This window comes from Cyrtonyx montezumae, unplaced genomic scaffold (genome assembly GCF_038088225.1).
Source record: "Cyrtonyx montezumae isolate F1298 unplaced genomic scaffold, pur_monq_1.0 scaffold_10, whole genome shotgun sequence".
In the NCBI taxonomy this organism is placed as follows: domain Eukaryota; kingdom Metazoa; phylum Chordata; class Aves; order Galliformes; family Odontophoridae; genus Cyrtonyx; species Cyrtonyx montezumae.
The window spans coordinates 39725001-39797089 of record NW_027071826.1 but is presented as its reverse complement, the minus strand read 5'-3'; the positions used below and the strand labels follow the sequence as shown (position 1 = coordinate 39797089).

Below are 72089 nucleotides of genomic sequence, written 5' to 3'. Positions count from 1 at the left end.
TGACAGCAGTTATCATAGTTTCTTCAAAAATAAGTGGGGGGAAAAAATAGAATAAGTGCCTATGTTGAATTCCACCCACATTCTGCTGCAGGGCAATAGGGAAAGATGCACAACTGGGGGAGGAGGAGGAAGAAAAGAAAGAAGTACTTGATTGACATGTATAAATGAAGATCAAATAACCTTTGTTTTTGTTCTCCTTCACTATGGTAAATTATTTGAGTGAGGGAAGGTTATTTGAATTACATAGTAAAACACATGCTTAGCACTATCTCTTTCACAGAGCAAAAGGACCCCTGAGCTGACACTTGGAGTTACTGCTACCTCTAACTCTCCACACTTAAACTTCAAATTCTGAGAGCAAGAAGGAATCCACTTGCATCAATTTGAGTAGAAGTTAAGTAATGCATCTAACAACTAGACTCAAAGTTTTTTTACATGGGAATGAGTATTTGTTTGATTAAAAAAGAGAAACTACAACCTTCTTAACATTAAAGCAAGGATAATTTCTGGTCCTATACTGTTTTCAGAGCAGTTTTGAATCAATAGAAGACTCTTCTCCCATGAGATTTTAGCATCTATTTTCAACTGTGGACAGAAAAAGTTAGATCCTAGCCTGAGCCTCTAACACAGTATAGAAGGTGGATCTTCATAAAGATCAGTATCAGAGTAAAGTCAGGCATGAATAAGGGGCTGTTTGATCATGGCCTGAATTGGATTTTCTTACTCTAAGAAGAAATTTGTCAGTGCTGCATCACTTCTTTACACTAGAAGCTCCACTTATTACAGTGACACTCTTACATCGGTACAACTAACTTCCCATCTCCCTTGCTCCAGTATGACTCACTATCATATTAGCTTGTTTCCCCTGTTCAAGTCAGAGTACTGTACAGTTTAAGGCAATAACACTACCATATGCATGAAGTCACAACATGTCTGTGTTACTATATTGTCTCCAAATTACACTTAGTCAACTGTGTGCATATCAGCGTTTGAACTGCTCCTGTTAGTTTTTCCTGGGTGAATACCAGGAACTGTGTCTGGAAGTCTAGGATGCGATGTCTTGAGAGCTAACGTAATGCTGAGATCTTGCAGAAACATTATCTACTAGAAGTTCACTGCAGCTGTTGTTCTGTCTGTATTTCATTGAGGTGCTTCGTTATTAATGGAAATTCTAAGGGAGTTGTTATCCCATATTAAAGCATAACAAGAGATTTCAATCTATTATTGAGTCATAATAGCTAGTGGCATGGTGCTTTTTTTTCAATAGTAAGAGGTTGGAGAGCAACCTTTGGACGTGTTCCTGCAGCAACGCCCACTCTTCTAGGGAAAAGGATTATCAATGCAAATTACAGGGGTGTGTTTATTAAAGGTTACTAATTTGAAAAATGAAAAATTTGCCAAGGTGAATGATTGGTAAAGGCGTCTGTCATCCATGTCAGGACCAAAAGAACATTAAAGGAATCACAGAAAGTGATTTTTTTTTTCCTAAAAGGGAGGCCTGGAAGCTATAATTACTCACTTCCTTATATTTGTTCTAAAATGCCTATCCAAACCTCTGAGGCTCTTTTCAAGCACCTTAAGTATTTCAGTTAGAACTATCTAATTCATAGGTAATTTGTCCTTTTTTCCCCTTGTCATCTAAAGTTCTCCTAGAATTGCATGTAGTTACCAGATACCTTGGGCAACCAAGCACCTACATCCAAACTAATCCTGTACAGAGTCTTGGTGCATCTTTGCAAGGTATGAGCACGTATGAATCAGGCTCCAAATAAAATATTTCTCAAAAGTGACACTGAAAAGTAGATTTTATGTTTTACTTTTACATAAATAACACTAATTCAAAGTCTACTCTGCCTCGCTTTAATTCTTTCTTCCGCTGGAGGAATACAGACTAGAATTCAAGATTCTCTCTTGGTTTAAGTAATCTCTTGGTTCCCTGAGAATTCATCAGTGCCCATTGTTTTTTCTTTGTGAGCCACTGAATAGTTTCTGTGCATTTTCAGACAGATGGAATGAGTATACTCCCTCCAAATTCAGAATAATTCCAATTCCAGCTTTCTTTGTGAAGGTGGCAGAAACTTGGTTGAGTCTTTTCCTTCCCGAAAGGTACCATCAGGTTTTCATCATCCTAAATGAGACCACTGACTGCCTGGGTACCATCTGAAAGAGCAGAGATTTCTCAGAAATAAACTAATAATCTCTGGTTACATTTTTCAAAGGCTTAAGCATCTGTCTTCAGGAATGGATTCTAGGCTGGGATTTCTCAGCTAGGAGGCTCTTCTCTGCTCTGTTTAGTCGCTTAATACTCAGATATGGCTTCAGATTAAAGACGCTATTGTTTGCCATTAATGATTTATTCTACTTCATACATGCAGCTTGTATTTAAAAAACTTTAATTTTTGTATACTTTTAAATTAAAAAAAAAAAGTCTTTACAAAGAAGTCCATTACAAACCTACCCTCATTTATTTGTTTGTTTGTTTGTTTTTGGATGGGATGTAAATGCTTGCAAGATGTAGTAGGAAGGAAGGCCTCCATAGAATTTTAAGTTGACCAGCAATGAGTCAAAGACCTTACATTTCTCTGAGCAAGAACTAATTTTGCCCAATAGAAGAAAATCCCATTATTCTTATTCTCTAAGAACTCAAGCATAGACATCAAAGTTTTGGGAGAATGTGTTTTTTGTGCTGCTGTTGTGCTCATTTTGAACAAAAATGACCTAAGGGGACGTTTTAGGTAGTTCTAAGAGTCTGCTGCATTTAAGCAAGCTAATTCACAAGGATACCTACAGACAATGAGAACCACACTGAAAACTACAATCTTTAGCTCAGCCCCTACCAGAGACCTTGCAAGTTTTTTGTAAGAAAGGCATCAGCTACTTGCATCATTTTCTGTCCCTGAGAAATCCTTCTTGACGTGATCTTAGCCTTATGGCATCTCAGTCCTTGCACCCAACATAAAGAACATAGGAGACAGCGGGAGTTTCCTCTGTAGAGATCAATGGTATTAATTAGAAGAATTTCAGTGCATAGCTAGCAAGTTGAAAATACATCTCATGAAATTATTCTGACTTTAAACACTCTTGGCTAACAATATTTCAAAGGTTTCTGATATACTTAAGCTGCCTTTCTTTCATTTGTTTCTTTAAAAACAAATTTCTTATATTTGCAGAATCTGAGCTCTGTCATTCCCATTGTGATGTAATTCTGGGAGCACGGAAAATATATCAAAAAATGAACAAAGAAACCCCCAGGAAATGTTTATGTGACTTTCCTAAGGAAGAAATCAAATCTGTCTCAGTCAACTGTAATTCAAAGAAATAGCTTAAAGATTTTAACTGAGTGTGCAAGGGAATAATGTTATGATTTTATTTTATTTTTTTCAAAGGAGAGGATAATTACAAGTGCAAGAAAGCTTGTGTTTGTGGGACAAATGTTGAAGTTATTGATCTCTCAGTTGGCTTGCAAGCATGTTAAATTTACATTTTTCATCTCACTGTGTGATAAACTTAATCCTAAAATGGGAAATATTGTTTTGACCTTGCTGACATTTGCAATGCGAAGCTAAGTCTGGTCACTTTTCTATTTAACTTGCCAAATTCATGACGCTTTTCCTCTGCTCTTTATGTTCAGTATCCTCTAACATGAGCTTTGTCCCAATTTTTCATGCACAAAATTAATTTTATTACATTCCATGGTGTATTACTTTGAATTCCTGGATTTTAGTACCCCTTTCCCCACTGTTTTTAGCTTTCTCCTTCTTTTTTGTCTTCATTTTTTCAGAAATACTGTGTTCGTTGTAGTTTAGGTGAAATCATTTAACAGTACGTTAAAATTATGTATCTCTTCTTTCATCCTAACACAGTCCTCGTGCATTTTCATTTCTTCCTTGAATAAATCTTTGAAAAAGTGCTCCCTGTGATGTTAGAATCAGTTCTGAATATGGCATGAGGAAAAGACAGAGAAGTATAACGACCCGTGAGGTAGATGGGAACGTGGCAGAGATGTCCAAAGTTCTGGAGGATTTCTGGAACTGAAGCTGGGAAACCCTATCACTAATGACAGAGTAAGGAAGCAAGGCAGTTTGGACACTTCTGTTTTTCCCCCAGAAATTAAGTGTTCTGATAAATTTCTTCATATAGATTTCTGCACAGATTTCTGCACACACCAAAACATGATTAAGGAAAATGCGAGACTTGTGTAATGCTGTTACATGACATAATGCCACAGTTTTGGTCTCTGTATTGAAGCCTGGGAATCTTTATCAAGTTCAAGTTAAATGTGGACTATATATTACAAAACAACATTAAACCTAAGGGTGGCTGGTATGACTCTCTCCCATCCTCTGTCTCCCTGTAGGAACAGGTTGCAATGCATTGTCATTTCATTTTATTTGGTAACTGATTTTTCAGGATTCACGATCCACTATTTTTCAGTTGACTGACTATTGTTCTGTACCAATTAGGCTTAGTTTATTATCCTCATTACATGATAGGTTTTTTTTTTTAGCATTTCCAAAAACTGGAAGAAACGTGTACTGTGTTAACTATTTAAGATGTCCACATTTTCTTCATATATAGCAGTCCTACTTATTAAGCATGAGAAATTTCAAATCTTAATGTGTGAACTTTTTTGATTACTACTATTGGACTCCTTTCAGACTACTGGGGTTTTACTGTTTTGATCGTTGCTAAAGCACAGTAGAACATGGTGCTCTCTCCTACTACAAGGGAAGCATTTTATTCGTGCTGCATTTGCAATAGGCAGTGGGGATCCTCATGTTCATATAGTGGTGATCTTCTGCTAATGTTGCTCCTATTGCTACTAAATGCTTTCTTATTTAGGTGTCTGAGGCCTTAATTATATTCTCTTCTTGTCTTTACTACAATTAACTAAATCATTTGTTATCATAATGCTCGTCTTTCCCTCGCTTTGTTTGAAAGATCCCCCTCTTACGCTGTGGCTCGAGGCTGGAAGCACTGAGCAGCACTGAAATGCCATAGAGCTGCTCCCTCTGTTGCTTTTCCGAAGCAGCAGCTACCCCCTTCTTCCTCATCCTCACATTTCTTTGTAACCTCTTTCATTTTAGCCATGGCAAGCAGGCACAGCAATGGCCTTTCTAGTCTCTTATTTTTTCTTTTTATTTTCCTGAATTTATTTATTTATTTATTTATTTGTTGTTGTTGTTGCTGTTTTGCTTTGTTTTGCTTTGTTGGTTTTGTTTCTGTTTCTACTGGCAACTGAACTTTAGGATTCATGTAATTTCCCCATCCAACTTGGGTTAAAAAAAAATAAAATAGTCTTTCAGGCTTCTCTACTGCAACCTGAGAGCCTCTAAGCAAGATTACACGGGAATTATTAAGTAAAAAGTATGACAAAATCTTTACTTTGGTAATGAGTTTCTTTTAATAGAAAAATAAAGTGTACAACTGGATGTAAAATGGAACATCCAGCCCTGGAGAAGTTTTAATCTGTTCAGAAACATTTAAGTGCCTTGATTTTTAATTGCTAATGTACTTGCTCTTTAGGGCATTCTGTTGAACTCCTACGTGGACACTCCTTTATTTATATACAAGCTGGGAAAAAAAAAAAAGCCTGCATTATGAAATCTCATTGTTTTTGGCTACAGTTTTTCGTAGGTATAGTCCTGGACCTTTATTTTTGTTATGCATGTGATATTTCAGAAGTTATCATACCCTGAAGGCAAGGGCATTAAATGAAATGATGACCCAAGAAGATGTGGTAGCCTGATTTTGAACGTGTGACACAGGTCATAAAAAGAGTAATTTTTTTATTGTATGAATTAAGTTGCAGGGACTGTTAAGTTAAACTTAAAATAACCCTTTTAAAAGTTGTTGAGGATAATGAATTAGCCAGGAGGAGTAAGAGCCTGCCGCTGCCAACTAAAGTGCTTGGGGACTTGAGATAGAAGCGGACGATAAGAAGCAGCTTTCATGCATTCAAATAAATTACATGTTGGGCTTGGCTTAATCCTGGCATCAGAATGATCTCTGGGGTTTTCCCTACATTATCTTAGTCTATGATTATGCAAATATCCTTTTAATGTAGCGACTCCTTAACAGGAAATTAGTCTCGTACTTGTTCGTATGCTCTTGCAACCAAGAGACATTTTGCTTGCAAAATCCTACTGTGTCTGAGGTACAAAAGGCATGTTAACTCTTCCAGTTCCAGCGTCCTACAAACATGCAAACAACAGAGTTTGCCTGGACAAAGGATTGGAGGTAGATGATCTTTAAGGTCCTCTCTCCAACCTAAGCCATTCTATGTCAGAGATGCAGTAGATGAACCAGGGAAGAGCTGAGCTGTCCTCTCCCCGGCACAAAAATATTCCTGGGTTTGAAAGTTCAACCAGAATGCAAATGGTATTAAGCTACATTCCATTTCAAAGACGGTACAGAAAGAGAAGTGAGGGACAAAAATCTGCCAGAAAAGTGGAATTAAGACTGTAGGCATTAACATGTAACAAAGCATAAAGGCAAAAGAAATGCAATCACTACTTTTAGTATGCAGCAAGCAGTTGAATCCAAGGTAGTTTGTCATAATCATTAGTGCATATACGTGTACTTGAATGCATTGCAGCAACATTGTTTTCATGAAATGTATCAAAATGGGGACCTTGAGGATAACCCGCTTTCTCTAGAGATTAGGATTTAAAGGGTGGGAATGAGATCTGGGAAGGCAAATAACTGATATCCTTAGTAGAGGAGGAATTAGTTATAATGCGTCTGAGTAAGCAGCAAAGATCAGTTCTGGCCTTCTCGTTTTTGTAAATCTACACAAGGTTAAGTTATTTGAGGCAACCTTTTTCTTAAAATGTTTCCAGTAATAGGGTTCCTTCCTTTTTAGGAAGAAATTTAAAAAAATAATAAAAAAATAAAAACAACGTTAGGCATCTGCTGTCTATGCAGAACATGCAAGGTTTATCCCCTGATCTGAGGTGCAGACAGTAAAATCCTGGGAGTTCCTGATGAAATTTCGCACTTAGCTCTGCAGTGGGATTTAGGGTAGTATCTGATTCATTCACGCTCTTTTGAAACTCCCATCAAAGTGAACTGTTCAAGGCATGACCTTAAGGTAACACTTGAATCAGCCACAGAATCTAGACTTCCAGCTCTTTGCTTTAAATATAAGACCTCTTCTTTCTTCTATATCCAGTGTATTCTGTTTGTAATTATCAGAAATTACCATTAGAGAAATTGGAGCTAATCTGAGGCTCATTTAGGAGCGAGAATTTATGCCCAGCTATTTAAATAAATTCTTGTTGAGCTAGTTTCTGGAGATTAAACTCTGTAATTTTATCTGTCAAGATGGGAGAAACTTGCTAGTACAGTAGCACAGTATCTTAGAGTAAAACAAAACAAAACAACACACATACGTAAGTGTAGAGTGAGTGGGTGTTTGCAAATGTTGTTAAGACAATATAATTCCTGTGATTTTCCATTAAATATTACATAGATGAACATGTTTGATCCATTCTGAATATTGCAGACTGGCCTGTCACTATTTTTTCTCTGATTGAGCTTTAGTAAAGCACAGCAGACATGAGTAAGTCTGAAGACATAGAAAAAAATGAAGAATTTAAGAACAAACTCAATTCAAAATATGAGTAGAATATAATTCTAAGAAACAGCCAACTGTCACAGTTTCACTGAAAGTTTCACCTCCAAAATAATTTTTCAGTGATGTGCCCAGTGTGCTGAGCCACTGGTATTCAAACTTAGCAGAAACAGGTTCCTGTGCTAGTGACATCAGCTGAAAAACAGTACAATTTTATAATTTGATTTACCATCTGATGTAAAGTCTTGTGTACTGACAGGATAAATGTAGGAAACACTTTTCTTTAGGACACAAGGACTCAGAAGCTTGCTCTTCTAAAGAACACATCAGGTAGAACTCTGGTGCAACATTAAGGTTAAACAATATCCAGTCACCAAGGCGCTGTGTTGATGTAAAACAAAACCAAGCAGAGTGTCACTGAATTCTATGAAAGCTTTGATTCATTGCTATCCAAGCTCACCCATACGCACCCCTGTTATAAAAGCATACTGTGATTCAGTATGTGTGCACTGCGTGGGTCTGTAGGTCATGGTTTTATTTCACCTTATGTTTAGAAAAAGAAGACAATCACCTCCCCTTATAACAAAAGGGAGTTCCAAATCCAAATCAGCTTCTAAAAGGAAACATTCTCCAAATTTCTTTAACTTCAGTGTGAATCTGTAAAGTATATAACCAATAAGTCCTTTCAGTACCCACACTGTAACTTATAACAGCTCAGAGGATTTTGGCATTTGTTTTTATTTCTTTTCTTTCTCCATTTTCTTTTTTTTTCTTTTTTTTAGAATTTTGAAACTAACAAATGTTGATATCAAAATATATATACTGATTTTCTTCTGAATCAAGGAACAGAAAAATAAACAAAGTGCTCCAGGTTTATTTGCCACTTTCTCATTTTCTTCATTGGTGGTAGGTGAATGTTGGGACTAGGTGATCTTAGAGGTCTTTTCCAACCTTAATGATTCTATGATTCTTTGAAGACTGCAACATATCATGATATATATATTTGCCAAATGGCAGCAAGGAATTTAGAGGAAGGATATCAATTTAGTTGTACTGTTCTACTGATCAGTAGGATTTTCAGTTGTTAATTTTTAAACGATGATTTCAGACTTACAGGAAATAGAATGGCATTGCTGAGGCATTATGACATTGTAGAGGACTTGCAGTAAGCAGTTATGCCAATATAAGTTATAGCTTTATCACTTGATATTACTAGGTGCTGCATTCCACAACTTTATTTCCTTCTTGGAAAGCAAGTAGGATGTTAGCTAGGAAATCATTTTTATTGGGAAATACTGGAACTTAATTACTGCTTTTGATGATCCACTTGAAGTGGGAACTATGACATTTTATATAATCATATCTAGTGATACTAAAGCCAGATAATCAGCTTCGATGGTGATCAGGTATTTGTTGCAAACGTGCACGTATCTGACGGGCTAGTAACATAGAGTTTGCATTGAAGTCTTGATCATTTTGTAAGGTGATGTGAATTGAAAGCCATATATCATTTAGGAAATTTTAGTATTTTTTGTTTTGCATAATTACAAGTGTAACGTAAGAGCTTTCTGAACACTTTGGGGAAGGGTAATCATTTCAGAGACTTTTGAAGCCACCAGCATTGTCAAATTAACAGTTTCTTCATAGAAGAGAACACATACAGATGTCAGAAGAGTGTATTTAACTCATTTCTATATCACCAAATGAATGGGATTTTGAGTATCTCAAAATCATCTATGCAAGAACATAACTACTACTGAAAATTTGTTTTTTTGGACAAATTTTACAAAGGTTATAGTATTACAAATTGTATTTGGATGAGGAAGTGAATGATCGTAATTAACATATGACTCCAGAGGAACGTATTTGGCAAAACACCAACAACAAAACACTCTCCTTGAGTGTTCCATTGTAGTATACATGCAGAACAGAACTAAAACAATGTTTTATCCTTAAAAGAAAAAACCCAAACATCAGTTATTAGAGAATGATATCATTATGGCGTATTACGACACCTTCAAGAATAGTGCAGGAATTCACTTCCTGCAGAAACCTCAGTTTGAAGAAAGAATTAAAGGTCACAATCAATAGACAGTAAATAGACTTCACCAGGTGGATTGTCACATTAATAGGTAATGAAAAAAAAAACAAACAAAAAAGCAGATTTTTTACCCAATTTCTTGTTGCAATCTATCATACAAACACAGAATGTATAGTTAGTCACTGAAAGCGAAGTATTTTCCACTGACAAATGTGTCTAATAATGAAAAAACCTCATCAATAATACTGATCAACAACAGTGATAACCACCATTTCAGAATTACAGTCATCCTCCCCCAGGGATTTAAAAGTCACATGCTGCAGGTAGGGCTCCAGCTCCACTCTAGGGAAGCTGAAAGATACATTTCATAACAAAACCTGCTGGTCTGTCAGTATAGCTCTACTGCTTGTTATGAATTTTAAGAGTTGGGGAGAACAAGCATTTGGAAGGTGAGTCCAGAAGATAAAGGCATAAAATATGAAACAGTCAATGTTTCCTAATGTGTGAAGATACTCAGAAAAAATGAAACCTGGTTAATTCTTTGATTTAAGAATATAGAGGCAAAGATTAGTCCCACAGCCCAATCATCACGCAGGGAGTAGGGGGGAGGCTATCTAAACTATATGAAAATTCCTGTTAAAAGTTCTTTAGTCAGGAACTGACTTACCAGGCAAATTTGAGCACCAGGGATCAGGGCAAATTTGATCACAAGGATTTGGGATTTCCTGTTGAGAAAACCTGAAGCCTCCCAGCAAGGTGAGGATATGTTTTGCTGGTAGATAAGCAGTTGGCGAGCTTCCTGTGCTAAATTGTTCCCTACAAGATCTCATTCCAGTCAAGTGGTAACTCTTCATCACTTGAGGTCTCGATCCCTTCTTTGATAGCCGCTCTTTGTCTGGTAGCAGCAGATGCTGAACGTGCTCTCTTGTGCCTGGCACAGAAAGACAGGCTGCAGTTGCCACGAAGACGTGGAAACACAAGACGTGTGGTTGATGACAAACTGCCAGTGTAGCAGCAACAAATCTGTTGACTACACGAGTGCACAGGTAACCACATCTTAGTGCTTAGAATCAGCCCTACCAGGTCAGCTCTCATCAGCAGACACTTGTCTTATAACATGATGCTTTACTGACAATGAATTTTGCTGGAGTCCAGCATAAGACTGTTAGATGGGCACACAAATATCCATCAAGACAAAACAGGATGTTTTTTGCATGAGTTTAGCATAACACTATTACCAGTAAATAGAAAGACCATCAGTTTATGTTGCCTTAAAAGCAGTGGTCTGATGAACAAAACTAAAGAAAGGCTGCATTGGGCAAAAAAATCCAAGAAGTTTCTTCCAGGGTTAGCCAAGTAACTTTCCATGAGTAGCTGAGTAAGTCTGAACAGTCATCCCCATCAAATAGGAAGTCTTCTCTGTCTCTGATTTTAGCTATGTCCTCTTTTGCCCCAGCTCTGGTACTCTGAACCCATCTCTGAGTTAACTTTTAACAGCGGCTGATTAGGAAACAATATAATTATTTTCTTTTTACCCCCTGCAGTAGTTTCTCTTAGGTTAATGAGTTAATTCACCTCACAGAAGCTCAAACAAGTGCCAAAGATGATGCAAGGGAAATGGTGTGAATGCATGGCCCCTAGCAGAAAACAGAAGGGAAAACAAGACCTCTCCTTTCTGGCAATGTAAGTTGTTGATTAGTGTTCTTCCTTGGGACAAGAGACTCAATACTCAGTCAGAAAGTTGGTCGTTAGTGGCTTAGATATATGTCACTGGAGCTATTCCAGGAGGTTTTGAAATAAGACACTAAGATACATAAATATATGAAACTAAATTTTAATGAGCTGTTTGAGTAAACCAACATTGAACTGGCTAATAGCAGTTCATTAAAAACTGTTTTTATACAATTGCATTGAAAGTGGATGAATTTAAAGAGGTAAAAAATAGACAATACCTGGAGGAATTTCTTGGTAACAACTTCCAGATGCATGCTACAAAATTATGCAAGTTTCCCGAACGCAATAACAATTAAAATATGACGTAAAAATGCATATGCTACAGGCTTAATTTCACAGAAATTAACAGAGCATAAATTAATCAACAGTTTAAACAATCCTTTTAAACATCATTTTTAATGAAGGGAAGGTCCTCATGTCCTTCCAAAGAATAAGGACTGCTTTATCTTTCAGAAGTTGAGATTTAGAACAAGTTAAAAGATTCAGCAGAAAAGCATGATCAGCAAATGTAAATTTGTTAAAATACTAATTTTTAAATTGTGCAAACAATATGGTTCTCTTCAGCTCTTTGAATGTGAATTTTCATTCCTCCTGCTGTTGTTTTTGCCAGTACTCATAAATAGCAATGATTGTTCAGGATCTCTTTGTTTTAACTCTTTTTCGTCATTGATGTGTCTGGTCAAAATTGGCTGCCAGCGTCTGTCAGTTCAGCTGAGTATAAGAGCACCCCCTTCTGGCTTCAACAGCATGAGATGGAAACTGGAACTCCTATAATCATGTAAGAAGGTATCTGTTGTAGGGAAAACAAGATAAAAATGAAGATTTACGTGGTTTAATGGACGTGGTCAAAGGTTGGACTAGATGATCTTAGTGTTCTTTTTCAACCTTAACGATTCTTTACTCTAAAATTAGGTATTTAGCCATAAGAAATAGGCAAAGAAAGATTAATTCCACCACGTTAGTATTACCTATACAATTTCAGGAGCTGAAGAGCAATTTTAGAACTCTTCTCAGAGGCCGTGGGGTAGCTCTGTGCAGGTGTGGTAGGCAGATGTCCCTGCATGCAGTGGCAGCACTCCAAATACCTGTTCACACAAGGACTCATTTGACAGCAAGAGTTCTGTCCCACTGCTTCCTCTTCTAGCGTGGGCATAACAGCTAGTGCTCTGACTATATGGCTGTTTTATGTTCACACAGCCTAAGACCCATTTTTCATCCCTTCTGATGCAAACACAGTGGGTGGACAGAATTATCTGATGGGCCAACTCCGTGCTACAGGTTAGCCCTTTCTGTTTAATTAGACCACTACTTTGGTCTAGGGACTCCCTTATAATCTCAGTAACTTTATCTTCAAACTTGCTTAAGGGAAAAGGGATGCCAAACTCTGAAATATTATGCTACCACTGTGTTTTGCCCTACTGTGCTGCCGAAAACTTATGTGTAAATTGTTTCAGAGAGCCTTCTCCTTCTATTACACAAAATACTGCCTGATCATATTACATATATTCTTTTCCTTAAAACTACTGGTTATGAAAACCTTGAAAATATTGATCATTGCTGCATTAGAAAACAGAAATTCACAGCCTCACTGTATGATGTAAATGTGATACTAATTAATTCAACATATTCGAATTACAGGAAGTCATTTCTGCTTAAGAGCAGAAAAGTACACCAAATAAGTGGCACCACTGAGAAAAGACTGAAAATAACCACAAAACAAAACTTGATACTGCAAGCTGAGGAACAGAAGGACATGTTCAGACATCTCTAAAAATTAGCATATTAGGATGAGGTCCTTTTCTTTCACTGTTTTCATTCTGGTAATGCTCGATATACCTTGGTTTTAAAAAGCAATTGCACTCAGAGCTGTACATAAAAGTGTCACAATAGGCACAGGATACACAATATATATCCTTCCAGTGCACTGCATAGTAAGGAAGCATGATTTCAGGTGTAGATGCAACTGCAGCAGTAACAGAGCAGGGAGAGTTGTGAATTTTCTGTTCTCTTATCTGAGTGGGAAAGCAGACTGAACAGATGGTGTCATCTGTAGCCTCTCTCTGCAAACAGATGATTTCTACAGATAAACACACACCTGAATATTGCTGTCATTCACAAGATCCCATTTTCCCCTGCTGGATGTTTTGAAGGATCTAGCCCATGCTGCTTCATCTGCACTGCAATATCAAATAGGTAATCGTAGCACTCACACCTAGAATTAAATGGAAAAACAGGTGAAGTGTAAAGTTAGGCTCAATAAATTCAAGTCTTACTGCTTTTTATGGTTAACAGTAACCTTCCTTGAGCTGTACATCATCAGTGTGATAGTCTAACTGGATAGCTGTTGCCACTCACTTCCACTGCTGCTGAATGGAATGTCAGCAAGGACACCTCAGTACCTTCCAGCTACATGATCCCGATGTGTTGCACTTCCAGCAGCAAATGAAGAAATGCAATTTCCAACTCCCCCAGAAAAAAGGGACTAGAGAAGGCTGCATGAACAGTGTTGACAGGTGTCATATAAAAGCATAAGTTATCTGTTGGGAACTCTTATCAGTCAGAACAGATTGGAAAGAAAAATCAAACAGGGAAATCGTGGGTGAACCTAGTGAGTTCAGTGAGGCCAGAAGTTTATGAATATTCTGAATCACTGACAATAGTCAGGGACACAGCACAGCGAATAAAATGTTGAGATATAATAGCAAAGAATACCATATTCCTTAATTGTACTCACATTGTTTTGGCTTTTTCCCATGTCTCCCCCCATACATAAACTCCATGACGTCTGACCAAAACAGCACAAGAATCCGGGTATTCTTCCATTGCTTTTGCCATTCTTTCCTTGAGATCCTTCTCTTCTGGTGTATTCTCAATAATGGGAACCACCAGTGTATCATCATATCTAAGAGAAAAACAGATTTAAATATATCTTAAAAACGAAATGAAATGTTTGGAAGAGTGAGTGATCTATCTTATAGCTCAGCTCTTCCATTACAGAGAGCTTTTCCTTGGCATTAAGGTGTTAGCAGATTCTCAGCATTAGAGATTTTTAAGCTCTTGAGTCACACTACAGTAAACGAACTCAGGAATATTTCCCACTCTCATGATCTGTTGGCAATATCTGAACCACACTTGAGGCACAAAAAGAAAATAATACTTTAATGTATTAGATATAGTCGTTTGTTCATGTATCATCACTTTGTAGTCGGGTCCCTTTGCAACTTTTTCAGACTTTCTTCATCCTGTACTGGCATCGCCTACAAGCTTGATCTCAGATTAAATTATTCAAAAGAATCACATCACAAAGAAGGAAACAAAACTGTTTGCTGGAGAGCAGGAAAAAATTGAATTTAGGTAGTCCAAAAAGCCCCTGGAAATAAGATTGTCCTGCTACGGCATATAAATAGAAAGTAAGTGTCAACACATGAAAAATAAATTCTTCTCTGATTGAGTGGTTGGTGGGCTACATGTGATCTTAAGAGAGCCTGAGAACCCCAGTTCCAAAGACAAGATGATGCATGTTACTCAGCACTCAGTGGAACTTGCCTAAGAGTTTCTTGTGAAGGAGATTGGGATATTTGGCATTGTTTGAACCTTAATTAACACTGGCAGAAACTTGTTTAAATAGTTTTTAATAAGTCCCCAGTTCACGTTCAGATTTATCATTGAGATCTCATAGATATTTCAAGAGTGGATGCTAGCAGATCTTACATAAAAAAAATAAAAAAACACATAGGGGAAGCAGTGGTAGAATTAATATAGCCTGTACTTCATATTAAATATTTACAAAATGAAGAGTTTTCATGTCTTAGTTTTCAATGCTGATGCTTTTCCCAAAGAAGTCTATAAAACAGTGAGGGAAGAAAACTGTTTGTAGGTTTGACTCTCATATATTCTAATCATTAAAATTAGATTTGGAGTGTGTGCTACTAGTTAGGATGTTCCAACTACAGGATTGGTTTCCTAGTTTCTACTTTGCACTTGGACATTAGTTTGGAAGCAGGTATAAACATCATAAATTGATTCCTGATCATAACCTTTTCTTTAAGAATTATTAGCTATATAATCCACAGAAGACTCTTTCAGAGTTAAACTGTAGAGATAGAAAATATTTTACTGAAACATAAGGAGCCTGCAAAATACTTTGAGATAGTCTGAGATTTTGAAAGCTATTTACTATAGATTTAATTGTACAGAAGGCAAAGGTGTAATTACTCCAGCATTTTCAGGGATCATATTTAGGCCAGTAAATACTTCTGATTATCCTATCTGTAACATTTTCCCAGATGGATTCCAGAATTGATTTTGAACTCAGTGTGCAGTGTGGTGTGATGAAAGGCAATGGAACTGATCTTGGATGGGTGAATATGTACTTAGCAAACATGTATCTGCAGCTTTGATATTTCCTTTTTTCTGATATGCTAGCAGGATGACATAGGACAATTTGTACATACGGAGCACGATAAATACAGTGTTTCCTGACTAACGTACAGGAATTTTGGTAATTCACAATGCAAATTCAAAAAAAAGTTGTTGTTGTTTTCCAAACCAGTGTTAGACAGTTCAGTATAAGGGATGTTTTTACTAGGAAGATCTGTCACATGAAAAATAGAAATGCTAAATGCTAACAAGAAGGCAAAGCTGGCAAGTCAACCAAAACTCCAAATAAAATATGCCCAGGCCTAAAATCACGTGTCAAACATACTGTTTCCTCCCTCGCCAGAGGACAGTTGTTATTTGAAAAAAATTACATTAAAAAGTGGAAAGAATTTGGGATTTCAATTTTTCATCTAATAGTCACATTATATAAATGTTGTTTGCTGGTCTCAATTCAATGCTCTGTGGGTGGAGTCCTCTAAACAAGCCATCACACATAATTTGGAATAACTCAGCACTTACCTCAGAGCTTGTCCTTGGAAAGTAACAACATTATCTTTAATGAGCTGTTTATTCTGATTTTTCTTTCAAAGTCTGTCAAGTAAAATCTGAAATCCTCTACTCTCTTAACTTGCCCTAAACTAGCACAGGCAGTGATATGTGAAGTCCACCCAAACACAGTTTGTACTTTATCAAACCAGGCTGGCTACAGCTTCAGTTTAACATTGTATAGATGTGCTAACAACTCTGTTCTTGTGATATTTGTCAAGACATGGCTCTTGATTTAGTTTGTTTCTATAGCTCAACAGACCATAGTAACTTAGACTTTGCAAGACTTTATCTCAGATCTCTTCTATAAGCTTGAGACCTTCTTAGGGGAATGACAGACTTATTCCAGAGGTCTTGCTACTACTTATTCACAACACGTTATATTATACACTTGAACACACATAACTCAAATTACTCATCACTTCTTTTGCTGAAAACAAGCAGTCAAATAGCACATCTCTGCTCCTAAAAACGTACCGGTAATAGCCTCCTGAAGAACACTTCTGGATTCCTTTTATCATCTCCTGATGGGTAATAGTGAACTCACTCCCTGGGTAAAGAAGGGTAGCCATCACAGCGGCCTTGGAATGAGTATGTATCACTGCACCTGCTCCTAAGAAAAGAAAAAGAGAAAAAATATTGTTTTTTATAATATTTAAAAGGCATTTATTAAGAAAAAATTGTGAATGTGCTTGACTCAATTTTCTTTGCCTCTTAGCAAATGGTGATCTGCTGTATTAGAAGAAAAATGCACAACAGCCTAAATATAGGTAGGAAAAAATTGTTCTTCTATAAAGGATAATTATAGATTTTTAAGGACACCAGCATCAACTTTTGCTCAGTAACAAATTTCAGAAGAAAAACTATTAGCATGAAAGCAAGGAGAAACATTCCTCGTATAGTTTGTGTCCTGCAAAAAGTGAAATGCTCTAACAATTTTATCATAAATCTGTGATTCCTAATGGATTTTCAAACTTATTCATAAAAGTTAAATATTTTTATTGTATGCAAGCAGTATTCCTCAATTATCAACTGATTCTCTGAAAAAATATTTATCTTACTGTACCACGATGGAAATATAGAAAATAACTGTAATTAACTTTACCAATGTGGCTGCAGAATTGCCAAAAATATGAATTTTTCTCAGGCACATAAGGAAGTTTCTCATGCACGAAGACTAGACTAATCTCCTTAAATCCCTTTTAAAGCAACAGATGTAAATCTTCCACATCAGAAAAAGATCTCTATTACTGTCCAGCTGCAGGCATGGTGATCAGTCCAGGTGCACAGAACATCATCTGCAGCTCAAGTACACTCAACAGCTTTTCCCAAAGTGGGACTGCAAACCATGCTGCTACCTAAACATATCAGGTAATTGCAAGAGATGAGCCGTCTGTAACATCTCTGACACCAGAAAAGGAAATGGATGCCCAACTGGAAACTGGCATTGTGATTAAAAACTAAAGAAAAGCCTCACCTTTCTTTCTCTTCATAATTTAGGACCTTTGACAACAGCTAAGGCTTGTCAAAGACCTCCCATTCCCTCCAACAACCTGTTAATAGACTGTGCTAAAAATCAGTATTGGAAAGATGATCTCAGGTGTAGTTTTGTAAGAAGCTGTACAAGAGGCTTAAGGATGTTACTATGGATTACATTCCATTTTAATGTGTGCCTGTATAAATTTATTTATTTCATAGGCCCACGTCTTTTTCACTGTGACTTTGATGCATAAATAATCTGGTACTGAATTTTTACTTTGTTGACAATGTATATACATCATTTCAGACAACAGTAAACGAAAAGATTTCCCACATACCTCTCATGGTGTAGGCATTCATAAAAAGAGGTGTGCACTGGCTTTTCTTTAGTTTCTTGTGTGGTGGGGGACCACTGATGTCCTGCTCGTTCATGTCACAGACAAACATATCTTCCGGCTGTATAAGAGAAATTATTTCCACCTGTGATGTCCTGAACAGTTTTATTTTCCTTCTAAGGAGATATATACATACAGAAACATAACATATTTATATAGAATGCAAAAAATGCTGTAATAGGCTATATTTATTCTATCCACTAACACTAATTATCATTACTGTCTAAAGTAAATGAATATTTGGTACTGTCTTCCAGTACTGCTGTCAAGGAGATGTCTGCAAAACTAAAATTTTCTAAGGAGATGGCTTATATCCAAATAATAGACCATCAAAAGCACAAATGGAAAAGTAGTAACTTAATTAAAAAAAAAAGTAGCTCTACAGAAGCGTTACTTTTGCATTAAGCAGCTAGAGCAGGGAATTGTCTGTGGTAGAAACAAAATTGTCTCATTAAAAAAATTAACAGGAAATACAGTTGCAGGAGATCTCTCTTACTCATTATGCTCAATCCACTGCTGCTGCCAGCAAAGAGCAGAACATCACAGCCGTGCCATATTATGCCTTTTCCTGTCTTGCTAATTTTCCTAGCGAGCACTACACAAAACTTCAATTTTTATCAGCATAGAGATTCCTTTCACTTTTCATTGTATTTCCCCTCAGATCTGTAAACCAACAAATCCCTTCCAAGAACTGTTGGTTTTTTTTTTTTTTTTTAGTTTTTTTGCTGTTCCAGGAAAGAAAAGGCATAAAATAGCCAACATCACCTTTTCTTGGAGCAATCCCACCTATTTACTGAGATCGAAAGAAAGATTTCCAATCACTCAAGACAAGAAAAATGGTGTTAATGCTTAATATGTGAGTACTACAGTAACTTGAAACTGTACTCAGATAGTTATAACGCCTTTTAACCTTTAAAAAGAAATATCTGATCTACAGAAACTTTGTCTTCTTTTCTTTAACCCATGCTGGCTGCAGGCTTGCCTGGTAGCTGAGAAATTACATAAGAAATCCAGTTATTTCAGGAATGCAGTCCATAGTATTAAAAGTCTAACCTTACGTAAGGAAAAATAAAACACTACACATAGGTAATTTCACCCATCTGAAGATGAGCTCTAAGGTAGAAATACAGCTAAACATACCTGTATTCTTTCCTTCTGGACTCCTGAAGGAGCGATGTAGATTTCATTCCTAAGAAAATTTGAAGATAGGTAAAACTATTAAAAAGCAAATGTCTTTCTAACAGCATGAGCATTAGAGCTCTAGATTCACTGAAAATGAAACAGCAAAACTGACCATGATAACAAGAGAACAAATTTATTGCTCTTTTATTTTTAATAATTTTTAATAAATACTTTCATTTTTGTTGTAACCGTGTAATTTACATATAGTTTTAAAATGAATTTGTATGTTTATTGCATTAAAAAATATCACTTAATACAATTAAGTGACAAATTCAAGTAGAAGTATATCATTTCTTCCAATGCTTACATGAACAAAATCCAATAAAGTTTTAATTTAAAATTAAATAGTTTTAAAGTGGCATCTGAAATATTTTTAATAACAGCAAAGAAAAATAGATTGCTATCTCATATTTAATCACTCTCTGATTTCAACAGCAGTGCCTTAAATTTAGGAGCACAGAGACATCTAGTGAATAATTAGCCAAGTTACAGATGTACCTCCTAAGAAGTGTGAGATGTTTCAGTTTTTTTCTCACTTCTATAGAAATTAATCATTCAGACTGTGAAATACAGGACAGCTGACAAAGAATTCTATATCCAGTTTTAATAATGCTATCCCATATCTTGGCATCTTCACTCTGAGTTAGTTCCTAGGAACACCGCAGTCAGTAATTATGATCAGGAGGCAAGGTAAAACTAGTTGCTAGAATTTCAGTTGTTCCTATGGAATGATTCTAGGCTAGTCCACTCACTCTTTGCCTCATGGCTATTCATTCTGAAACATACCTTCAGCTAATGCAGGTATAAAAATAAGTACAGTCATTCAGATTACTACTCCTGCCATGTAAGATGCATTGGAAGCTACTCAAATACTTATTTCAGTGTTGTCTGAGCTACAAAGCGATAGAACTGTTGAAGAAAGCTGTACTACTACATCAGTGTATTCTCTGTTTGAAGCCATTTGTCTTGTCAAAACGAACATGAATTACATAGAAACAACAGAGAAAATGGCCCATATTTAGCTGCTGGTAAGCAATCAGCATTATAAAAATCTTTCTATAGATGAAGAACTTGAAAAAACAAGAATTAATCCTCGTGTCGCTCCTTTGATTATTTATTGCCATTGCTTTGTTTGCAAAATTAGGCAGGAAAGTGAAATGACTTGCACAAAACCATTAGAAAATCACAAATATTAGTGTTTAGAGCTTTTATTTCAGATATACATTTACAATATATACAAAAAGCAATAGCTTGTGTTGTTTTTTTTTCTTACATATGCTGCGTGTAAGCGTATGTCAAAAAAATGAGAGATCAGAAACTTTTAAGTTACAGTGTCACAGCACTCCATGATGTGGCAGTGACAGACACTAAAAGGTATTCTGCAGAGTGAAGGATTCTCTTTTTTTTCAGTAGCTACTAACAGAGCTTCTGTTTCCATCAGAAGCTTTAAAGGAAGAATAGGGGGTAATGAACAGTTAAAAAGCAAAGTGGTGCTTCTTAGATACACACTAAAAATTGTTTTGCTCTTGCCTGCGTTGCTATCAAGTAGATCTCCTTAGAAATTCTCTTCTGTAGAATAGTACTTTCTTTACTGAACAAAAATATCATGTCTGCAACATGTCCAGGGTGGGATTAATATCATCTTACCACTGAAACATTTGTGTAATCTAATCTAGATTCCATAGTCAATGGTATGAAAAAGGGAAAATTACATGTTCCTTAAAAGCTATTAGTTTACTTTAGAGACAGAAGAAGGATAGAAAAAAAGTACTCTGAATTTTTTTCTCTTTTTCCATTGAAAGGATCTTAATCATTAACTCAGGCTAGACATCTTCCTTTTTGTTTTAATCTGTGGTAGTGTTTCCCTTCTAACTTCTTCACTAGCTCCTGACTTTCGAACATTTGCCATGGAACAGCACTGCCCTCACCCATTACAGCCACCCTTTATCTGTAAATGTCATGGAACGATTGGAGTTGGACTTTTAAAGAAGATACAGTTTCTGCTTTTCTACCGTTACTCACCCATGTTTCAAGCTGATTCCTCCACCGGTTCCTGTTACCCAGCCTAAACCATAAAACAGTTTACAAAGCTCTGGGATAAGATTTCTAGGATGTAATTCTTCCTAAAAAGAAATCGGAAAAAAAAATAATTAAAACCCACCAGAAAACTCAAAGTTCTGAAGTTCATTTTAAATGGGCACTGCTCACACTTCAGTACACCAGTCCAATTTATGAGATCAGTTTACAAAAGGGCTGCCTTTGTATAATGTCCTCCTTGCTTTCACTTGCATTATGTCAGTGCAGTTTTTATTTTCAGCAGTAGTAGTTATGGTAATACGCAGGCTATGTGCAAAACAAACTCACTCGTAAGGGTGCAATAAGGGAATAATAAAGATGTAAAACTGGAGTAAAACGTGTCTGGTTTAAGGCGCTATACAGTAAATAAGCAATGCCTGAATTATATATGCATATATGTTCCTTCCACAGATTGCTTTGAAATTACATATTGTCCCGAGAAACAAGCATAGAGCAGCACAAATGAAGCTGCTGTTCTTTCAGGCTGGCCTGCAGCACAGGGGGACGTGGGTTTAGAGACAGCCACGAGATCGCCTCCCGCTCCAAACAGTGACAGCAGAGCAGCGGGCCGCTCGCGTTCTGCTGCAGCGAGGGCAACAGAAACAGCGTGACGGCAGACACGTTTACCTAAGGCCTCGCCTAAAGCTTAGCTCGTTGTGGACAAAGCCCAGCTGCCGCGGCCGCCCCCTCGTTACCTGCGCGGAGTCGCGCCCGTTGGTGAGCTGCAGGCCGCGGCCACACGCGGCAGCCATGGCGCCGCTGCGTGCGCCGGGTCCTGCCACGCAAAGGCGTAACCGCGGCCGGCTGGGCGGGGCTTTTTGCGTTCAGGCAGCGCGAGAGGCAGCCCCGCGTCGGCAGCGAGGGCCAGGCAAGATGGCGGCCTCCTGGTGGCGGAGCGGCGGCGCCGGGGTGTTGAGGCTGCTGCGAGGAGCGCGGCCGGTGCCGGGCGCTGGGCTGGGCCTGCCCGCCCGGGGAGGCTGGAGGCTCCTGCACGGCACCCACGAGCTGCTGGGTGAGTGCCGGGCTGCGGCTGGCCTGCTGTCTTTGCTGTGCGAGGATAGCGGTGGCACGGAGCCTTGGTGGGCTGGAGCTGTGTGGGTATGGGCTGTGAGCGCCCAGTGCTACCGGCCGGTGTGTGGGGCTGCGTGGCCCTGCAGGTGAATCGAGGGGGAGTGGAGCAGTTGCGTCCCGTGAATGGGAGCCGTGGAGGTGGGTGCTGCTAGAGGTCTCTGGAGGTCCAAAGCACGCTGCTTTTTGGCAGTGTTGCTCCTATATTTGGCCCAAAGCCCGTTGTTCATTAAATATTAATTCTGGTAGTCTGTGTAGTTCCTCGGTTCTCTTGATGCTTTAGTTTTTCTCTTCAGTTTTCTCACTACTTGTTCTTACACGTTAATTTCTCTTACTCCCTGAAGTGTGAGGTTGTGTCTCAAACATTTTGTGCAAGTTAAAGAGCCAAATGTAGGGTTTAGCACTGAAATGTTGAACTTAATTTCAGCAATGTCTTCTTGGCTTCTCAGCCAGGTGAGAACTGCTGTGCTGACTTTCTCTGCTAGTTTGGTGTCATGTTCTATAAAGGACACACCTTCAGTTCTTCAATTTTCTTTGAAAAACCTGTGCTCATTCAGATTCAGCAGACTGCAAGTGTATGAATTACTTTAGATAATATTTTCTTATTCCTTTAGGAGACCGTATATGTTTTTCTATGTTTGTATGGTATCTGGGATGGTAAGATTAACATCCACAGCTACAGAATATGCCAAGACCCAAATTCACAGATACAAACAAAAAACAAACAAGGAAAAAAAAGTATTTTGAGGGTTAGGCTGGGGAGGTTGTAGTGGAACCGAAGATGTGACTGCTTGTTTGTTTATTTTTAGTTAGTACCACTTAAGTTCCCTTGGGAGCATGACACAAAGTGTCTGTTGGAAATGGAGAAGTAATGAGTCCGCTTAGTGTCATGATTCAAGTCTGATAGTTTATTGAAGAACTGTGATACATTGTGACACCCTGTTTTCCAGCTTGCAGACATGCAGGTGCAGTACGTCCCAGTGGTTTGAACAGTGTTGCTGAATTTTATCTTCTTAATCACATTGTGCGTCCCCATAGAAGGGGATATGTGAAATTCTAGCTGCGTCTGTATGTAGACAAAGCACGAAGGTCTGCTTAGTAGTAGTTGCAATTTGGTGTATGTTACACTGAGGTTTCAAGAGGTAGTTGACATTCTGGTAACCTTGTGGAGCTGTGTAGTAAGCTAGGGAGACAAGGTATTGATGGTCTTTCTTCATAGACGGAAATAAAAAAGAATGAACTATGACATTTTTTTAACCTTTTTAGTCTGATCATTGCTGTCAGAATTGTAGCAAGTCTTACACAATCTCTTCTAACCAAAGGGTATTGCCTGGGGACTTACAAAATATCTCACCAGTGACACGTGTTGAAGGGTTTGTTCTCATCTCATCACAGGTTTTATTTATTTTGTTTTGACAAAGCTGTAGCTGTTTCCATAACAAAGGAAGTCAAACAAGAGGCAGTGTGACAGCACTCAGATTGTAGTCATTAGCCTATTACAGAGGTCTACTCTCTGCTCTTCATTTTTTTTGGTACACAATGTAAACAAGCTTTGAATCTGTTCAATGTGGAAAGAGGAGGCAGAAATCTCATCCTTATAATCGACACTTTTCTTGGTGATATGTTTTAAGAATTGTATGCTTGGCTGTGTAGAGAATTGTCTTTAAAACAGCAGCTATTTTTTACGTGGGGAAAAAAATATTGTTCATTTTCTAAGCTTTTTTAAACTCAGATAATTGGTTGATAACAACACAAGTTGTTGGCAGTAAAATTAGTGGATTGTTTCATGTATTCTAAATTTTCTTAACTGAGTGAGCTTCACTTCCCTTTAATAGATCGTGTGAATCGTCAGAACTTCTTGCTCCCCCATTATGAAAGAGCAACAAATTTACTTTCCAGAATGCTTATAAGGACTGGACTATGCAGTGCAATTAACACAAATGAATGCAGTGATTCTTTTTAGTAACACATTTATTTATTTTAAAACGGAAAAAAATAATTGTTGAAGGGACTTCTTCACTGTAAGATTGATGTTTTTAAAGAGCCACACTTCAGCCTGTTTTGACATCTAATTAAAATGTGACTAAAATAGCTTTGAAGGGCAACCATTCTTGTAGGTACTTTCTGTTTTTGTGTCTCTGTATCTCATTTACCTTGCCCTTGGAAGAGCAAGTCTCTTAATTGCAGCACTTCTGAACCTTTCTGTGAACATAGATGTCTCTACGTACACAAGCCTTTGTCACGCTCCAATATAAAGGAGGGAGACGAGGTTCTTTATATGTATATGTATACCCGATGGCGAGATTAAGACACAACGGGTCAAATGTTAGCCCAACCAGTTTATTACATATACTAGTTGCTTAGGGATATGGGGAAGGTGTGCGATAGAAAAGAGATGAAAAGCATGGAGACTTGGCAGAAAGCAAGAGAGATATAATCACCACCGTGGGTCCAGCGAGGTTCGTAGTAGGTCCGTTGATCTCAGGAACTTGTCAGGTCACTGTGGGGGATGGGAGATGGCAGCAAGCAGGCCTCGGGGTCCGTCCTAAGTCTCTTCGGGAGTTCTTCTCCAAAATCCTTAGTTCAGTGAAGGCCTTTTATCCCCCATTTCTCAGGAGTTTGTGTGTCATGTCTGGCCCAACAGATAAGCCAGCAGCGGATGTTGCCTTCATTGCCATGCAGGAGCATTGTCTCTGTGGTGGTCAGCTTCTCCAAGCCGTACTCCCTCGGAAAAGACTATTTGCACCTATTTCTGCTTATCTTTACAACCATAAGCAGAGACAATGGCACCATAACACCCATCCAGATAACCGGCAGTTATCAGTCAGAGTCCTGTCACCAGAAAAGGCCTTACGAAGCAAACTTTGAGACAAAAGAAAGGAAAACAGTTTCTGTCTTTTCCAGCCTTAAGTGAATTCAGAAGGAATGGTTTGTTTAGTGAAGCTGGAGGATGAGGAACAAGTGGAGAAAAAGGAGTTGAAGAGCACCTCCTTTTTCATTTCTTTTGCATAAGTACTTCATTTATAGTTAGCAGTTTTTTTAATGAATAAGTCCTATCCTTTCTGCAGCACATTTTGGGTGTTAGTGTTGTTTATATGGCTGTGTGATGAGTCAAGTCAGGGAGCTGTCATGAATGAAATGGTGCATTTCTCGTGATCAGATTAGCTACCAGTGAAACCCATTCTCTAATCTGGATAACTGATAGCGTCATATTAGTACTGCTGATAGTATGAATAAGTGGGACAGAAATGTGAAAGAAGCTGTTCAAGTGTCTTGTGGGTTGTTATTAAGTTAAAGTTCTCATAGAACAAGGGGAAGTCATGCAAGGTTAAGCTAGTAAGTTTTCCTTAAATTGGCATCATTTGAAATGTAGTGGATTCACTGCCCTGCAAAACTTTTGAGGGTTGGACTAGATGATCTCAGAGGTCTTTTCCAACCTTAGTGATTGTGATATAGTGTAGGTGAAAAAAGCATGTGCTTTCACACACAAAAAAAGCCACTTTAATTTCATAGCTGTGAAACACCACAACAGTGTTTATGTATGTTTTCTGTGGGAAGACTTTTTCAATGAACTTGTTGGTCATATCTGGCATCCAGACATCTGAAAACAACTAGAATGGTTTTATTAAGGTGAATAGGCCAGCAGGAACAACCTAGCAACTGATTGTAAGTTTCACTGGTGATGTGAGTTTAAAAATAAACGAATAAAGAGGAATAGAGGGAAAGGAGAGAAATGCTTTGCTGTTGGATAGCATTTGTCTGCAGTGACAGTATGATTATAGCTGAGGACAGCATTTTGCTCTGATAATATTGTTAACCTTTTTATTGTTACACAGAAACAATTGAAAGATCAGTGACTAGTGTGTTAGTGAGTAATCACTGCAACTTTTAAACTGCTTGTTTAACCTGGTTCCTCGTCCCTATTAAAAATATTCATGCAAGAATGCATAGAATTGTCTAGTGTATAGATAAAATCTAATCAATTCTCTGCTTTTTTAGGTTTTGTGCACATTTTTCTGATCAACTACCTTGGTGCAGATAGAAGCTTGTAATGTATTTCTAAATAGTTAATTGCTTTATGTTGTATACCTTGGCAGCTATTTAAATCAACAAGTAAGCACCAGTTCTTACAGTTCCTAAATATGATTGTAGAGTTGTGATGTGTTTATTTCCGTTAATTAAAAGCAGTTGTATACCTTCTATAGTCAGGTTGAGTGCTGCTCCTCTATTGCAGTTACCATTATTGCAGTTGGGAACAACAATATGGGAAATGAGTTTCCAATTTTCAGATATATATATATTTTTTAACTTCCAATTTTGGTGCATGCCTTGATTTTTGGATTCTTTCTTCTCCTTTGTCTCCTGATTATTTTTCTGATGTATCACATGTGCTTGCTACTGAATCTTGTCTTCTAACTTGATCAGAAGAGACTGTGATTTGTGGTAGCTGCTTGTTACGTGAAAGGAAAAACGTTACAGTATCCCAGATTTGTTACCCAGCTTTGTATTTATGCAGTGGGATAAAGTATATTTTGGGGAATGGGCTACTAAACTGAAGCACCTGAGCCACCATGTTTTAAAATACTTTTTAAATCTCATTAGGAAGACAAAGCGCTTTCTTATTTCAAGTATGCTCACCAGTTCCAGGTGATCCTAGAGTTTTGTGGGATATGGCCACAAAATTATTTGTGGTTTATTTGGTTGTCCAAGTTGACTTGTCAAGAAGTTTGGTAAATGAAACAGAGCATTTATTTACTTTTCATACTTGTGTTTTAGCATAGCATACATTACTTGAGTAAAACTAGACAAAATATGAACACAGGTGTTCAATGAATAGCATACATTCTTAGTGCTTTTTATTTATTGTTTTCTTTTGAGTATTGATCCAATATGAGCGATTACAAAAATAAATTTTAAAAACAAAATCCTTAGAGGTAATTCAGTTGATAATTACCACTGTTACTCAGAACGTTGTTTGGATACATTTCTAATCATTATAATAATTAATAATGCTAAACGGACAAGCATTTATGTACAATGGAAAGAACAGATCAATTTCTAGGGCTGATTTGTGAAAGGAAAATCAACTGGGGAATAGTAGGTTGAAACAAGTATGCATATTTCTTCATGCGGTCTTGTGGAAACACAAATCACCTACATATGCTCTGGGCTCATTTTTGCAGCTCAAGTGTTACAGGCAGTGTGACCCTAATTGTGGTGATGTCCTGGGGACTTTGTGGAATAAATAGCTCACCTTCTGCTCTTGGTGCATTTTAAAGTGGTCAGGTCATTGATGGTTGCTGACATTATGAGATGATTGCTGCAGTGTTTCAAATTTGCATTAAAAATCCTTTGTATCCAGAAATAGTGGGAAAAAACTGTTATTTCTTTACTAGCCTCTGAAATATTTACGGTTTAATACTTTTTACAAGTGTAGTAATTGGTTCTTTTGCAGTCCTATAGCAATGAGATAGTCAAGGGCAGCTTTATTAGGCATGTTAACATTAATTACAGAAAAAGGGTGGATAATTCTAATTCCCTTAAAACATTCTGTATTAATTGAAGTTTCCCTTCTATCTCTGTCTTCTCTGAGATCTTAATCAGAGTAGTTCTTAGGACATAGAAGTAAGGATGAAAAGCATTTTTGCTCTGACTTCTTGTCTTAAAACCCTCTGAATTCATTTCATTGTCCTTTTTATTCTCAATAATGAAAAAAAAGTGGGATACTTGCTAAGTTTTTAAAGTTGTTCTGCTTACTCTAAGCGAGACAGGATGTGAGAGAGGTATATTGCTGCTTCTTACTTATGATAAACCTTAAAGCTGCTGACTGGGTACAAAGAAAAAGCAATATGAAGCAGAATTGGTTCTTGCCTTTTTATAGAGTGTTCCTCTCCTGTTTATTTTTGTGATTTAACTGAATACAGATTCAGATAAAATAATTCAAAAATGAGCCTTAAATTGATAGATACTGAAAGCTACACAAAATTGTGCTTAAGGACTTGTATTTGTTTGGTCTTGTAACTGTCCTTAAAAGATCAGAATGCTATTATCTGTGTATTACAAGCCATGTGTCAGAATTCTCCTCTGGTGCCCTGGATCAAATGATAGGAGAGGCAGCGTGCCATGCAGCCAAGGAATGTGCTGTCTCATGGAGCTCTGTGCTCTGAAGAATCCCACATATGTGGCACACAGCTGGGCACTGCGCAGTGCCACTTCTCTCTGCGTAGGGTGTACTGAGCTGATCCAGCCAACTGCATGTTGCAGTGAGCTGTTGGCAAGCTGTATCTAGAAATGGTGGCATCATGGCAGGAAAAGGCTAAGAATTTACCTGGTCCATGTATATAGATGCTTAACCATTAGAAACATCTCTGTAATGAGAAATCTTTCAAGCTTTTTAACAGTTATCTTAGATACAAGCAGTTAAATTTGAAGTTAGGCAATTTCAGTTTGTGAAGTAGATAGGGTTTCTTAGCAAAAAGGTTAAATAAACACTGGAACAGATTATTGGTGGAGGAGGTGGATCATCATTGTCTGGAGTACTAGGGTTATGAGAACTTAATTAGTTTAAGAGGTATGCTTTAATCTGTCATCTGGAAAGAATTCCACAACCTACATTAAAGAAGAGGAGCACATAGTAGACTCTAAATTCCCATTTCTTTAACTTTTGAACTTCGGGAGAATGAGATTACGTGTTTTGTCTTGGCAGTTTTAATGTTGCAGTTTAGCATTAAGGCAGTGGTGCTAATTATAAGTATCTAGCCTTTGTTTAGGAGTCAGAAATCAATCTACAAGTTGGCTAGATAAGTTTCTTGCAGTTTCACTACTCTGTCCTCATGCTTATGTCTGTGATGAAGTCTGAGGATAGATGAATAATCTGAAACTGACCAGAAGACACTTGATAGGTACTGTATTCATGTGTTCATGATTTTGCTATGTAACTTGGAAGAAAATCTGGTAGATATCACCAAGGAATTTTTTGATCAGTGTTCATTAGCAGGGAACTATGAAGTACCTTTCCTTCAGTTTCTTGTGATGTAGAGGATTGGTCTGTTAATGTACACAGTTTCTCAGTCCTTTGATGTGTTCCTGGTGTGAATGAGAGGCTGTAGCACAGTATTTTAGCCAAGGTTTTGCTCAGAGGAACTCTGACAGTAGCAGAATGAAGAATATGCAGGGCTACATGTGGAAACACACAAAACAAAGAAATTAGGGTTTGGCTTAGTACATATCATTTGTCTTTGATACTCAAGAGGTGGGAGATATTAGGTGCCTCAGCTTCTTTATTTTGTGGCATTTCAGTGGGGAAGAAGACACAGCTTTGTGGATAGCTGCTTATTATTCTTGTGGATGTTTGTATTTTATGATTGCTTTTTCATTTTACACACAATGTGTCAAGTTTGAGCTCTAAGCAAGCTTTACATTTCATTCTTTTTTCCACTTCTGTTGGATGAACGTTCTACAACTGCTTTACTTCTGTTCACCAAAGCATTTTTCAGTAGGTTAGACTGAAATCTGAAGTTTTCGTTTGTGTATTTTTCATAATGCACTGTCTTCGTTGTGAAGGGGAAGCTTGCATTAAACACTAATTGCTTCAAAGCTTAAGCACGTGTAACTTTATACAGACATAGTGTCTGTATCATATTTTTACTGAGGACAGAATTCAGTTCGCTAACTGTCTATATGGTTTCATTCTTAGGTTGGCCATTCTCTATGTAACAGATTCTGTAGTTCATTTTGTTTTCTTTGGTGTTCTTGGGAGTGCATTTAAAGTATATACAAGCATTATAAGCTTTAGAGAAAGAGCATTGTCTTACTGGTAACATTTTGTTCAGCTGTCTTTCAGGTTCATGTGCTTTAAGTCTCGTTTGTACTTGAAACTATCAAGTCTAGATTACAATGTTCTTATTTATAGGTACACCTGCAATTAAAGTTCTCATGCCTGCGCTTTCTCCTACAATGGAAGAAGGAAACATCGTGAAATGGTTGAAGAAAGAAGGTAAGACACCATTTTCCATGTCCTCAGTTGCAATTCTTCAGCTATATGTTCTGTAAGGATAAGATCATTGTTTCAGGTTGTATCTCAGTATTTTGAAGCAAAATATTTGTTACATTGATGCTTTCTTTTTGAACAGCACCTCACTTTACAATGTTGGCTTTAAATATTTTTTTTCTTCATTTTGTATTCCGTAAAATTGCTTTGACCTCATCTTGATCATTTTATATTAGATTGTTCCAGGGTAAGAGTTTTTTTTTTTTTTTTTTTTGGCTTGATTGGTTTTAATTCCTAGTGTCGTGTTTAACAGTTACTTCATAAATCTGAGAATGTTTGAGTCTGGGGAGTGGTCTCTGTTTTGTTATTTTGGTGGGTGATAAAACACCTTAAAAGATACAGGTTATTTTTATAGTTGTTCTTTAGGACTTGCTTTCTAAATATCAGACACAAGTTATTGATCTAAGTCTGCATTTTGATTGTTCTACCTGGATAAATGAGTTCTTTCTTTTTGCTTATCTTTGAAGTATAGGTAAGGCTTTCATCCCTAAATTACCTAAGTACTTTGCTTGTATCTGCTTTGAATATTTTGGGATGGGGAAAGATAGCAACTTTGCAGCTCAGAGGACTTCTTGTAATGGACATGACTTTTACTAGTAAGAAGTTCTGCAGAACAAACTAGAAGAATCTGACAGTTTATCCATGAGGAAAAAAATGAATGGTTTTCCTCATAAATTGGTCTTAGAATTCAACAGCCATACAGTGATTTTTTTCCACAGGCTTCCCGCTACATGCAAGTGAGGAAGAAAAGTGTTTTAACTAAAATGAAATCTTGATCGGTGGTTTGTCTTTGAGATAAGCTATTTTAGGATTGTCATTTAGAAACAAGATCAAAATCAAGTAAAGGGTATCATCTTGTTAATATCTATCTATTGGCACTGATATGCAGCTGAACTTTTTTTCTTCTGCCAGCCTGGGCAAGGAGCATAATAATGACATTAAAGAATGAAGTCAAGGGAAAAAAATAAACAGTAATTTAATGCTTATTACATTTTATTGCATCTGCAAGAATTCTCATAGCTATGTGATCCTTCAGTGAGTTGACTACCCATATGTTGCAGCATTATTGAATATAAATGTTTGATAACCTCGTATCCAGAAAAATATATATATTTAAAAGCAATTGACCGAAGAAAGGTGATTGCATATGAAGTGTATTTCCCGGTTTTAACGGCAGGGGCCGGTAGAATACTAGTTGAATTTATTTATTTATTTATTTGCTCTTTAAGTATCAAATGTTTTCATTTTACACTTTCACAGCATGGGTAGATGATTTCAGTAGAGCAGGAAGAAAAATACTGAACTTAATTGACAACATTACTATTTTCTCCTCATTGTTCATGCAGTTTCATATAAAGTCTGGTGGGTAATTAAGTCCTTCTTTTAAAAACTGTGTATCTTAAAAATTTTATTTATTATGTATTAATTTAATGTTGATGAAAGATAATAGATTAACAGCCCTGGAGAAGAAAGCCTTCTTACTCTAGTCAGGAAACAGAACAGGCAGCAGTACTAGCAGTTTCCATGTGCAGTGTAACTTGGTCGTCTTCTGAGAAACCACCTCCAGGGACTTCTGTGCTCAGTCAGATTTGATTTATTTTGCAGAGAGTACTTCAAAGAATGCAGTTTGTATCTTGTGATTTGGATACTTGTGTGCTAGTAAATGAATGGAGAGTTCAGGCTACTGAAAGGATTTCCTAGAGGGCAAGTCACTTTCAGTAGAAGTACTAATCATTCAGTTCAGCTGTAAGAAACGATTCATTTAAGGTTTTTGCTTTTAAAGGTGAAAATAAAAAGATTTTTTAAGCATATTGTACATAATCTCAGAGGGCTAGCTACTGTTAAGGCAACTACTGTTGCAATAACTTTCTCATTCAAAAACATGAAAACAAGGGTATGTTTTCCAAAGCTGTTCATCCCCATCATCCCTACTGGGAAAGCTGATCTATAATTGACATCAAAGTGGGTACTGTTTTGGAGCTGTCACATTTTGCACTCTCTATTGGAAATAACTATGATTGGTTTCTACTACAGCAAGTCACTGAAACCCTTGAGATTTGGAGGTCTACTACGAAGTGTTCTTGATTAAATTCACATTTGATCAATTGCCTTCCAAATCTGTGTCCACTGCTGTAATGTTTACTGGAAAAGGGGAAAGGAAGACAAACCCAAAAAATTGGAAAAGTGGTTTACCCATTTCCTTGCAGACTTTTCCTCTTGCCTTCCCTGTGTAAGAGAGTCCTTAGCTTTCTATGAACAACCTCACGTACCCAAGTTGGTAGTTACATTCTAAGGGACAAATGTGTGATATTTGTTTTGGCTTGCTTGGGCTGTTAGAGTTAGTGCTAAGCAATCTGCAATAGTGAGATATCTTCTCAGTGGTGTAGAACCATTTTCATACTGATTGCAGGTTGCAAGAAGAGAATAAGCAAGCAGGTAGGGTGTTCAGCTCCTTTCTTAGCTACATAGGGTATGGAATTTGCTCAACAATTTGATTTCTTAACATCTATGAGGTGCTTACCTAATGGCCTGATATATAGGGCACTTGAATTAATAATCCAGTGGGATTAAGTCACTGATATCAAGCCTGGAAGTTTGGCTTCCTGTTGTGGACTGTTTATGCTCTAGTTATTGCAAAGTGCAGTGCAGCAATTAGGTTATTAAATTAAATAAACAGCTACTACTTTGTGACCTCCCCTGCCAAGTTCTATAACAAGATTGTTTATGAATTCTGAAACTATGTAATTAATTGAGATTTGAATGTCTCTGTTACTTGCTACTGCAGAGATCATGAAGGTAATATAATACTTCATTTTTCTTTTAATCTAATTCAGAATTTCTACTTAAATGTAGATATTTATTAAGTAATGCAATAAGCTTTACAGTGTAGGTTACAACCTGTACAATAATTTTCCTAATGCTTAATATCAAAGTGACAGCAGAAATTAAATGTTTAGATAATATAGGTGCAGCATTTCTGCTACTGAGGAAATACCAAAATCGTTTGGTTTTTTTTGTTGTTGTTGTTAAAAGAAATGTAATCTTATGTTAGACGTCTGTGTATTGTCCCCATTTTTCAGTATTCTGCAAGGAAAACCGCCATATTTGGTTGGAGACCAAAGCCTTCAATTACCTTAAACTTCTTTCAGTGTAGTTTTGTTTTTAAAGTATTCCACGAGGTCAGTATCAATGTGCTTAAGGAATTCAGATAATAATAACTTCTACTGTCTGTCAGCAGATACAGGTATTGCAGGGAAGGAGTATACTTCAAAATTATCCTGCTTACATTTCTGTAATGTAGTAAGAGGAATTTTTAACGTTTGTGCATGTTTGTATCTCACAAAGCAAGTTTTTTTTCTTTAAAGACTTTTTTTTAACTGTGAAAGAGATTGAAAAAGCAAGCCGGCAGATATGCTTTCCAAAGAGGTTGAAGCTCGAAGTTTTGATAGTGTATGTACAAGCTGTGGAACTGTGATACTTAGTTAAAAGCACTGCTGCCTGTGATCACGGTCTTAAAAACTGTAAATGTCTTACTTTGACTAGCAATTAATAGAGAAGGCTGAAGATTGCATTTGTGGTTCTGCTGCTTATCAGTGGTTTTGTACAGACAATTTTTACTGTGTGTGTACTTTGTCCTGGAATACCTACTACAAATTTTGCTATTTGGAATTTAATAAATATGTTAGTGTTCTGCTGTTGTTTCTGCTTCTGAGTCTTAGTGTTTGTATATGAAAATGAACAGCACAATATGACAGATCATGATGGGAATCTACTAGCTGTAGAATATGTTTAACAATGTAAAAGGGCTGTATTGTATCCTTAAGTGTCTCTCTTAAATAGTTAAAGATATAAGAAAGGAAATTAAGATCATGCATTATTATGTTCTATTATATTTTGCAGGTGAAATGGTGAATGCTGGAGATGCACTGTGTGAAATTGAAACGGACAAAGCTGTGGTTACCATGGAATCGAGTGATGATGGCATACTGGCAAAAATACTGGTAGGGATTCAGTCTATCAGAGTAGGATGTTATCTTTTCTCTCAATGCACTTATTTGCATCCCTAGTGAGGGAAAAAATACATTATTTTAGTTTTGTAGCATCTGTTTAAAGGGATAATGGTTTGTAAGCTGCATAAAAAGTTTTATTAGTGTTTTCATAAGTTTTTCAAATCTTGATAATAAATGGAATGGGGAATAATGTCTCAAAGGCATAACAACGTTAGTACAAGAATCAAATATGGCTTCATATGAAAAAGTCTGTCCTTCCAAAGAGTATCTTGAAAGTTTAAGATACGATGTAGTTAATGGGAAATTAAAAATGTCTAGTACATCTGAGTTATCAAACTAGCTGAAGTTAACACATATCCTTAAACAAGGCAGAAGGTTTGTTGTTTCATGCCAGCTGTAATTCAGTAATCTGTTAATTGAGTCCATTGTTGATAACTGAATAAAGAGAAACAAATGCTGTTTTTCACCTTCAAAGATTAATCATTAGATTAAGTTAATTCAACCATCCCTAACACTTGCTTTTCTTGACTGTGTGCTGCAAGTATCTATAGTTTAAGAATAAAGCAGACTAAGAATAAAACAGCTGCATTTGCATATATTCCTTTTTTCTCTGAATCTATCCATTAATGATCACATTTTTCTCAGTATAAAATGGTATTAATACTTAAATGAGTGGATGAAAATTTTAGATTGTAACCAGAAAAGTGATTATTCTTTCAGCAGAATTAATTCTTAAATTGGCACTGACTTTTTGCCTAGAATAGCTACATTTGGACTGAAAATGGAGAATGAATAATTGTTTTAAAGAATTGTATTTAATATCCATGCTCATTCATGACCTGAGTGAGAACTGCTATTAACTGAAACTACTCTGTGTAAAACTTGAACTAGAATAAGTTCTGTCCACCTTGCTTGCCACTGTGCTGCAGTGGCACCAGCTCAGAGATTACTCATCCATACTACTGAAGTTATCTCCTCTAACTATTTCACCCTGTTGTGGCTCACCTGTGCTTTGTTTATTTGTCAGCAAAGTTAGGGTTTTTTGGAGCCTTCTTGGTTGTGAGTACAGAGTAATAGGGGTACCCCAAAGCAACTTTTCTTTCGGTCTTTCTACATAATAGGCTCCAAGGTTCATTGAGTCATATGTGGAGGGGTTTTTCTGGTGTTGTGAATTTTGAAAATGTACAGGACATGATTAAAAAATCCAGGAGGTAAAAAGTTAACATTTTTTTTTCTGTCTCTTCCAGTCCTGATATGCAAAGGTGGTATGGATTTGTTCTTATGCTTTCAAAGTATTTTTAAACACCTACTGTTAAAAACACAAACTCTGCAGTTGTCTGGGCTGGAAGCTTGCATTGGAAAATATGGAATGCTGGAGTTTTCATCTAATTGTTTATCTTGAAGAGTAGTGAACATGAGGAAAAAGTGCAATGGGCTTGGTGTGATGAGCACTGATGGCTTTGAATGCTTGAGTAACACTGGCTTATAAACAAAGACTAACTAGGAAATGTGTTATGTTACTGAATGGTCAGCCATCCCTGTTGAATTTTTTCATGGTCTCATAGTATTCTTAAAGCACTCTGTTATCAAAATTGCAATAAAGATTTATGTACCATAAGCATATCCTAATCCTTATTTGTCTATTCAAGTACCATATGTAGGCTGCTTCTTGAAATAGAGCTCCTCTCTATTTCACATGGACATTTTTTGTAAAGAAATTAAGACATGCAAAAAAAACCCACCCTGATTAATTGTTGTAAAATGTTATATATTCATATGAGAAATGTTATGAACTTGTGGAACACCTTTGTTGCCATTGCTATGAATCTTACATTTGACATCAAATGTCTGAATATTAGGCTGACAAGCATAATTTTTTAAATGTCTTGTTCAGTGCTAAATGTGGTAGTGATGCAAAATTATTAGAGTATATAGTTTTTGTATTTTCTATGTTTAGTGTTTTTCTTCTTTTGTTTTTCCCAGTTTTTGGGCTTCAGTGACTCAGGTTGTGTTTGCAGTTACTTCAAACTGACATTTTATTTGATTATGAGTGGTGGTAGTACTGCCAATTATAGATATCTGCTTATCGACAGACCTTCCTGTGATAGGATCTTTCAGCCACAGACAAAGGTGTTCACCATTATTCTTGTTTGGCATTCTGTTATCTTGGGGTCCTTTAAACTAATCTCAATAAAAATAAAATGTGATCAAATCTTGATGCATAATTTCTTCTCTCAAGTAAAGCATTTCAAAATACTAATGAAGAAAATGTATCAGGAGATCAGAACCGGAAGTACTGATCTAAGTCTTAGGGTTGGCTTTATTGTTCTTTTTTTCTTCTCATGTAATAATTACTCTTAAAGAATTATTTACCTACTGTTCATGGAGGGAGAAGAAGTGTACTGGCAAAGCTATAAATGTGGAATGTTTTATGAGAATATAGATGAGACTGGATTTGCTGTTCCTTCTTAGATTTAGTGTTGGTCTTTCTGGGTAGAGGAGCAGGTAATCTTGTGAAATCAGATGCACTACCTCTGTTAACAGAATGCATCTGAGCAGCAGTGTTGTCCTAGTATTTGCTTCTGCCTGGAACAGCCTTTACAGTTTTACAGCATTCTATTTTATTAGTGTTTAAGTTTCTAGGAAACTTGATTTTATCTGCTAAGAACAATATGATACCTTATCAGGTACGTCATTATTTTGTTTCAGTTTTAGATTAGGCTTCTCAAATGTTTGCTAGAAAATGCAAATTGCTTACAAAAAGTCATCAGCAGTGCAGATACATACAAGGTCCATTTGAGGCAAGTGTTTCTGCAGTGTGGCTTTATGCCAGAGAATGAACATGTCTTTCCTTTGTTTGGAGATCGACTGTACCAGCCCAAATGTAGTCAGAGTTCTATGAAACTACCTTTTGGTTCCAATGGGCTTTGGTATCTGTTATTGATGCCCTAGAAATGTTAATTTTGAGGACCTGGAAAGTTGTACTTGGTCATCTTTTCCAAAGATCATAGGAGTATTGTATTGTGCAGCCTTTCATTAGGTTCTTAAGTTAACGTAGTAGCCATGGTTTCATCTGCAAAAGCATCAAAGAGCTATTTTGACTGGTACAGATACACCTTTTAACTTTATAGGAGCATCTAGAACAGATGGGACTTATTCAGTCTAATTATTTTCTATTCTTCCTGCATGATTCTGTTTGGATGTTTTTTATAATAGTGAATTACCTACCACGTTAGTGCCAGCATTTCCTTTGTGGTTGGACTTGTTAATTGGTATCACTTACATGTATTTTAGTGGTGGATGTTAGCATAAAGCAAACATTGTGTTCTTCAAAAAAGAAGGAAAGAGAGGCTTTGAGGACTTTGTCTTCTGTTTTTTAGCTTCTGCATTTACAAGTTGGTTGGTTGGTTGTTTTGTAAAAGTACCACCATCAGATACATCATAGTAATCTCAAGATACATTGCTGTACATGTCTAGCAAAATCTTCAGGCTCTCTTCCCAAAGAGCCACATCCATTTCCAGTAGCTTATGTGGCTTTTTTCTTAGAACTACTCTGTAGTCTGTGAGTTCTGCACTTTAACTTCTTAGTGCTAACTTTAGATGTACGAGATTTGGGTGTGTTAGTTAATATTTCTCTTTTACCTTGTAATAGCAGCTGTAGTTAATTACAGTCATGAGTCTTTTTTTATTAATAGCAGGAATAAAACAGGATATATTTTCCTGAAGAACTGTCATTAATGTGCCTGAAATTTTCACAATTATCCTTTTTAGTCATGAGTCTAGACAATGCAATATTTAACTTAATGTTCTCATTGCCTTAAATTTAGGTAGAAGAAGGAAGCAAAAATGTACGCTTGGGCTCCCTAATTGGTCTGCTTGTAGAAGAAGGACAGGACTGGAAGCAAGTTGAAGTACCAGCTGATGATCCATCTTCTGTGGTGTCACCAGCAGCTGCTGTTACCTCAACTTCTGCAGGTCCTTCAGTTTCAGCCCCTCCTAAAGTGGAACATCCACCTGGAAGATCGCAGTGAGTTTTTATGTCCATTATGAAATCGAACTTTTATTTAGATCAGTAAAGCTGAACCATAAAGAATCTTTAGACCTTTCTTATTTGATATTAAGCTGTTATTTAAGAGTATACGTCAGGATATGTGATGTAATAAAACTTGCTTGCTTGGAACATTTCTCTGCTTGTAAGCCCAGAAGGTAAATTCAGCCAACATAGCTTTATTAGAGTACCTTCTATGCATGTGCTTTTATTCTGATACATAATTGCTTTATGATATAATATAAGCTTAGATGAGGAAGAAGTTTTGTTCACATATGAAGTGAACAATGCCTACGCATCAGATGGACAGTTTACATTTAACTTCCTTCCTGTTTCCTTTTTTCTTCCTTTTTTAAGAAAGAAAAAGCAACAACAAAAGAAGACCCATTCCAAACATTCTAAGTTCTTATACTTTTTGGCAGTGGAAAATAATTGTTTTCATTTTCATAATGTCAGAATATGAAAAACTCAAGACCATGAGCTTACTCTTTGTTAGAAGTGGCAGAGATGAGCAAGTCTTTTGTTCCTGAAACTCATTTTTTTTATTTTGTTATGAACTGATCTTGAAGAATGTATTTGGGTCTGCACTCATCTTCCTTTTCCAGTGTATTGTGTAACTGATGAAGGTAGAAAATTTGGAGATGAGTTTTATGGTATAGTGGAAATGCTAACTCATGGCCTGAACCAGAGATCGAGCACCTGGTGGGAGGGCAGAGCTGTCTCAGGGGAGCTCAGGTGTATGCAATGCACTTGAGTGACTGGAAAGGGTGAAGCCAGGATCCACCCCTTCCCAGACCTCATCTAAGGGTGGTCAGTAGAGGTGTGGGCATTTCTTGCTGGAGATCCCTGCCTACCTGAGGCCTTCTGAAGTTAAACAGCTCTTTTCCTTTGTTTCTGAGTCTGCATTTGCTGCATTTGCACTCATTTGCTGCAGCCAAATACTTTGCCACCCCACTGTTAATTGCAATACTTTCCATCACATTATAGCATTGCATCGGGTCTTTATTTTGGTTCAAGTCATTATGTTTTTAAATTCAGCCTTACATTAAGGCTTTGTGAAAGGGCACATTCTGATTTATTAGCAGTACAGCCTTTTCACAGAACTGCTTTCTTCCCCCAGTTATTGCTTCTCAAATACAGCGTATGTTATGTAGTTTCTCTTGATATATGGTAAATAAGTAAACATTACTGTTTAAATAGTTGACTTTTTTTCTCCCCACTTCTTTAGGCTTCGTTTAAGTCCTGCAGCTCGCAACATTGTGGAGACACACGGCCTAGATCCAAGCAGTATTATACCTTCTGGGCCTCGAGGAATCTTCACTAAAGAGTATGTAGCTGTCTAGTTGAATTTAAAAAAAGACTATCAAGCAGATAGTGAGAATATATGAAGAGATGCTTCAAAAAAGCCTTAAACTTAAAAGAAAATTTTTTTTTGCCTTTATATCCCATTGGGGCTGTATGGATTCTGCTGTCCCATTTCCTACAGCTCACCTTAACAACTGGCTCTCAACACATAGGCTGTTAGCTACTGTTGTGGATGTGAAGTATTTTATTACTCAGCAGTACAGTCTGAGCCAAAACAAAACTCTGGACTGTTTTCTTTAGTTCCTTTTCTTTTATTCAGATCTTTTGCTTCCTTCATTGAAGTTCAGCCGTGAAATCTGTCAGAATTTAGTTTCATTTTTCTTTTATCAAACTGGGATCAGTAATGAAATGCAATAGTATGGAATCCAGAGTTATAGTTTTTTCTTTTGTGTGTCTGTGCATGTGTAATGCCTGTCTTTGGCTTAAGGAACGTTTGCTGCAATCGAGCTCCTATTTAATCGTCCTTAATCTTCTTTTTGAATATTCTGAGCTGATGGTTGATATTCATCTCTTAGAGTCAGGAGCTCATATAAAAACCTACTGTGGTAGATCCAGAATTCTTAACCTTGAAATTGTGTTTTCTTTGCATTAGTGTGTGAGGAACTAGAGAGAAGAGCTTTTGGCACAGTACTTTTTTTTTTCCTTAAGTGAAATTGTTACTTTCAGCAGATGTCTTCCTTCACTTTCACAGAGCTTGAAAGCTGCTGTTATACTGTTTCCAGACAAAGACAACTAGGTTACTGTAACTTTGAAGTTAATTCAGATGAGCAGGTAGTGAAACTGTCCCTTTTTCAAAACTTTTTCCTATTGCCTTTGGCTGAGTTGGATTAAAATAGAGGTTTGAGTGGATAGAATATTCTGTGTAACAGCAACAAATTATCAGAGAAGTTTTCTTCATTATGGTATTCTATGGTGCATTAGTAGTCTTTGGCAGGTGGGAACCCTCTAGGAGTTTGAACCACCTAATTAACATTCCCTAGTTGTCATGGAGATGTAGCAGAGGTATTTCTGTAGCTATGAAAACTGCTTGCAAACAAAATCTTTTTTTTTTGTTTCAAAACATTGCTCTTCTGTAAAAATAAACAAATAATAAATAGTAATAATAATAAAAAGAGATTTGACTGAAAATATTTCTTAAATGCAGCCTGATTTTTTTTCTATTTTTTAACCATTACTTTGAAATGGTGTTAATCTTTCAGGTGCCTGCAGGCTTTGCTGTTATTCTTTGAAATAATTTGCTTGCAGATTTTTGTAGACAGCTGCTACAGATATTCAAGGAAATACTTTTGTTAACTTGAGATCCCTGTTAAAATACATGCTGTACCTTTTAGCTGAGTGATTCATAGTCTTCTTCCCAAGAAAACTGGTGATTGATTCTTTGAGGTAGTGTTGCATGTTCAGTTTTCACTTTCAAAAGTTGGGTTTCCGTCTTGAACAGAGCTTATTGGATTACCAGAAACAAAGGAAAATAGTGAGTTATGTGGGCAAGCAGAATTCTTTTCTACCACCTTTCTATCTTTAGTTTCAATGTGGTGTAAAATCTACTTTTATCAGCAGTAGCTTGTTTCACAAGATAGCTTTTTCTGTCATAATATCTTCACCTGGTAGATGGATGCTTTTGTTTGATAATATTTTGTTTTCTGTTAACAATCTTCTGTCTTTGAAGAGAAATTAATTCAACTTCTGTTAAACGTGAGTAGTCTTTGTTACTTCTCCCTCATCATTCTGTTCTCCTGTTTAGATAGGCATTTTATAGAGTAGCTAGAAAGGGATAGGACTTTTCTTTTCTTTGCAGTTCTAATGAAACATCTCTTGGACATTGTGCAGAAATCTGTTTAATTGATATGCTCCTCAAACTCTTATATTTGGGTTCTAAATCTTGAACCCACGACAGTCATAAAAGATTGCTGTGCCAGTTTTTCATAATCAGTTGAGTAATGTGTATCTCAGACTTGCACATGAGTTTCAAAAATTCTCAAGTGTATATTCTAGTCTAAAAATAAGCTCAATTTTCACAATCAAGTTTTCAGTTAATGCACTAGCAGCCACCAAAATTATTAAAGCATTTTCACTTGGTTACGAAAGGTAGGACCATCTGTTTTTTTTATTTCATTTGCATAATACATGGAAGTAATTTCAAAGCATTTCCTTCATTTTGAATACATAAAAAGTTATTGAAGCTTTATTCTGTGTAATACGGGGATGATATAATGAGCAGATGGTCTCTGTTATGTTTGCCAAGTTAAAACTTTTGAGTAACATTTGTTAGCTTCTAGTATGTTAAGTAGAAAAGTTACATTGTCATGCAGGTTTTTTTTTGTGTGTGTGAAGTTGTAATGATGGAGGAGGATTTTCATTTGGTGAAATTTAATTTATTCTCCCTTCTTGTAGAAGTTATGTGAAATCCTAAACAAATATCTTAAAAACAAGTTTTAGGTAGTTTGTAAATTTGAGAAAAGAAGGGACAACTTTTGCATTGAATTTACATCCTGATCTCTACCTTTTTTTTCTTTTTTTTTTTTTCAAGTATTAGTTGAAGTATCTATTGGGGCTAAAAGAATAAATTGAAGCAGAATACCAAGGAGTAAATAGATACTGTATAGAAAACAGAGCATTTCAGTTTTTAATTCTTGACTCCAGAGTGGCATATTGTGAAAAAAATACAAGCTCTTCAGTGTTGTTCTGAGGTTCTAAGATTTTGTCCCTTTACAAAAATGTAATACCGTATAAACTATTAATGCTTATTCAAGAGTAGATTCTCACTTAAGCAGTAATCAGTAAAATTAGGAAACATTTTTGTTAGGTAGCTGTGGCTTAGAAGCCTCTTCAAGGTTGTAAGTAGTCTGATTTTTAGATTTGTTAGATTTTTTTCTGCCAGTTTGCAGTAAATCTTTGTGTACATGAGCACTATTTGTAAAGTAGCATTAGAAACCTTCTACAAGTAATTAATTTATATTTAGTTGAAGTGGTCACCAAAATAATAGATGAAATCGCTGGGTTGTGTTCTTTAAGGCTTTATAGCATGAGCAGTGTACTCTGCCTTAATTACGAAAAATGTCAGTCCAGTTCCCAAGTTGGCTTGTACATTGACAGTGATCATTAATTTTGTTTCTCTGATGCATATTGCTTCTGTTACAGCATATTCAAAGCCCTTTTATTAACGGGAGTGCTGAACTTTGGATTTGACAATAGAAATGTGAATGCACAAAGGAAGGTTGCTAATCAGTTAGAATTTGTGATGGAGTATTAATGCTTTGGGGATGTTTGAAGTTGTTTCTTCTTTGTCGGTGTTTCATTGTGTTTAATCACCAGGGATGCTCTTAAACTTCTGCAAGGGAAGCAGAAGGGTACACCCAGTGAACTGAAACCTGTGGTTTCTCCAGCTACTCCTCAGCCTACTGCAGTGCCTTCTGTTTTGCCAGCAACAGCTGTGGCTTCTGCTTATCCAAGGCCAATAGTTCCACCAGTTTCCATGCCAGGACAGCCTGCAGCACCGGTAATATTTCTTTTTAAGTCCTCAGTGTTGTAAGAGGTAAATATTGCCACTGCTGTGGAGGTAACGATATTAAATTTCCAGAACTAGAGAAATAAATCTTTCTTCCTGTTTTCATTGATATTTCAATCAATTTCTTAAAAAAACCAAAACAAACAAAAAAAAAAAACCTTGCTTTTATGAATAAGGTGAGAAAATGTTTGTGTTAAAATATTACTTAATTTATTTGGAGGGAGAGAGAAGAGTAAGAAGGAAAATTTGCAGTGAAAACTGAAGTGTCTGCTCTGGGAACTGAAAAAGTAGTAGCTTGCTGAGGAAATGCTTCATTATTTGAATATTCTGAGCAATATGTAAGGTCTGGAAGGTGAGTGTCTATATACCCTACCTGAGAATTCAAGCATGGATATTTGAACATAATCCAATAGACTTCTTGAAAAATGAATAGGATTACTTCTATACTGTTAATCCAAATTGAGTGGAATAGATTAGAACTCTTTGATCTTAACTGTATTACTTTCAGTAGTTGGAATGTGTATCTGATCTCTAGGTAGTGCTCAAAGTGTGTCGAAGCTGGTGTTTTGTTGCAGCAAAGGGGAATGTACATTTCCTTTCTTGTTATTTAGCAGTAGCACATGATTTCTTTCAGGGCACATTCACAGAAATACCAGCTAGCAACATCCGAAGAGTTATTGCGAAGAGATTAACAGAATCTAAAACCACTATACCTCATGCTTATGCTTCTGCTGACTGTGGCATTGATGCTGTTTTGAAATTAAGAAGTGAATTAGCCAAAGGTTAGTGATTAAACTAATATTCTATACCATGTGGTAATAATGTGTACTTTGTCTTGTTTACATCATATTGTTCCCAGAAAGTGCAGATTTTTGTATGGACAGAACATTTTATATTCAAATAATCTTTTTTGGTATCCTGTATATCAGACTTGAGCTTATGTGATTTTTGAAATTGGGTAACTTGTCAAGGTGCAGAAAAACAGCTATTTCTCTGCCAGGAAACATAATTCTTTGTAGTAGGTAGCTGCAGAGGACTATATATTGTCCAGTATATTTTTGTTTCATTCCATCAAGATGCAGCAATATTTAGCTTCTTTACTATTAAAACTCAAATTATCTGTGTAAGACAGAAGAGGAAGCTTCAAATTAAAATACACTTGTGCTATTCTTTCAGGTACGTTGTTATAAAACTTTTACTTTTGCTGGCTTGTTCACTGAATTTACTGAAAAAAAAATTGTAGTTGAGAATGGCATTATCCATGGTAAGGAAAGTTCTTAGCCAACGTATTGTAAATTCCCCTTGAAGATAGAGTAATGGTAATAATGTGAGTAAGACATGGTAAATGTCTTTAATTGAAGCTTGAATACATGCTTAAAACTATGTTAACCTGATACATAAACAGAAATCTTTTGCGCAGAAACCTGAATAATTTTGAAATGCACATTGGATTAAAAGATATAAACCTTAATATATGTAAAGTAGAAATCCCAGTATCCATAATGTCCATGCTTTTATTTATATTAAAATATTTTTTCTTAAGAAAAGTTTTTCATTTTTGTCTCAGCATGTATTCACTAAAATGACTTCAAAAATATTCTTTAAGATAATTTTTTCTTGGCCTTCTGGTAAACAAAAAAACCCTGAATGAAAACATTTTCTTCTTTAGGTTTATAAACTTCTTAATCTAAAATAAAGATAAAGACTGTAATGGAATAATCAAGATCAGAGGGAAGATTGTTGAGCAGTTGTGTTGTTAGACGGTGTAGTTTTTTTGTTTGTTTTTTTAAGCAAGTTCATATCTCTGACACCAATCAGGTAAACCAGAGGGGAAAAAATTAATGAATAAATTTGCTTTGCTTTTTTTAGTCACATCTTTTCATATCTCCTAACCTACTTGCAGAGACTTAATTTATAAATTTCAGATACGTTTTTCTTCACAGAAGAGCTGAATTGAGCAGCTGAAAATGTGTTGCATATTTATGCCTTTGTAGTACCATAATTCCCTCTGACAAAATGAATTATTTTAAGCTGTCCCAATCCACTCATCTGTTTTGCCTTTGAAGCTGTGAAATAGTCATCTAAGCACAATTGAGGTGGTGCCACAAATGTAGGAAGCAGTTACAGAGCTGAAGGAATACAGATCTGGGGCAGGAAGTGGTCCCTGCTTGTCTTCCATTTCATTCTTGTCCATGGAACTCCAACTAATTTTAATCTGTTGCAGAATGAAGTTTAGCTGTAGCTGTCCATGAGGCGTGGCATTCTGAATAAATCTGTGTAGGTTGCTCCAAAAGTAGTTACCATGAAAATAAATGAGGCATTACAACATAAACCGTTAGCTATGCCTCTCTGTTTCCATCTGTTATATGACAACAAAATGTAGCTGAACATTGCCAAGGTTCAACTGCTTCTTCCATACCACCAACATCTGCCTCTGACATGGTGGGCCAACATGATAAAATAGGAAGGACTATTTTCAGAGCAGCCCTCATATTTATTTTTAAGGTAGAACTTGATAAATTAAGCAAATGATGATCAAGTGTGATTCACTTTAATGCTTGTAAGTGATTTTATTGGTGCTATGTTTCTATAAAATGTGGAATATTCACATGTGTTGTGTTTTATGTGCTGGCTAATGGTTGATATTGGTTAATCTGTTTTATCAGTTGCAGCCAAACTGATTGGCCATAGCTTTTAAAACTAATTTCCACTTTTAGAGGAGGCAATTCCTTTTCAAATCAAATTGGGAAAATATTGAATACTTTTGATAGCATCAGTTAATAATTCTGGTGAAAAAATCACTTAATTTTTACAAAACTTGAATTCTCAGTACCTGCAATGTTTTGAAACTATTCCAGGCACTCAGGTTATATTTCTGCCACTTTGTAAATTTGATTTTCTTGTTCATTTCATTTTATGAAATTTAATTTTCTGCATTGCAGTAGTTCAGAATACATGAGCAAGTACTTAATTCTGTTTGACAAAGTAGACGGATCCACACAAGCTTCATAGCCTGCTGCAAAGCCTATTACTTTGGTTAAAAATAAATATATGAAGGCCCTTTATTTAGTGATGGTATGTTGAGGTAAAATATTATTTGTTATTATTTATTTATATTCTTAGTGTTGCCATTTAGTCATCTTCATTTATTCTTGTGTTTTTTTTCTTGGTTCCTTTGATTTTTATTTTTTTTAGCATCATCTGAAAAAATTGTATTATAATCACCCCAGACAGAATGCCTACATCTTTGGTATCTTACATGTCCCATCTGTGTAAATGTTTTGAATGAGAATACTAGCAAAATTCGCATGAATAAATTCCTTGCCTCCTAGGCAAGACACGCTAGTATTCATGTAAATCAAGCCACATGTAGCTGTGGATGATGGGTTGTTTTTGTTGGTTGTATGTGTTTGTATTCCTTTGGAGTGATTCCATAGCTTCCAGGTTCCAACCTCTAGGAACTGAGGTTGTCTTTCCTATGGATATGTCAGTACAGAGGTCTTTTGGTGTGCCATCACTGTGTAAGACTCACTGTCATTTGTTGTTCCTGTGACTCTACCTTGTGAATGTATTTTCATCCACTTAGTTTCACAGAGCTGCATAATGTTGGCACTGGGGAGTTACTGTTATGTGAGAAACCCACACTTACTTTTTTGGGGGGATCCTAAATTAAATTAAACTGATCAGATTTTCTAGATGATGAACGTACTGGAACTGCTTCCCTCTCATTGGTGTTTATAATGCAGGAGTAGCCTGAGCATTTTTCTGACCTTTATTTTTTTAAGATGTCTTACTCAAAAGTTAATATAGATGAAAATGTACAGTGTTGAAATTTTATCAGCTTTAAGCACATAAAAAACAATAAGGCTGTAAGAAGTGAGATACAAAACTGTTTTAGGAATGCTTAATTTTTTTCCATATCTTTTCTACTGCTGCAGATTCTTAATGGATATTTTTGAATATATAGGAGTGGGAAAGAGCCATAAGTCTCAGCATTGAATTGCAGAGACTATCCTGGTAAACTTTTTTTTCTGATGGAAATAAAAGTGGTTTCTACTACACAATGATGAAAACTTAATGCAACGTAGAATCATGGAATCCTTAGAGTTGGAAGGGACCTTTAAAGGTCATCTAGTCCAACTCCCCTGCAATGAACAGGGTCATGCACAGCTAGATCAGATTGCCCGGGGCCTGTTCCCTGCTGTATTTGTGTTTGATTTTGTGGTAAAATATATAGCAGTCATCCATACTTTATAATAATCTTTTGATTATTTTAGTTAAAATATTACAGATGAACTTAATTGAACTGTACTACTGTATGACTGAGATACAGATTTGTCTGATCTGCAGATGCACTGATGTGAATTCATGGTGTTGTGCTAGAATTCAAGGATTTTCCTTACTCATAAATTGCTATTCATGGGACATATTGCAATTCAATTATGTGGCACTTGGTTGATTCCTTGTTGTTAGTGTTCGCTTAAGAAACGTTCACTTAACAGCTGTCTATAAATGATTTTAACTTCACAGAAGCATTCTTAAATGTATGAGTATTAAATGCCAAAACACATTTTCAAAAAATAAGTAGTTTTGCTTCTTGAACATTTTGTCTAACAGCAGTCATGATGGCATCTGAGAAACTCACTGCATTTATTATGAGAATTATGTATTTAATATTGTGTGAATATCATATCTTCGTGATAATTCTCCAGCAACTATGGAATATTCTACGTTGTATCTGTAGGCTTTTCTTCTGTTGCCAGTCATGACTGTAGTCAGTACTGCAGTCTGAAAACCTTTAAATAAATAAATAAAAGCAGTATAGCAATTGTTTCTATCCCTTTTTCCAATTTTTAGGGGAAGAAAGCAAATGTAGTAAATTAAATGCAGTATTTTGTATGCTCACATGCAATCTAGTCCTGTAGAGGTTATTTTACGTGCTACCAGCTAATGCTATCTTTCTTGTGTGTAGTATTGTTCTTTATGTAGTTAACCTGCTTACTTGCATGTTGTTTTGCAGTTCGCTTTAAAATATATTATAAACTCAATTCAGGGATTCACAGATGGTTTCACGTTTGTAATTCTTACATTATAAGACCCTAAGGGTGACTGGAGAATGACATACCTTTAAATAATGGCTGAATAAAAGCTGATCTTTGCAATTATTCCAGTTTATGCACGAAAATACATGAAGATTAGTAGTCTGCAGTGTTGTTTTTTGTGTATTTAGATCCTACAATACTATTCTATGTGAAAAGTAAACACAAAAGGCATAAAGCACATATAGACTATTTTTCATAGGAATGAGTAGTAATGCTCAATTTTGCAGGTGTTCTGACTTAGTGTCAAAAACTAGAAGGAGGCTCTCTGCTGAGGAGTGCTTTCATTCCTGATATTTATGTTAATAAAGATGAGTTACTTTTTGGTATTGTTTCTAAGAAGCAAATCTACTGATTTACTGGAATCCTATCATCACACAAGTCTGATGAATGCATCTTAAAGGCAGTGGTATTTTTCTTTTTCTTTTTGCAGATGACATTAAAGTATCTGTAAATGATTTTATTATCAAGGCAGCAGCAGTTACTCTGAAGGTAAGTGAACAGTTGACTTTAATACATTTTATAGTAAACTGCAGAAGGGACAAGTATTTTGTAAGACTGTATGGAGATAGGAGTGCAATCAGCAAAGCATCTAATACTTTATCATTTAGCGTCTGTTCTGAGCTATCTAGGTAGAATTCTCCATGCTGTCTATACTGTGGGCTGTAGAAGTGAGAATTTTTTAGTAAAGATCTCCATAATACAGTTATAAGTAGGAACTCTGCAGGTGAAATAGCCTGCTGACAAAGCATCTACTGCTGAGGCAACTGGCAAGATAGTTGATTTGTATTTTTTTGGTTTGTTTTTGGTTGTTGTTGCATTATATTTCTTTCTTAAAGTTTTAAACAAATATTAAGTCTTACAGCCATGTTGTGTAATTAGCTCAGACGTATTTTAGTGATGTACTTTGTCTCCTCTGCTTTGAAGTAAATGTTCTTCAGGGAACCAATCTTTGCTTGTTTCTGGAAGTTGTCATTTGTTCTCTTTGTCAATGTAGAAGTTCAACTATTGCAATACATCCTGGAGTTAAAGTCCTGTGTTTCAATAGTACCTAGTCTTTATGTGCCTATATAATTATATGCTTATATACCTACTCTTTGTAGTGACTTCACAGTCTTAATAAGGTACTTGCCTGTTCTTTGAGTGAAACTGGATGCATTACCTTCCAGTCTTTGTCAGTTATTCTGCTTAGAAAATGTTACCAGTACCTCTTAGATTCTTGAAAATGAAAAGTTTCAGAAATAATTCTTTAGAAGAACTCTCATGCTTTAAAGATCTGAGTCCAGAGGGTGTCAAAACACTTGGAAAAATATGAAATGACTCTTTCTAAGCTTATGAAAAGAAGGAATTGTTATGATTTTACTTGAATGTGGAGTATTTGTTTTGAGTTCAGTTAACACTTAATTTTAGAGTAAGTTAGAGGTGTGAGCTCTGGCTAATCTAAAGGCCATTATTTGTGAGGTTCAGGAGGAAGCAGTACTATGGTTTAGTGACCACTTATAGCTGGAATAGATCTGTTATAGCAAGATAACTTGGGGGGAATCCACACTATATCTGTAAGAATCCCTGTGAAGTTTGCCCTTGCTATTAAAGCAGTGTACTTACAGATGACAATGAATGAACACAGATTTTTTTTTTTTTAAGTGTTGTGGTATTGCTGTGGTCTTGTTGCTCATACCTTCTTGGTTACACAGTGATCACACATTCTAGCTGTATGGTAAATGAAGAGGCGAACTTTCTAATATTGTGTCATTTGAGCAGCAGCTTCTACAACATAAAGGTTTCTGCTTAGTTGCATTACAGAATAAGCTGTTAACAGAAAGGGTGAGAGCCATTTTTCTCATTTGACAGGACTAACTATTTAAAACCCGAAGGAGAAAGTTTATATTTAAGTTAGGGAGCTACTCCCATAGGTGTATGTTAATTCTGTCTCAATTCTCAACACTGTAAAATATTGTTTGGGCACGGTAATGGAACAGACAGTAATTTAAAATAAGAATTCACAAGTAATTTTGCATTGGTATTCACATTACATTGTTGTGCTATATTAAATACTTGATGTGAATGTGTATGCCTTAGTCACTGAAGACATAAGAAGCAGAGGGTTTTACAGTTCCACAAAAGCTATTACTTTCCATGATAACTTGTAGAATTATCATTTTATCTTTTCAATAACTTTTTCTTTTGTAATATTACACACTTTGTTGGCTTTCATTTGGGAATAATATTTCAAATATTCAGTTTTCCGCATGAAGGTTCCTTTTGATTTTTTTCTTTTTTACAGAAAAGCCTTTCCTAGAGATGTATCTAAAGTAATAAATCTAAGATAGTAATGTAGCTTTGAGTAACTATGATTCAAAGAAATTCAAAATTCAACTCAGTTTGACCTTAGCTGCCCATGAAGAGCAGCATACATGTGTTATTAAAAATATACATATGGAAAGATATCTGCTTTGATCATGTAAAATGATAAAGCCATATTACATATAAATGCATCGATTAGGTATTCTAACTTCTTATGTAATGCACCTGAACATTTTCTTGCTTGAAGTTGAAATAACGAAATGGGACTTCTTTTTTTTTTTTTTTTTTTTTAGGAAACTGTCTATATTTTTGAAAGTAAAAATTCTAATGTTTGTTACAACCCTTGTCAACTGATTTTTAAAGTTGCTTTATCTACCTGATAATTCATTTGATCTTAGTTTATCTTCTAATTTTATTTTTCAGTTAGGGAAGATTCCAACATCTACTTAGGTTGCAATTGAAACAGCCTGAAATAGATTGCTTGTAACCACTTAATGTTATGCATATTGTTCATTCAATCATTTAGTATTGTACTTATTAGTAAAGGAGTAACTCCCTTAATACTAGTGTTGACAGTTACCCCTTTTGTTCTATTAATGAAGAAAATCTTGAATAAATGCACAGGCTAGATGCAGTTTAGATTTTATTTTATTGTGCTTTGGATTTGATTTTTTTTCTTCCCTTTTTTTCTATTAAAGAAATGGTGATTTTTCAGTGTTAATTACTGTCTCAATGAATGAAGCTTAGCTGAGTGTTCCTCCCTAACTTTTTCTTCTGCAATATGATGTCAATTTTCAGTATCCTAATTTCATTAAGGTCACTTACTACAAAACTTTGGAAGTAATACCTGCATGGTGTCTTGGACCAGTAACTTGACACTTCACCTATGTGTCTTGTTCTGCTAGTATTTTCTTTTTTCCCATTTGTTTGACTCATCTTTATATGGTAAACTCAAAATCTTCATTAAACTTATCAGTAAGCGTTATTTGAATCTTCATTGTGAGTCTACGCAGAAATACTTCCAATGCACTTTAGGAGAACTTCACCCCAATAACATTGAGTATACCTGCAGCATACTCTGTAGCTTCCTTTGTTAAGAGTCAGATTTGAGATAAGACTGGAAAATAATACATGACAGAATGATCTCTGTTTTTCGTGCTTTTCCAGTCAATATCCTGTATTTTATTTATTTATTTATTTAGGGGGAGAAATAAAACTGCTTTGTAGTTTTCATGTGCTGGGTGTCTGTAAAGTGGTGTCAGTGGCTTCTGAATGAATCTGGAGTTTTTGTTCGTTAGTTTTCCAATAGTGTCAAAGAAAACCCCCTGGATTCCCTAAAATTGTGTATTTTCATTTCCTGGAGGATAGATTCATACTTCTTGACAAAGTAAGTTTAAATCAAGCTAATAATGTACATTGTATTACCTTCTTTCCTTGCTTGTGGCAGTCATGATGACAGATATGACCTGTTCTTTTGCCTTCATTTACAAACAGCAGTTCTGATGCACTAATTAATTTGGTGGATGCCTGTATCTGTCTAGCTGTGTCTTAAAGAATTTTCCTTTTTTCTTGATAATTGATTGCACCACTGTTCTTTTACCAGCTGTCTTTTTTTTTTCCCCTTTCTTCTTTTCCTAGCAAATGCCAGATGTGAATGCAACATGGGATGGAGAAGGCTGCAGGCAGTTGCAATCCATTGACATTTCTATTGCTGTGGCAACAGACCGAGGGCTCATTACACCAATCATAAAAGATGTTCCTGCCAAAGGAATAAAGGAAATTGCTGCCTCTGCAAAGGTGGGACTTGAAAGTACAGTAAGCTGAGGAATATAATAGCTGTGTAGTTCCTTGTAGTAGAAAATGAAACATGATCCAGATACACATCAATTTCAAGAAAAGTACTTTTGAAATGGATCTAGTACTGCTTCTTAGATTCCATTATTATTAATTTTGCAGCTGTTTTTTTTTTTAACGATCTGTAACTTGATTAGACTCTGGCTAGACTGTTTGAAAAATGAGCTTGTATAGACTTCTGCATTTTAATGCTATTGATATATTTCAGTAATCCTTGTGAGATTAATTTCCATAGTATTTTTTGAGTTTGAGTTTTTGCTTCTTTTCCCAGAAATTTGTTTGTGGCTGCTTCTGTTATACTCTTTGTAGTATCCACAATTTTTCAATATGCAGTTGAGAATGTTACCCCAAAGATAAACTCCTTGTACTAATGAGCAGTATTTCGCATAGGCCAGGTAATCATTAGTGACTTGAACCCTTATCAGTTGTTACCAGCTGTAGGAGGAGTGTTTTGTGACAGGAAAAATACAGTGAGTGTTGAAGAGCACTGATCTGAGCTTTTATTTTTTTTGTTTAATGGGTGCTTATCTAAGACGTACAGTATCTTGAGAATTCAGTGGAAGTTGCTCCTAGGGCAAGAAACTGTCCTGAAACTGGACACAAGCTGTGCTTTATATTTATATATATATATATATAATTTATATTATATTATTTTATATTATATATAATATATTATTTATATTATATATATTATGATATGATATATATATTATATTTATATATGTGTATATATATATATATATATATTTTTTTTGTCTTTTACTGAAAACAGTAGAAACTAGAACATTCTGTACTGGCATAAAGAAACCAACAAAGTTGCAATGGAAAATTCCCCTAAAACTTTCTGAATAAGATATTTTTAAGATTTTCTAGTCAGTATTTTTTCCTTCTTACTGAAACTTCATGTTGTGAAAATAAATCCTTTTACTGATGTACTAGTCAGCCAACGAGAAGATAAACTTAGATTGCTATTACTCCATAACTGGTGATAGAATTACAAGTATTATTGGAGGAGAAGCATAGCATGTGCTTTGATTTTTCACTCCCTTTACCTGTAATGTCATGACACAGTACTGCAAACCATTCTTATCAGGAATTTGTCCTGCATCTCCTGTGATGAGAATGTAGGCGGACATTGTTTAATAGACTATACAAGCATTCTCTTTTCCTTTAATGTACATTTTGTGTGTCATGGGTCACACTGCTCTGTATGAAAGCAATTAGGTCACACGGATGTTCATGTCCACACCAACATAATTTTTTCAACTGCTTTACTTAATTGTTGAAATAAATATGTACCTCTGACACAGAAAGGGGAGAGAAAAACTGTGAGACTGCGTGTGTTTCTCTGCCCGTCTCACTGCGCTTTCACAGAATCACAGAATTGTAGGGGTTTGAAGGGACCTCTAGAGATCATCTAGTCCAATCTCCTTGCTGAAGCAGGCTCCCTAGACCAGGTTGCACAGGTAGGTGTCCAGGCACGTCTTGAATATATCCAGAGAGGAAGACTCCACAACTCCACAGCCTCCCTGAGCAGCCTGTTCCACCTCTGTCACCCTTACTGTGAAGAAGTTCCTGTGAGGAACTTCCTACATCACAAAATGATGCATGTTCCTATGATTTGATAGGTGCATTCTTTCTGTAGGTTGCTTATATGTCTCCTGGTCCATGTTTGTTCTGCAACTTCTTTCCAGGCCTTATGCACCCTAATAGCATATTTTTCAATTTTTCATCACTCAGTGTAATTGCAAATACGCTTTATGCTCAAACTGACCCTATTGTGTGAATAAACACTATTTCCATGGTTATTGCTTTCTAGTTCAGTAATTAGAGATGAATAAAAGCCTAAAACAATAATCAATATATCCTTTGGGGAGCTTACAAGAAGGAGACTTTTTTACACTCTGATAGCAATAGGACAAGGGGGAATGATGTTTAACTTAAGAGGAGAGATGTTGAGAAGAAAATCGTTACCCTCTGAGTAAAGAATCTTTTAAATTGATAGTAAGAGAATGTTTTCAGAGCTTAGTGTAAGCTTGAATTATTTAGTGGGTGATTCATTAGAGTGATTCCTTGAAGTCTCTAAAAGTTCTCTAAAATCCCTGAAGTCCTTTAAACTTGTTTATTCCTAAGTTGAAAGCATTGCAATTGTTAGACCACTGTGGCTTTTCAGAATTCTTGTATAAAGAGAAGATATTATTTAACAAGACCAACAATGTTGGATGTTGCCATCCATGCGCTAATTGGGCTTGCCTCATGCAGAAGGCCAAGAGGATGTGCCAAGATTTTATTACGATTGGAAAATACTCATCAAGAGAATTAAGCAATGTGTTTTCTTCACATTGTAGAAAATAAGTGCTACTGTCATAAGTGGAAACTATGATGGAATTGGCTTCTTTTTGTTTGCATGTGGGTGGAGGTGGAGTCATTATCAAATACAGTTCCGCAAAGATAAAGAGTTGGTTAGTAGTTATTGTTGTCACATGGGTTAATCCCTTTTCACGTTATAATATTACTTATAAATTTGCATGGATAAGTAGTAGCATTACGCTAGAAGCTGTATTATATCACTGATTATGTGAGATCTGGTGGCAATTATGATGGTGGTTTCTAGAAATATTCTGAAATATTGTACAGGTTTATCTTGGTATAACAAAGGTTGTAATACCTTAGAAGTAGTTAAGAATTATTGCAATAATGCTTAAATGTATGAAGTCCTGTGTAAGGAAGTATTCTAGAAACACAAAGATTTTAAATGAGCAGAATATCTGCATCTAAACTTTTCTTTATAGTCAGTTAATTCCTGTTTTGTGGTTAATTGGAAATCAAATTGTACTGGAGAAAACTGGGCTGTCTTTTATGACTGATGAAAGCTATATAGAAGTTATACTGTGATGCAGTACTTGTAAGGATGTTGTTTATAAGTCTATTTTTGTTGGTTGCTCCAAAAGTAATGCCTTTTATTTATTTCATGAAACTGGGAAAGCATGTTTGGGCAATTGCTGTGGAAGGCTGGCAAATATGTGGAAAATTTCTAGAAGGCAGACTTCTAGGAAGCATTTATCTGAAGTTGCATGGGAAATCCTAGAAAGCCCATTGGTAGGGGATGGAGGAAGGCTGCTTGAAAGCTCATGGAAAGTGCTTGAAATGCTTTTAGAAAATTCCAGGAAAGTAGAGGTGTTTCTTTGAGACCCATTGCAGGGAAGAAGGGGTATGAGAGTTCATAGAAATGTCCTCTTGGGATGGTGATATTCATAGGAAGCACCTGTGATTCCTGAAGAGTACATCTGTGGAGGAGATGGTGTTCCTGGAATGCACTTTAAAAATCTCTAGAATGTACATAAACATTCATGGAGTCCACTTGGGATCTCTAATTAGTTCTATTGTTTTGAACCAAAAGAAGGAAAGCGCAAACACATTTCTGAAGTGTTACGTGATATTTTTTCCAACAGTTATGTTGAGGGTGATACAAATTTGTCAGTGTATCACTAGATTATTTTTGTTATATGAAAAACACTACAGAGAAAAGACTTATTTGGTTCTGTTTTGAAAAGCGGAGCAAGGTTTATCAAGTGTGAGAACAGCTTATATTGAATCACCAGTATTATTAGGAAAAAAAAGTTTTGTGTCCTGGTCTTGTTTGGGAGATTGTGATTACAGATAGTGTTGCTGAAGTGCTCACCAAGATCAGGTGACTTTTTTGTGGTTGTATCATTACTTAAAATGTCTTACAAAAGTAGAAATAATGGGAGTTTATGACACTTGAATTTCTTTCTTCTCTTTCCTTTTTTCTTGTTGCATTTTTCTTAGGCTCTAGCAAAGAAAGCAAGAGATGGAAAGCTGCTACCTGAAGAGTACCAGGGAGGATCTTTCAGGTAACACTCCCTAGCGCTGTTTAATGAGCAGTGTGGGTTTAGAATTGCTTTATTCTTAGAGATTCTACTAAGTTTCAGTGCATTACCTTTTAAAATATTGATCTATTTAGAATGAAATTCCATGGGATGATTGATGGATGATTTTGAGCCTAGATCATGTACCATGTATTGGGGAAAATTGTCTTATTACAGATCTTCAGCAAGCTAGATTCATTAGTCTGATGAGAAATTCAGGTGGGGTTTTTTTGTGCTAAGACAGTTCTGACTTTTGTTTTTGCACCTATTTTTTTCACAATTGTGTAAGAATGTTATTGTGTAAGAAACCGCCTTCATAACTTAAAGATGTGAGAGTTCTCTAAAAGATTTTTGGCTTGGAATAGGGACAGGAAATTATAGGAGTTGTTTTGTGTTGGTAGCATCGTGGTATCTTACGATATATCCTGTTCCTCTTTAGAAAAGCTTTATTTTTGAAGAAAGTGTGAGGAACTGTGGATGTTACTGTGTATTTCCCAGGTAGCCAAATTGTTGCAAATGCCATTGTATCTGTTGTGGTGTAGTGCAAGGATATGTTTTCGTAGATAAATAGGAGCTGAGTAAAACGTGCTTTAGTTGTAGTTTAAAAAACTCAAATTCCTGGGAGCCTGAATGTGCCCAAGTGAAATTCAGTTCAGATTTTTTTTAACAAGTTAATGGGTTTGGCCGTCAGAAAGGAATTTAGCTGATGGTAATTATTGAATATAGACTTCATTCTAGGAGTTATGTTACTTCTGAGAATAACGGTAACTCTTTTCTTTTTCATTTAGTATCTCCAATCTGGGTATGTTTGGCATCAATGATTTCATTGCAGTCATAAACCCTCCGCAGGCCTGCATCTTAGCTGTGGGTCGAGCAAGACCAGAGCTCAAGATTGTGGAAGATGAAGAAGGGAATGAGAAACTTGAGCAACATCAACTCATGACAGTGACTCTCTCAAGTGATGGTCGTGTGGTAGATGATGAACTGGCCTCAAAGTTTCTGGAAACCTTGAAAGCCAACATTGAGAATCCAATACGACTTGCCTTGTGTTGAACTCAGTGAAGATTTCTTCCTGTTTTGACAGCACAGAATTCTGTTACAGAAAAACAGCCCCAAGTAAGAATAGAGGGGAGTAAATAGTGTGCGATAGATGGTTAAAGTATTTAATTTATTGAATTAACATAGAAATATAAATTTTCATGATTTTAGTCATTTCCAGTTTTTATATTGTAAAGCTGAAGACCTTAAAATTAGCTTACTGCATTTCTTTAAACATCTAGTACTAGTAGTACATTATATGTGCATAGAAATTAAGTTTCCTCTGAAAAGAAAAACTTAAAACAAGCCTATATAAAATTTAAAAGGGAATGAGGTGCTCTAAGGGCTAAATATCTAGCTGTTATGGTGAGGTAAGCAAGAACTTTAATTAACCAATATGCTGCTATGAGTCCTGATCAGTACTGAGGTTGTGGAGTAGTTAACTTATGTTGCTGCAGTTTTTTCAGTTTGCAAAAGGCTTTTCTAGCACACTTTCTTATTCAAATAAGATTGAAATAAGGTTTATGGAATTTTAACAAAAATTACAATGTTTTTCTACATAAGAGCAAGGAAGTTATAAAACAATTAAAGGTTTTGGTTTGTTCCATTTACATCACATATTGTTTATCTTCTTTACTTGAAACTTCACTGGAGAAAGCAAAATGAGACTGTGGGGATGAATGGGCAAGAGATCTGACTGGAAATTCTGAGACTAAATTTTAGACCTTTAGAAATTAAGTAACCTGATAGAATCTACAACCACATTCATATAATTAGATCTCATTAATACATCTTTAGACAGTAGCTGAATCTATCTCTTTTTTCCAGTATTTTAAGATTGCTGCTTTATTTCATACCATTCAGAGGATGGAGACAAGAACAAAGTTGTCTGAAAGGGATGTTGTCTCACTGATTTTAGTTTTAGATTTCATTGTTTAATGTAACCAATTCTAGGAAAACATTTTTTTTTGCAGCAGTTAATTAGTAATACATTTTCTTTGACTTAATTTAAAAAAGAAAATCTTTGAATTTAGCAGCTGTCCCAACTTGGAAATCTTCAGTACCACAAAATATGAAAAATATTATTTTCAGATGTTCAGTGAGATACTGTTGTTAACTTAAAACCCAAGGCAATTACACCAGCACTCTAATGATGGAAAAAGTGGCTTTGATCAGAGGTTGCAGTAGGAAAGGTCAGTTTTTGCACACTGAAAATTTGCTAGTTAATTCTGTTCTTTCAGTGCATTAATGATGTAGATACAAAATGTTCCATTGTTCATCATATTGAATGGTAAGTCAGCTGGAGGAATATGTTCAGTGGCATGATGCTTAAGTGAATAGAAAGTTTTCTTCCTATTGCTAAATATGGAACCATGTGTTATATGTGTTTGTAATGAACTAACTACATTTACGGAACCTGTTGATACTATAAATTCAGTTGACTTTTGAAAGTCTGCATTATTCTGGTTGTTTTTGTTAAGTTTGTTTTTTATACGGATTTATAGGATTTTGCTTATTGAGCTGCTGCCATAATTAAAAAGATCTCTGTGAGAAAGAAGCTTTAGTTAAAGCTGAATTCAGAGTTTTCACTTAATGTGTTTACTTCTTTGTTTTGTTCTGATGCCACAAATTTCCTAAACTGATAATCTAACAGTAGGGGAGGAAGAAACTTCCGATTACCAAGTTTAGTCTGCTGTGTAATAATGGGTGTAGTCATTGGTATTTCCAGGAGTTCTTCACTGATCAGTTATATTCATGACTGTGTGCTGAAGATTGATTTTTTTTTTCAATTGTGTAGGTGTGAATACCAGCATTTCTATAATGTACTCCCTGACTGGCCATAGCTAAGGGCAGCATGACTGATTTGCATATAGAACTGTAGTTTTGTGTGTTTACGTTCATGTAGTGTGAGTCAGTATATTACTTTTTTTTTTTTAAGGCCACTGGAAGGCACCGTTGTGTGTATATATACCTTGTTTATTGTGCTTTCTCATTCATGTGAGTGCTAGGACTTTCCCCATTTGACAGAAATAGGTGAAGACAATGCAGCTTCTTTTCCAGGTTAAGTAAACCTGAAACAACTTTTGAACAGGGCAAATCTGTCAGTAAGGCTAATACAAGTTTTAAGTCTGCTTTCTTTACATATGCCTGCTAGCCAGCCTGTCATTTGGCAAAAAAGTATGTGTGTGGTTTGTCAGTCATCAGCCTGTGAAGGACCTCTCTGGAATTCAGTCATGTTGCAGTAGCTGTCAGTTCCCAAATAAATGCCTCTTCTTAAATGATTGTACAATTCAACAGCACCTACAGCTTTAGCAGAATTGAGATGATACTAGTTGCTCATACAGATTAAAATAAAACAAAGACTCTCTTTATGGAGAATTCAAAAATTTGGTAATGAGGACAATGGTTGAAGTGGCCCAGAAAATGAACCATAGAAAATGCTTATGCTTACATTTGAAGCAAGTTTGCCTTGGATTAAACACTTCGTGGATAAAAGTACAAACTGTCATGTTTCATTCTTTAGAATGACATCTGCCAGCATCACTTTTAGGTACTTGAGAAGAAATACCATGAAAACCTCTATTATCTTGAGTTAAAATGCTAAAAATTGAAGTTTGAGGTCTGTGCTGTTGTTGGCTGGGAAATGTCTGCCTTCAAGATATGCCTGGTGAAAATTACTTTCTTCATAGAATTTCCTACTAAAAGAGGTGTAGTTAGGAAAAACTAAAAGATAGCTATTTTGGATGTTGTGATTGTTGGCAAGTCATGAACTTTATGCGTTACAATTCAATCCCTACTTTTACTCTCAGAATCTTTGACTTCTTTTACATTTTCTGCTGTGTATTCCTTTCGCAATAAAATTTCTGGAATTAATCTTCCCAATGTAATTCCTTAAAAGTTATCACTCCTCTGAAGTGAAAGTGCCATACTACTTCCTCTGAATCCTTTGGACCATGTGTGTTTTTGCATGGATGGAAATGAACAATAGATGCTTTTATTTCATCTAGAAATTGTTCCCGTTGTATACAATAGAATTTTAAAGTTGAGTGGGAAACCATAAATGTGACAGAGTCTGAATATATGCTTTTATATATTGTTTTGTACAGTAAGCTGCGTTTTAGTTGCATTGCAGTATATATGATTGTTGACTGATTTGGGGGGAAACTAATGCGGAATCACTGGACTTATGTGTTATGCTTGGTATGATTTCCTGTGCCATAAAATGAAGAAGAAAAAAAATGTTGCCTTTAGAATTAATTGTTGTATGGTGGTTTGGAACCAATTATTTACTTTCCTTGTCTTGTGTGACTTCATTTTATTTCCACTGAATCTTTTCCTGGATTGTATCAGATACTAAAAAATGCTTTTCACTCTCTAATTTCCATTCAGACTGTTGTGCAGACATTCGGACTGTTACTGTAAGTTCCGTGAAAGCAGTATGAATCAGGTATAGGAAGTAATGGTTGCACTATCATTTTTGCCAATGGTATTGATGAAATGGTGATTTTTTTTTTTTCAGTCAGATGCATGTGTTGCACCCACACAGATTGCTGTACCACTCAGATTATCTTGGCCATTTCAGTTATGGGTTAATCAGAGTAAAAACAATCTATTTGTAAGCTTTACCAAAAATGGGTAGTACCACAAGCGACCCCTGGGAATCTTAATTTCTTGTCATGTGTGCCACAATCTCTTTTGTGAAGAATTTTGGGTGGGCAAGCCAGTAGGTTTCAGAACCACTCTACTTCAAGCATTTGAGAATCTGTAGCATAGAGCTAAAACTGTTGTGTAGTAGGAAAAGGTGCAGCTGAGTTGTAGCAAACGTGACAGCATACAGTTTAACAGCTTTAGTGGATGAAAAGTATCCCAGTGTTGTCTTGAGGCAAAAGATAGCCATGTTACGAGGATTCTTCCTGCCAAGCAGATCATTTTCTGTAAGCGAGCAAGTTGCTCTGCATTGTTGATGAATTTTTCCCCTTTCCTAAAATGTAGGGGTATTGTCTTAAGAATTGAAAGCAAAACATGTCATTGACTTGCTTATCAAGGAATGCTTTGTCTACGTGTTCAACACCCTCTTTGATCTGTTTCCAGACCTCACCGTCCATACATCTGCGTAAGCTGGAAAAGAATGCAGGAGTTGGATTGTCATGACAGACAGGCTGTCTTCTGTTATTCAACCAACTCACCCCTTCCTGTAAATGGCAAAGCTGTATGTTGCAGTAGTACTAGATAAAGAGCAAGCATTCTTTGAAACAGGTAGTATTGAAACAGGTAGTAGTTATGGTATTCTCATGTGCAGACTAATGTTCCTTTGTCTCACGTACTTGGGTGATCCTATATAAGTTGCATGCAGGGTTGTAAATTGACACTGAATGTTAGTGAAAGTCAGGTGAGGGAAACTTCCAGGAGTCAGACTACGTGGGGAATTTGAGTGGAGCTGGTGTAACTGTATGAGAATAATTCCCTGTAGCATATTATAGGAAGAGACTATCCGTCATATGAATGGGCTACATAAAACTTCTTCAGTTATTTGTTCAAATTGAGCTTATGTTGGTGATTATTTTTAATGCTACAAGACCACTTACTACACCACTGTGCCAGTTATCTTAGTAACCTGAGTAACTTCTGTTACCTCCATGGGTAGTATTTCAGCTTATGTTCTGTACCACATCCATGTTGTAGAAAAGCTTTTACTAAGCCTCCTGTTTGTGGATGACTTCCCTTAGCTGTCTGGTTCATGCTGTTTAGAGGATGGTGCTTTTTACAAGGCTTTGAAATAAAACGTCCCTTCACTACCACTTATGTAGTAGTATAGCAAAACTAAAATCTAACTAGCTGTCTGTGTGCTCTTGTTAAAGTTTTCAAAATAGGAGGTGTATTCATCTGATACTGTAGATTTGAATGTATTACTATGGATTTGAAATAACTAGCTATTATTTTACTTTTCTCTGAAGATTGCTAATGAGCAATCAATAAGCAATCAAGTACTATCATTCAGGAAGTATCCTAGCACTTGAAATTTCCTCTGCTCCAGCATGGATGAGTAGCCTGCTCTCTGTTGCTTGGTTTTGTTTGTTTGCTTTGAAGTATTGAACACCACAGGAGCAGTGAAAGGACACAGTGTAAGTATTTGTGGAAACGTTTTTCATGGTGTTGTGTTTTCATGTTGTTACAACAATGTTTTTCATTATCTTTGAAGTTTCCAAATATTACATTTGGTGTTTTGATGAACATACTTTAATAACTTGTATGTTCTGATCCTTCTGCTTATTGGGTAAAGTTTTAGAAACTTCTTTGAATGTTTACTTCTTTAATTCTTCAGCATTAGGTGTTTTGGTTTTTTTTTACAGAACTAATGTAGCATGAAAAATGAAATGCATTATTTTACAGCGAAGCATGTGAAGTATACTTTTTAATTTTTTTTATTTTGTAAATTATCAAAAATATGTGCATGTTTATGCAAAACTTATTCCCATTGAAGTGTTATTAGTCAGACTATCTACCTCTCTATGTACAGCTGTTCACAGAATCATTTTGCAAAAACAGGAATCAGAGTACTAATGTACTCAGTACATAGGTGTGCTGGGTATAATCCATGACAGTGTTACTGCTTTATATCCTTTAAGTCAAGGAAAAACTTGTTTTAGAGGAGGAACTGAGATAAAGAAGGGCCAGTAGAGGGCAGTCACAGCAGTCTGTATTTCTGATTCTGTCTCTCTTAAGGTCTCTGTGACTATAGCCACTGAACTATTTTAGTATGTAGATATTATGCTTGAATTTCAACAATAGCTTGATAGTTCAGTGTTTGGTTTTGAAGTATTTTGAGAAGCACCTGACATGAAAAAAGAAGGAATAGTAAATAGCATCTTACCTTGGTCTGAAGGGAAATAATATCAGATGGAAGCTGTGCTCATTGCATGTTTTTTTTTTTTCTTCAGAACTGAGGTTAAGCATAAGTTATAAACTTCCAAGCTCTCGTGTTTTCCTGCTATGTAATCTTACTTGAATAAAGCAGGAAGATAAGGCCCCTTCTGGTGACTTGTAGAAACCTGCTGGCTGGTAAATGTTCCAGGAAACAAAAATCTTCAGAGGGAGCCTATAAGTTGATTGAAGTGTGATACAAAACATGACTGAAGATTTGAATGGCAATTTCAGGTAATTACTTTACAGAATCTGCTTATGTCCTATTGTAGAGTTCAAGCAAACAGTGATGACTTTTCAGTTTATACTCTTCCTGTTTTTACGTCAGTTTTGCTTTGACTTGAGGGTATGATGGGTGATAATCATTCACATACAATGGCCATATTGTTCTTCACTCTCTCCATAATAATTGTCCTGGCAAGCTAACCATTTATGTCACTACTAGAAATTATTAGCTGGGAAATGACAAACATTTCTATTTGTTCATTACTGGTACTAAAGGAAGATGATTCATGCTATGTCAATAAGTACTGTTGTTCACCTACTTTAATATTAGAGATCAAGGGAAGATTCTCTTACATACTTTAAAAAGTTCCTCAGCTGTGGCCTAGATCTAGGAAGGAGGAAAGGGGAATGTTATCTTTTCTATCTTTAACTGTTGTGTGAAGAATAAACTGAATTCTTAATGCTGTAGATGCCTCTTACAGTTTCATGATTTTTGCAGTGATTCGGTAACATCCATTATGAGTGTGCTCTCAACCTTTCTTCCCTGCCCAATAAATTATAAGCTTAGATACCTGTGAAAACCGTTCGTTTGTGTGGATATTTGTAGTTTCAGTCTCATCCCAGCTGTCATTAGCAGTGTACTTCGAAATTCTCTAGGTGTCAGCAGAAGTAGCTCTCTGCTACCTGTTCTTTATAGAAAATATGAACTATAATGGATCCCTTTGCTAACCAAGAAACTTGCATCCTCTTCTGAAACTCTTTTTAGTCTTCTGAATTGTAAGACTTGTGGCTCAAGGTTTAAATTTTAGCCACGTGATGATTGTAGCACTTTCCTTACTCATTTTTCTCACTGACAGGGATTCTAGAATGCCTTTTCTATTCACTTGAGTAATACAAGCACTACACAGATTCAAATGGAAATGACTTTCACACTTAGAAGAAATATTAGTTACCTACAGTCTTATTTTGGAGTCAGTTCACAAAACAATTGGTATCACTTATTGGACTTAGCTGGTTGTTGTAACAAATTGCTTTTTCCTGTTGATGAATACAGAAGTTACAGTATGATTTTTTTCTGTCAGATTAGGAGACCTTCCTCTGTCCATTCCTATTTTTAGCCAGTCTTGTTTTCATAGTCTTCAAAGCAGGTGATGTCTTGCTTAAGCTCATGACAAGTACTAATGATTCTGAGGGACTCCCAGCCCATACCAGAAGTCACATTTTGGAATTGCTTATCCTAAGCAATGCTCAAAGACACCTCCTTGGCTGCTTTCCTTGTGTATTTTTATCCTGACATGCTTCAACTGCTCTGACAGCTGCAGAGGAATCAGAGGGCCTAGGTACTCTTATTGAAATAAATAGTACTCGTAAAGAAAAAGAAATGATTGTCTCCTTTTTGTAAGATTTTCATTAATAGCCAGAATGTAGCTGATTTCATTGACTGTAAGCTAATGGACAGGCTTGTAGTTTTACCACCACTGAACTACTGCTGCATTAGTAGTTTTGTTTCAAAAGGAGACAGCTTTTCCCAATTGTCTGTTACTGTGACAACTGTGTTAATCAGTACGTGGTGACATACGTGGTGTGTTAAATGGAAGAATGATGCATACAAAGGTCAATACTATTTACCTGGAAGTCATTAATTTCAGCTTTAACAGACTCTGCTTTGAATTTGCAAAACTAGATTGACCTCTCAGGAGTGTCTTAATTTGTATTTATGTGACTTAAACATCAAGTAAGCTCTAGAGCTGAGAGAGTGAGGTGTTTTTGCCCAAGAATGCACTTTGGCCACTCTGGAAGATAATCACTGTTGTGTAGAGTAGAACAGATAAATGGAAGTGTCTTCTTTCTCACTTGTATTTATTGTTGCATGAGCTTAGTGTTTAGTGCTCTTGGAGGTGGATTGAGCACTTGTTTTTGTTACAATTGTATACTAAACGACAACTAACTAAGCAGAAGTTGTAACTACTACAGAGGACTTGATAAACATTGATAAGTGTATGAACCCAGAAAGGATAGTCTAGAATTCTCATGAAATTGGGACTGATTTGGGTACAGTCTTAGCTGTTTTTTTCTGTGTACTTATATAACCTGAATCCTACTTAAATTTTAGCCTGTTTAATATAGTGATTGTTTGCTTGTGGATGTTATGATTATAAACTTCTGATTTTGACATTAGTGCTTCATGTAATACTAGTTTTTAATAAATGCCTGAATAGCGGGTAATACTTAATCTTGAGATGTAAATTTTGCCAAACTAATGACAGAAAGAGAGATTAGAGCAGGTGAACAGAAACTTTACTTGGAACTTGGTTTCACAAGAACTCTGGATACTTGCATGTCTGGACAATATTTTTCTTAATTTGTTGTTGTTCATTTTTGGGGGGTTTAATTAAACGTGGGAAATTTTAACTGTTTTGTTAAGTGACTAGCAGAAAAGCCTTAAAGAGAGGGAATTATCCTACCAACCACAAGTTCTGATTGTAAACTCTAGAGTACTTTTTTTTTTTTGGCTGGAATTTTTAGGATTTCTTCTGAAATTTTTTGTGGTAGTGAAAAGAAATGTTTGCATGTGTTTAGCTATTATTCTTTTTGTTAACTCAAATGCATGTCTGACTTCTATATGTGAGCAGCAGATTAAGCAATTACAGATTGTAATTTTAAATAGTATTTGCTTAAGGTATGTAACAGCTAGATGTTTTTTTAGGGTAGATTCCCCATCTCATCTGTGGTAAGAAATGTGAAGACGACTTTTTTTCTAGGCTTTCAACAGGGTGAGAACGTCTAAATTTTTAAGCAAATATATTTATAAGTAGGTGAACTTTTTCACAGAACTTTAAAAATGATTTTTTTTTTTAGAATTACTATGAAGATTTTAAAGGTGTTAATTTGCATTAAATTAAAAGGTGACTTTATTTTTATTCAAGATTTCTGAATATTTTTTCTGTGAGAATTATTTCCCTGCTTATAAGTGAATGGAATCCGGGGTCATAAAATGAGAATGCTGCTAGAACTGTCCTTAAAGGTGCAGAGACTGAAAAGATTAGTATGGAGAGTCCAATGTTTTTTGGTTTTTATTTTTATTTTTTAATTTAAGATGACAACAAAAAAAAACAGCTGCCATCGGCTTCCAGTGATACTGAAATGTTAATGAGGGAAGCACATGCTTTGTATTCATGTATTTCTCTTTTCCTGGCATTGACTCATCCTTTTCAAGCTATAGTACTATGAGAAGACAATGAATGCAACTCAAATACAGCAGAACTCTAAAGCACCTGGTTGATAACTGGGGATATAATAAAGATTCCAGAGATTAGAGGTGGGGAAGAACATTTTACAAGAATGTTAGACTTTAATTTTCCTTGTGATTTTTAACAGTTTAACATAAGTTGCTCCTCTAACATAAATATGAAGACAGGTTCTTTTTCTGTCTGTGGTAGAGGTGTTCTGCAGGGTGCCCTTGCTCTTGTTTATTAGAGGGAAGTCTCAACATCTGAAACAGTTTATGAATCGTGCTTACAGCAAAAAACAAACAAAAAAACCAACCAGTAAAACCCCATACAACACTACAGCTCTATTGACTCATTCTCTGTAAGTCTTGGTTGTCTCCCTTTCTCAGTTGTTAGCTCATCTTTCCTCTTTTCTGTCTTCCCACTGACTTTGAATAATCCCTGCTAGTGATGCTTCTTCATGACCTCTCTTTTGGGCTTACTGGTCTCGTGTCAGGAAAGGGGTGATATATTTACATTTGTGAATACTGTGTTTATTTGCCAAACTCAGAAAATTTATTGAATGTTTTATTTTGAGTTAACTAGTGTAAGTTTGTGAGGCAAGAGGAAATATTATAATTAAGATATGCTTCTATTTGCTTATTTGGAAGTTGTAACTACTGATTCTAATCCTGCAGGATTTGCCACTCGTTGAAAAGAATTCCTTTGTCCACCTGTAAGCTGTTCTAGTTCTTCAACATGTGCTGAAGCAGGCCTTATTAATTTAAATTATGCTCTCTGTTTTAAAGTTTAGCATTCTCATTACCAAATCACTGTTAGAAGCTGTTTACTGAGGGATATGTAAAATACATCGTTGCTGAAGCTAGTGTTTTATAATTTGCTTTTAAGATTTTAGTTATTTTTTTCTCCCTCAAGTGACATGGTACTACATTGGCTTTTAAGAAGTGGTTAAAAAAACATGAAGCAAGCGAAAACAATAGGGAACAATAGCTGCCCTTTTGGAGTAGCAGCTAGAGGGCAGGTGGGATAGCCAAAGTGTCTAAAACAACAGAGGCTTGCATGTAAATGACTGACTCTCATCAATGAGTAAGCATAGAGAGAAACTGCTCTTAGGTTTTGGCCTGCTGTTTCTTGTTTCCCTAGAGAAACAGCATGAATGATTACTTTTAATGTTTGTTTTTGTTTTTTTGAAAGGGCCTTTTGTGCTCTCACTGTAGTGTATGATATAAAGAGAATCATTTTTTCCATGTACTTGAAGACTTGTTTCTAATAACATCGCCAGCTGTGCATGTCCCAGAGATAAGGGTGTGCTATATGTACCCTTAGAACTGCCACGTTCCTGGCAGAGACTTGCTTTGTGCTCTGGTCAGGAATCAGTTTGCAAGGCACTCTACTGTAAAGGGAAGCAGAGAAGAAAAGGATATGGTTACTTCTTCTGTAAGCATGTATTTGTATCCTTTAAACCAAAAAACCCTCAACCTAGACAAAAAAAAAATCTTCCTTTTATAAGGATATGGGCTTTACAGAGCATATATAACTTTCCAAAGCAATTTAAGATTAATTTGTTAGGAATCTTCTAAGTTGTTTGCATGTACAAAATAGAACAAGAACGTTCAGAAGAGGAACATCTCCTTAATGGGTAGTAGGCTGACACTAAAGCAGGAAAAATGTGGGAGGGAAAACTAGAGATGCTGGTACATGTTGGCGCTGATTACAATTCAATAGGTTTGTCATCTTAAAACAAGAACATAACATCATCAAACCAATGCCTTTGATCTCAAACACTGAGGAGAATTAAGTGCTATAAAAAGCTATATGTTAGATTTTTCCCAGCACTGTTCCAGCCGATTATTTGGAGTAAGAATTAATAGTTAGTTAATATGATTGTAATTCATACAAGCAGTTGAGTAATTAAGTCTGTAATTAGGCATGGCTTTGAGAATAGATGAGCATTTTCTAAGGAAGATAAATTGGCTTTAGAAGGAATATATACCAGCAGGTGAGACTATAGTCTGTGCTGAAGAGGGGCATGCAGTTTCCCAGCAGGGAAGCATATGCGAGAGATTAGAGATGGGTATTGAAAGTGGAGCTGCGGGCCAAGCAGATAGCATGGTAGGGAGCAGAGCAAGTCTGGTGAATGGAAGGAGGGACTTGTCAGGTGACTCACAGCCAATATTTTTTAGAACTGTAATCCTGTTTTGGTAACTGTTGTCAAATTACAGATCATTATGGGAGGTTACATTGTGAGTAAAGGAAAATGGCAGTCTATTAAGTGCATAGGCCCAATCTAGACTGAGTAATTTGTTATTTAGCAGCTTTTTCTTTCTTTTCTTTCTTTTTTTTTTTGGCTGCTGCTATGCTTCTGTTCTTTTGGTGTCTTGTGTGTAATGCATTAGGCATAAGTGTTGTACTGGGAAATAGGTAACCTGCAGGAATAAGTAGATGATTTTTGAGATGCTTTGTCTTCTGAACACTGCTGTGAACACGTGGTATTCATTGCAGATGTTGTGGGACTGTTTCTGCAGGGAAATGAATAGGAAAATGTTTCCAAGGCATTTTAATTAAAATCCCAGAAGGAACAAGTCACAGCTTTATGCCTCAGAGATATTCAAAAGCCACAGTTGCCTTGCCTATATCGTTTGGGTGAAAGGTTTTAGAAATGTGTGAACAGTAAAGGCAAATGAAATCTTTGTGAGTGTTACATAGTGAAGTATAAGGAAGCTTCTTCGGTTTCTTGTGTTCTAAAGGAGTTTATCTTTTTCCCTCTACTCCATTCTGAGTGGTCAGCAATATGGAACATCAGCCTACTGCAAGTGGAGGACGAATCTGCATAGGCAAATATAATTACTTCTGACATACCATTGTGCATGGACTGAGTAGCAAGGCTTTTCCCAAGTGAGCATCTCTTACACTTCTTTTTAACAACCTGTAGTTAACAAAGCCGTGGGTTAGCGTCTTTGTTCCCTTGCCATTTTAACGGCAACTGAACCGCAGTGAGTTTCTGCTCACAGTATCACATGTTATCAGTCCATCCTCATGTTATGCCCATGTTATCAGTCCATCTAAACTGTATTCCTTTAACAGAACAGAAAGGATTCCTTTAACAGAACAGAAAGACTACCCCAGTGGTCTTTATCAGAAGTTGCTTGTTACAGTGCAGCTTGCTGCGTGCTTACACGTTGTTTTCATGATGAAAACACTTTAGTGAATCAGTGCCTTTGCATTCTCTAGTGACTTTGTTCAGGTCTGATGTTTCAGAGTCAAATCTGTTATTCAAATGTCAATCCTTTCTATGGCCAATTATTTCATAAAATTTGTATTTTTGGTTGGAGAAAAAAGTCTGGATCTCACGCAAGACAATCTTCCAGGATTATTATTAGCAGGGTGGGTACTTGAGAAGGAAAGATCTTAATCCCTAATAGCTAAATGCATTACATTGTACGTCATCCCTAGAGTAATGTGATTAAACTCCAGTGAGGTATCAGTTATTCTTTTTAGATCTTTGGAAATGGTTGTAACTTTTCAGGCATCATTTCCACTGTGTATTGTTTAGCAGGAATCTGCTGGAATTTTTAACAGGAATGCACTCACGTTCTGATGTTAAAATATTCTGCAGCACCTACTTCACCAAGAAATGCACTAAGGATGTGGAAATCTGTTTCAGTTCCTCTGCTCTAGGGACAGAGAGCTCAGTGATGTAGGAGGAAGAGAATTGCTGATATCAAAGACTAACTAAAAAAAAAAAAAATCCAAATACTAACTTACTGTGTGTGACTTTGTAACAGCCATAGCAATGCAGAAAATCATGGTTGGAGACTTAGAACCATTTACTACTAAGACTCATCATATGTGCTCGTATGTGCTGAAGTGCCAGTACTGGGAGAAAGCAACAAGAATCAAAGCCTGGAAATAAAACTGTCCCTTGAATTTGGAAGCAACTTTTTACTTTGATCTGAATTTTCTGTGGGCTTTTGTTTTCCTTCCTTTTTCACTATTTTTTAGGATAAATCATTCGCTGTTCTCAAATTTGAAGATAGGGTAGATTTCCATCCTTGACATTTAGATCCACTACCTAATCACGATAGTAAATATTATCTTCAAAGCAGCGCTGTCATTTCTATGGCAGTAAACAACTGAAAGGTGGCAAAGTGTTAGAGGGTTAGTATACTCCTTCCTATGGGAAAAGTTCTAGTGGATTTAATAAGCAATAGCCTCATCTCTGGATTACTATAGTGTTACTGTACCTCATTAAATTGTTAATTATGGGATTATTATTGTTCTTTTTTTTTTTTTTAAGGAAAATATATACCTTGTCTCTGCAGCAGAATTTTTTCCTCTGTGATATGCCAGCATGCTTGGCAACATACAAGCAGTTTCTAATTCTTTAGAGCATGAGTCCAGCGCAAGTTGTAAACACCAGCCCCTTCTTTGTGGCTCTTATAGACCACAGATACAACAGAAGGTCGATTTTCTGTGCCTATTGGGCAAATGCAAGGCAATCGATCACAGCACGCTGGCTATCTGCTCCAATTGGAAAGAGGTAAGAGCTAACAAACTGTGCTTTGTATCCTGAGTCTCTGAGAGGCTATCCAATCTTTTGCAGTCTCTAAACAAGCAGTAAACATGCTTTCTCAACAGATTAACCACTGTTTGATCTAATTAAAAGTGTCTTAAATTAAAGCATTCATTATAAAGGCTAAAATTACTCTTGTTGTAGGTTAGTGACTTCAGAAAATTCAGTGAGTTTCTTTCACAAAGCATCTTGTAATTGAATTTCCAAAATTGTATTCTTATAGAATCCCTTCATATTTGGAATGCCATGCTTTGACCAGTTCCTGAATTTCCTGTGGCACGCAAATGATACAGCAGCCTGTCTGAAATCACTTGAAGTAATTCTCGAGGGGAAAAAAAAAAACGGTGTAATCAGACTACTTTTTTTTTAAGCCAAAAGAAAAGAGAAGGAAGTACCCAAAATGAAGTTACTAGAAACATAGGCTTTAGAGTCTCAGGTTTTGAGTGTTATTGAGGATGTAAAGGAATAGAAAAAAGTTAGTGAATCATAAATCATAATG

The 72089-nt window shown here is 36.1% G+C and overlaps 2 protein-coding genes across 2 annotated transcripts; one reads left to right on the top strand and one right to left on the bottom strand.

Annotated features, from left to right (window-relative positions):
• Window positions 1-11435: 11435 nt before the first annotated feature.
• On the bottom strand, window positions 11436-22163 carry APIP (APAF1 interacting protein). The gene is made up of 8 exons (XM_065754976.1): window positions 22105-22163; window positions 21356-21456; window positions 19292-19340; window positions 18095-18212; window positions 16755-16890; window positions 14086-14253; window positions 13447-13563; window positions 11436-12141 (listed from the first exon to the last, which is right to left on the bottom strand). The coding sequence occupies exons 1-7, from the start codon at window positions 22159-22161 to the stop codon at window positions 13464-13466; spliced, it is 729 nt and encodes a 242-aa protein (XP_065611048.1). The 5' UTR covers window positions 22162-22163; the 3' UTR covers window positions 11436-12141; window positions 13447-13463.
• Window positions 22164-22272: 109 nt separating this feature from the next.
• On the top strand, window positions 22273-58238 carry PDHX (pyruvate dehydrogenase complex component X). Its single transcript, XM_065754991.1, has 11 exons — window positions 22273-22421; window positions 30390-30473; window positions 34428-34528; window positions 38365-38564; window positions 39814-39912; window positions 43263-43446; window positions 44090-44237; window positions 48988-49046; window positions 52497-52655; window positions 56523-56587; window positions 57391-58238. The coding sequence occupies exons 1-11, from the start codon at window positions 22283-22285 to the stop codon at window positions 57653-57655; spliced, it is 1503 nt and encodes a 500-aa protein (XP_065611063.1). The 5' UTR covers window positions 22273-22282; the 3' UTR covers window positions 57656-58238.
• Window positions 58239-72089: the final 13851 nt, after the last annotated feature.

What these genes read in the sequence shown, in the direction of transcription:
- PDHX (XM_065754991.1), top strand. Translation starts at nt 22,283, where the DNA reads ATGGCGGCCTCCTGGTGGCGGAGCGGCGGCGCCGGGGTGTTGAGGCTG. An exon ending in GCATACTGGCAAAAATACTG is followed by an intron (nt 34,529 to 38,364) that starts GTAGGGATTCAG and finishes CCTTAAATTTAG; the next exon opens with GTAGAAGAAGGAAGCAAAAA. An exon ending in AAATTGCTGCCTCTGCAAAG is followed by an intron (nt 52,656 to 56,522) that starts GTGGGACTTGAA and finishes CATTTTTCTTAG; the next exon opens with GCTCTAGCAAAGAAAGCAAG.
- APIP (XM_065754976.1), bottom strand. Translation starts at nt 22,161, where the DNA reads ATGGCTGCCGCGTGTGGCCGCGGCCTGCAGCTCACCAACGGGCGCGAC. An exon ending in TCCAGAAGGAAAGAATACAG is followed by an intron (nt 18,213 to 19,291) that starts GTATGTTTAGCT and finishes TCTCTTATACAG; the next exon opens with CCGGAAGATATGTTTGTCTG. An exon ending in GAATGCCTACACCATGAGAG is followed by an intron (nt 16,891 to 18,094) that starts GTATGTGGGAAA and finishes TTCTTTTCTTAG; the next exon opens with GAGCAGGTGCAGTGATACAT.